At 45.3% G+C, this 72,089-nt stretch overlaps 1 long non-coding RNA gene across 1 annotated transcript; it reads right to left on the bottom strand.

Annotated features, from left to right (window-relative positions):
- Positions 1 to 35,385: 35,385 nt before the first annotated feature.
- LOC126087373 (uncharacterized) lies at positions 35,386 to 51,677 on the bottom strand. Its single transcript, XR_007519746.1, has 3 exons — positions 51,599 to 51,677; positions 49,016 to 49,172; positions 35,386 to 35,459 (listed from the first exon to the last, which is right to left on the bottom strand). It is a non-coding gene; the product is annotated as an uncharacterized LOC126087373 (long non-coding RNA).
- Between the last annotated feature and the right edge of the window lie 20,412 nt (positions 51,678 to 72,089).

Here is a 72,089-nt window from a genome sequence, read left to right on the forward strand (position 1 = left end):
TGTCCACACAATCCTTGTTTTTACTAACATTAGTTAATATCTGGCAGTACCCATGCCCCTTAGGACATACACGGGGAAATTCTGGCCTGACAAATTCACGGACGAAAGCCTTGTCTTCCCAAGCAGAGTGTAGGCTCGTGGAGGGTAGGGTCTTCATTGGCAACGTCTTTCACCCTGTCCGCTCCCAGGGCCAAGCAGCACCTGAGCATGCATCCTGGTGGAGCCTGTTGCCTTGACGACCAGCTCTGAGTTGCTATTTCAGGCCTCCTCTCCATCTTTGCAGCCCCAGGAAGCAGTGAATGCCATGAGGCGTTAGTCAGAGTGTGCGGCGTTTTCAGCAAGATGGCGTTAATCATGTTCAGTGCATCTCATCAGCCACGGCCCCCACCGACAGGCAAGACGCCGATGCTGCTGGTGACACAGCACTGAAGCCGGCTCTTCCAGAGAGGGCTGCCAACAGTGACACTCAATTCTTTTTCCAGCTAATTCAGTAGGTGGGAGTGGCGGTGCTTTGTTTATGGTCTGGTTCTTAGAGGTAAGAGACCCCTCTGATGAGTGCCTCCCATCTCTGTAGCACCATCTGTGTTGCACCGTGAACAGCCCCACTGTGCTCCTGGAGTGCTTTACAGGACGCCAAAGCCCCAGGGTGTTCTGCACACCTCTAATCAAAGGAGTGTACATTTCCACCTGGTACCAGGGAAGGGGGCACAGAAGCGGCTTCCTTCCTCCTCAGCTAAGTACCAGTGGCAGCTCCACCTGGAACTTTAGCTGTCTCCCCTGTGTTCTGCAGAGAGCCCACAAGCTCTGCCTGGGATTGAAGGACCCTAAATCTCTTCCCTAGGACCACCAATCTGCCAACAAAGCTAAAAGAAACAGACTTGACCGATGCGCAGTGGAGGACGCTCTAGGCAAGTTGACTAGAAACGGTCAAGTAGCTGCATTCTGACAGCTAAACAATCCTGTGGCTGTCTTATCCCAGGGCCTGTTTGCGTCTTCGGTGACCTTCCTGCTGTCTAGCACACTGCTGGTGCAACAGTGTGTGCTTGTTCTGGTTATCTGTTGCTTCAAACAAATTATCCCAACACTTAGTAGGTAAACTATAATCATTCGCTTTGCTCACAGATCTTCGCAGCTCATCGCTGCTCCACTGCGGCTGGAGGATCCATTCTCAAGATGGCGCACTCACTTGGCTGGCAAGTTGATGTTAACTGTTGGCTGGTAGCTCAGCTGGGGCTTTCATCTGAGGGCCTTTGCTCCTTTCCACATCTATCTCTCCATAGGGCTGCTTGGGCTTCCTCATAGTATGGCGTCTCAGGGCTCCATGTAGTCCAAGAGCAAGGAATAGAAGCTGCCAGTCTCCTAACTTGGCTCCAGAAACAGGCACGGCATCACATTCACCCTAATCTATTTTTCAAGCAGTTCTAGAGCCCTCCCAGATGAAAGGGGAGGTGCCACAGAGGCTCCCTCTCAGTGGGAAGAGTTTCGGTGAATACGTGATCATCTATAATCAACTACAGTGCTCAATACCCCTCTGCTAATCAGATGATGGATGAATACCCTTGCTATAAAAGCTACATTATCGTCCTTAGCACAGATTCCTACCTCTCTGAAGGAAGAAAAGAAGGACTGTCATTTATGAAGAATCCACTGTGAGCCATGCACCATGGTTGGGTCTTTCAAAATATCATCTCATTTATTTCTCACAATGACCCTGGGCCCTAGAGATCTTCTCCCTCATCTTACAGATAAGGAGATTGAGCTCAGAGAGGCTAAGATTTCCCAAGGGCACAGAGCTAGTAATAGGTAGAGTCAGGATTTGAATACAGGTCTGACCGGTACTCAAGGGTCTACTTGTCCTACTTCTTAGAGACTTCACATGTCTCACCTGAGCCAGAGAATCTGTTTGGCTTATGTTGAGGCTCTCCACCCAAGACCCCTGAAACCCCTTCTGAGAGATGGCTTTGTCCACACTGCAGGTATCAGGGCCATTCCTCAGGCCCTGCCTACCCTCACCTGTGCTATTCATTGTTCTAGACACACTTCCTGCTGATTTCCTGTGGGGAAGTAGCTGCCACCCTTTCCTTGCTGGCCTCCTGGCATCCAGCATGCCTGAAATAAACACTTGTGCCCCACCCTCTCCCTGAGGGCTGGTATGGGTCTGACCTCTGCTTCATGGTCCCTGCTTAACATGTCAGTTCTAGTTCTCAGACTAGAGCCCTTACCTTAACTCCAGCCTTCCTGCCCAGAACCCTGAGACTTCTCCCAGGGTTCCCAGCATCCTTCTGGTGCTGTCCATCCTTCCAGCACCTGGCTGTGCCCTTCGCCAATGGACAGTGTCCTCACAAACTTCTGGTGATACCTGGAGAACTGGCATGCCACCTGCTGCTTGAGTCTCCCACTGTGAAGACCCACCACCATTTGCAGCCTTCCCAATGATTCCTCATCTGCCCCTACCTGACCTCCCTCCATCCCACCTCTGTGGCTCCAGCCCACGTATGAGATCTTCCATCCAGCCTCTTCTTCACTACAGCCTGGCCGATGCCCCAGCCAACCTGGCCACCCAACCTAGTGTTGGCATGACTCAGGCGAGGGAGAAACAAAGGGAGGAAGGTGCAATGCATCAGAATTGCCAGAGAACTTCTGAACTACAGACACACACTCCAACCCCATCCCCACTCGCCGACCATTGAAATGGCCACGCCATTCCACAATTGCTTCTTCCTCTCCTGGGTTCTCACCTGCTCCGTCTCTATGGCTCATCCTACTTGGTTTATACGTGTCCTACGTCTCTCCCACCTCACAGTCCCCTGCCTCAACCATATGTCCTCCTATCCTTTCCCCTTCAGAGTTAGAAATAATTGGAAGCATTTTCTATGCTCAGTGTCTCAAGTCCCCAACTCTCTCTTTACTCCTCTACCCACTGCAGTCTACCCTCCACATCACTGAACCACCCTCATCAAATCACTAATGGTCACCTATCGCTAGACGCTTCTCCATCCTTGGTCTTCCAGAACTCTTCCACACTGGTGACCATTCCTCCTTCTCTAGACCTCCTCCTTTGGCTTCTGGGACACACTTCTCTCTTCACCCCTCTCCCTCTTCATCCCTCTTCCTTTGCTCAACGTATTATTTTGTAAAACACTAGTCTAGTTGCCGTTGTAAGTAGTTACATGTGACTACTTTCCATAAATGTGGGTAGGCCTCGTCCAATCAGTTGAAGGCTTTAAGGGCAAAAAGGGAGCTTTCGTAGGGTGTGTTCTGCCTCTGGACTATAAACAGACATTTTGCCAGAACACTCTTACACTTCATTCTTCTGGTCACCTGATCTGCAGATTTTGGATCGCAGACCTGCAGGAAGGAGTCTCTGGCCTGTTGCCTGATCTACAGATTTGGTACTTACTAAACCAAAAAAACAAACCCACTGCCATGGAGTCGATTCCAACTCACAGTGACCCCACAATTGCGTGAGACAACTCCTTGGAGTAAATCAATATCTCTCTCTCTGTGTCACCATATATATAGATATTTATCATTGATTCTGTCTTAGCCTTAGTCTGTAAGCTCCACTGAAACCTATTCACCATGGGTGACCCTGCTGGCATTTGAAACACCAACAGCATAGCAACATGCAAGCTACCAGGGTACAACAAACTGACAGACATCATGCTTGGTAAAGGAGAGGGTCAGCGAACAAAAGGAAGACCCTCAACTAGATGTATTAACACGGTGGCTGCAACAATGGACTCAAATGATCACACAGGACCTGGCAACATTGCATTCTGTTATACATAAGATCACCTTGAGTCAGAACTGCCTTGACAGCACCTAACGACAACAACAATCACCGGTTCTGTTTCTCAATTCTGACTCCTAGCGACCCCATGTACAACAACGGAACAAAACACTGCCCGGTCCCACACCATCTCCATAGTCCTTGTTATGCTTGAACCCATTGTTGCAGCCACTGTGTCAGTCCAACTCCTTGGGGTCTTCCTCTTTTTTGCTGACTCTCTACTTTGCCAAGCATAATGTCCTTCTCCAGGGACTGATCCCTCCTGATAACATGTCCAAAGTATGTGAGACGTATCTCACCATCCTTGCCTCTAAGGAGCACTCTGGTTGTACTTCTTCCAAGATAGACTTGTTCTTTCTTTTGGCAGTCCATGGTATCTACTCATAAGGTTTTCAAAGGCTAATTCTTTGCAGAAGTAGGCGCCAGGTCCTTCTTCCTAGTCTGTCTTAGTCTGGAAGCTCTGCTGAAACCTGTCTGCCATGGGTGACCCTACTGGTATCTGAATACCAGTGGCATAGCCTCCAGCATCACAGCAACACACATTCTCTTTTCATTGTTGCCAGCGATCTCGTTCTGAGAGTCCGCCCTGAGTACCCTACTTCCAGGTGAAATCCATCAGCGAACCCAGGACGGGCTTCAGGAAAAATTGCAAATTCCTCATGACCTAAACTCTGAGTTCCAGCCCCACCTTTGCCCCTAGTGCCAAGGGCCAGTTATCCAATAGGCAAGGTAAGCACGGTGCTTACCTTGCTTACCAGATCATCTGTAGTGAACAATATGACATAGGTTTCACCACATCTTTAACCAAAGATGTGGCAAAACCCGTATGAGGTTGTTCACTACAGATTAGTAAGCAAACACAAGTAAACCCATGCTTACCTTGCTCACTGAGTTACCTGCCCCTGTGGAAAAAAAAAAAAAGAGGGACTGTAAATTTGAAAAGAGGCTTTGATTCTGCAGGAAGGTGCTGTGGGGTTGGAGAGAGACAGATATGGTAAGAAATGTGAAGTTGTTCACTGCAGATGATCAGGTAAGCAAGGTAAGCACTGTGCTTACCTCACCTATTGGCTAATAAGCCCCTGGCCCCCACCCACCCCTCACCTACACCTCCAGCAGGACTGACTCCTCTGATTGCTCAATGCATTCACCCCTTTAGCTCCTGCTGGGACTTTGGCTGGCAAAGTCTTCTACCACCTCCGCCCCCGCTGCTCACCTTCAGTGGGTTCCTCCTTACTTATTTTTTTTTAGGTGTGTAATAAAGAGAGTAGCTCCTCCAGGAAGCCCTCCCTGACTGCACCCAGGCTCTCTGCGTGTCCTCATGCTGAGCTGCCATCTGCTTAGGGATCCATCTCTCCCAGGAGACTGAGCTCCTTGATGGCAGAAACAGCCCCAGGGCCCTGCACCACACTGGGTGGAGTAGACATTCAATGTGGGGTACATGCCTGATTGAAGGGATACCCAAGCACAGGGAATCACATGTAAATCTCATAGTACTACAAGGTTTACATGGGATCCCAGAGTGGACCCCTGTAAAAGTCTTCCCAAAATAATTTCTGAGTGTTTGCAGAGGTTTGGGGTATTATAAGTAGATCACCCCCAATATCCAAATGCATCAGACACTGCCACACCCAACTGTTTAAACTGAACACCACAAACCTGCAGGCCAGGACCTGGTCTTAACAAGTTCTCTTTGGTATCCTTAAGCACATCAAAATTAGGGGCCACTTTGCTAAGCCCTGTACACCTGCTTGCCTTCCCCCCAGTCCTGAAGCTTGGCCTGCCCTCAGCCTGAGCCAATGCACTACCCCTTCTTAGGGGCCCACCTGGAGAGCAGGCTGGCCTCAGTGTCAAACGGTCTTTGAATTACTATCCCATGAGGTCACCCTTTGACCCCCCTTCCCCACATCTGGGTCTTTTCTAGCCTTGTCTACTCTCAGCCTCTATAAACAAAAATGCCTCTTCTTTAGCTCTTTCAGAGGCTTGCTGATGTCAAGGTCAGAGTGCTCTCCCTGTAACAGTAGATCCCCATCACCACCACAAAAGTCCCTTCTCCCCTTTTCTTTCTGGGTAAAGCTTTTCCCTATCCAAGTCTGGAAACCCTGGTGGTGCAGTGGTTAAGAGCTACGGCTGCTAACCAAAAGGTTGGCAGTTCAAATCCACCAAGGACTCCTTGGAAACTCTCTGGTACAGTTCTGCTCTGTCCCATAGGGTCGCTATGAGTTGGAATCGACTAGACAGCAACGGGTTTGATTTATCCAAGTCTGGATTTGTTTTTTATTTGATGATGCAAACTCCCCCACCCCCTACCAGGTGCCACAATTTGATCCTTTCTGGGTTAGTGCCAGATACAGGCAGCTAAGTGAGGGCCTCCACTCAGTAGCATATAAACCAAACGGTGTTTATCTTCCCCGTTACCACCCTTTGTGAAGCTTCCTTTTCCTCCTGGGTCCTCTGCTGATCTTTTAACAACATGTAGTTCAATTCCATAATTCTGCATGCAGCTCCATCTGACAAGACAACCCTGTTCCTGTTCTTAAGGCAGTCCTGTTCCTTATACAGCGTTAACCCTGTAATTCATGCTAAACTCTTCTCTTTTTCTCTCTTCTGGGTGCAGGCTGAGGCTGGAGCCCAAAGAGCTTTGGGGTGGGAGGGTTTCTGTTCTCTCAGATGGGCCACCACCCGCCCCTTGCTGCTGGGGTCCCCTTGCCAGCAGGTGACCCTGAAGGATAGGTGGCATCAGAATGATGGCTTAAGTATGGGTGTCCACTTGACCCACTGCTGGCCAAAAAGCAGGCTTGCTGCTGCCCAGGCACTCCATCTCACACCCCTTCACCTTGACTTCCTCTAGCCCCTTCCCAGCAGCACCAGGCGGTGCCACCTGTCCAGCAGGTGGGCAGGAAAGAGACACAGTCCAGTCTCTTAGTGCTGGAGGATTATTCAAGTAACCCAACCACACAGGAAGGCATATAGGAGGGCAAGAAAATTTCAGAAGCACACACACTTGGGGAAGTGATTGCCCTTCCCCACAAACTCTCTGTTCTCCAGAAAGGATCCATCCAAGTGGCGCCCTCACCCCTTCTTCGGTGAGTGGAGGCTGGGGGAGTAGGGGGTGCTGCCGACACAGAAACACTCAGCTAACTCAGGGTGCAGTAGCTGGCTCCATCACCACAGTTCTCTTAACTCAGAATGTTGTTGGTGGCGTTATTTTCTGTCAAGCAAAAGCCATCTCATGACAATGCCAACAGAATGAAATGCTGTCAGGTCCTGTGCCGTCCCCATGATCGGTAATGGATCAGACCAATGAGATCCATAGGATTTTGGCTGGCTGATTTTCAGAAGTAGATCAGCAGGCCTTTCTTCCTAGTCCATTTTAGTCTGGAAGTTCTACTAAAACCTGTTCAGCATCACACAAGCCTCCACTGACAGACGAGTGGTGTCTGTGCACGAGGTATGCTGGCTGGGAATTGAACCTGGGTCTCCCGCACGGAAAACGAGAATCCTACCACTCAACTACCAATGCCACCTGAACTCAACATCGTTGTTATTGTTATGTGCTGTCGCATCGATTCTGAGTGACGGTGACCCCGTATGTGTAGAGTAGAACTGTTCCATAGGGTTTTCAAGGCTGTGGCCTTTCAGAAGCAGGTTGCCAGACCTTTCCTTTGTGGCACCACTGGTCCTTTGTGGCACCACTGGGCGAGTTCGACCACTAACCTTTAGTATTCAATCGCAAGCCATTCGTGCCACCCAGGACCTATAGGGAAGGGTGAAGAAGGTGTAAAACAGCCATGAGAACGGCAAAGGAAGCTTCTCCAGGGACCTGATGGGCTCCTTACCACAACTGGACCGTAATGGCGGCCACTGGTGCCCTCACAGGGCCGCAGAGGCTGGGGGCTCTCATCACCTCTCTCCCACCCACACCCACCCCCCAGCTGGCAGTAGTGCTGGGTCTCCTGGTCAGCACAGTCGTGAATGTGTGCATTAAAGGAATGTAAGTTCTCTCAAACACATGGCCATCCTGTGTGACAAACAGAGCCATGCCACTCTCTCTCAACTGTCCTGAGTGACATTAAGAGAACTCCCAGACACAATGTCCCTGGAGTATAAGTATACCTAAAATTTGTAAGAATCTCACATCCCAGTTGCATTGAATTTGTCTCTGTTCCCTTAGTTTTCCAGAATGGTGGTTTTAATCAAGATGAATGAAGAAAAATCAACAGATTTTCATTATTTTTACGATAGTGTCAAAAACTATAAAATACTTATGAACACACTTATGAAGAAAGGTATGAGACATACGGGGAAGACTATAAATGTTTATTAAAATACATAAAATAAATTCTGAACAGAATTCTAGGAAGAGGGTGGTGTAAACAAACTATTGTTCCAAACTTCTCCCACAAATACAATAAGGAAACGGTGCTCCGCTTTGAGGGACTCTGAATCGGGAGCAGAGGAAAGCAGCAGGGAACTGCAGACAGGCAAGAATCAACAAGTCACATGCGGTAGGAAAATCGCTTTTCCCACTGTCCCTGCCTCTCCCCCAGCCACGCAGGCCACTGACTGCTGTGAACTGGGGTTGCAGCCCCAGAAAAAAGCCTGCTTTCCTAACCACCACAGCCCCTGCCTGCACAAAGAGACAGGACCTCAAGCTTCTGCCCTAAAACCAACAAGGCAGGCCTCTCTGGGGTTCCGTTTGGAGTGTGCCAGCAACTCTCCCACCCAAACACTGTCAGCTGGAAGCCTACTGCGAATTGCTACAGAAGGCCTGTGCAGTGAAGCCTGCTTTCATAGTCAACACTCTACTTGCCTCCCTGTGCACCCCATAACTAAAGCTTCTGAAACCAACAGAACAGACTTTGCAGGGAGTCAGCTGTGGTCTGTCTGCTCCTCTCATCAGTCAGTGCTGAGGACTGCTGACTGGGGGGCTGTGTGCTAAGAAGTAGGCAACTTTAGTGGAAGCAACATCTACAGCCAACATAGTAACATATTCGGGGGGGGGCGGGGCTCTTATAGCAACAAGGCAGATATCCTGGGAGTCCATTTGGAGTGTTTCAGCACCTCCCTGACCCAGACACTGTAGGCTGCAAGCCTACGGTGAATTGCTAAACTAAAATAAAAATGTGATTGCAGAAACAAAGAAAGAAGTAATAACCAGAGGGGACTGCACCCCCTGGCGGACAAATTGATTAGTACACAATATCTCACCTGAGTGGCAGTGCCCACTAGTGGACAGACTGACCAGAGCAGGTTCTCTGGTGTGTTTGGGAGAGTTGGCAAGTTGAAAAATGAGATCTGGAACTCTCAAATCTCAAAGCAGGAAGGGAGAAGGAGCGACCACAGAGAGGGAGAGGAAATTGTAAGCAAAAGCCAAACATTATGCCCACTTAAGAGTTTCTTGCAGAAAGTAGTAGAAGCAAAAACACCAAATACTGGGGAAAACTGACAAAGTTAACACCCTCAAAAATGCCAATGCCCCCCCCCAAAAAAATCACAAGATACACAAAGAACAAAGAAACAGTGGCCCATTCTAATGAACATGACAAAGGGAGTGAAAGCGCATCTAGGGATGAACAAATAATGAAGAAAAAAAATGGAAGAATATACTACAACAACATTAAAGATAATTAAGAATTAAGGGAAAAGATAGACAAAGAGCTAAAAGAAATAAGGAAAACAATGTAAAAACAAAATGGGGATCTAAAAGAAGAGACATTGCAACTAAAAGGGACAATAACTGAAATGACAAACACAATGGAAGGGCTTCCCAATAGATTTATTCAGACAGAAAAAAGAATCAGTGATTTAGAGGGTAAGATTGTTAAAATTAGAGATGCTGAAGAACAACAAGAATGGAGGATCAAGAAGGCTGAGTACACTTTAATGGAATTATGGGACAAAAACAAGAGACCAAATACACACATCATGGGAATTCCAGAAGGGGATGAGAGAGAGAAGGGTACCCGCTCTCACCATTTCTATTCAATATTGTATTATAAGTCCTAGCCAGAGCAGTAAAACAAGGAAAATGATAAAAGTCATCCATATTGGAAAAGAAGTAAAATTATCTCTATTTACGGTGATCCTATACATAGAAAATCCCAGAGTTTACAAGAAAATTTGTAGTGCTAATAGAGGAATTTAGCAAAGGTGTAGGGTGCAAGGCCAACAAACAAAAATCAGTTGTGTTTATACACCAGCAATGAGAAATCTGACAGGTAAATTAGGGAAACAATTCCATTTACAATAGCATCTAAGAGAATAAGATACTTAGGAATAAACCTAACCAGGGACATGAAGGACTTACGCAATGGAAACCATAAAACACTGCTGAAAGAAATTAGAGAAGACTTAAATGGAAAGATGTTCCATGTTCATGGATTGCAAGACTTAATATTGTTAAGATGTCAATTTTACCCAAAGCAACCTATAGATTCAATGCAATCCCAATCAAAATTCCAACAGCTTTCTTCTAAAAAATAGGAAAACCAATCCTCAACTTTACACAGAAATGGCAAGAGGCCCCAAACAGCTCAAACAATGTTGAAAGAGAAGAACAAAGTAGGAGGACTCACACTTCCTGATTTTAAAACATACTAATCAAAACAGCCTGGTACTGGCACAAATATAGACACATAGACCAATGGAATAGAATTGAGAGTCTAGGAATAAACTCACAAATCTACGGTCACCTGATTTTTGAAAAGGGTGCTAAGTCCATTCAATGGGGAAAGAATAGTCTCTTCAATAAATGGTGTTGGGAAAATTGAAATTCCACATCCAGAAAATGAAACATGACCCATGCCTCACACCTTACACAAAAACAAATTCAAATGAATTAAGGGCCTAAATGTGCAAACTAAAACCATAAAATTCTTAGAAGAACAAGCAGAGGCAATGCTGTCAGGGCTGGCTTTCAACAATAGATTATCTAATACATTAACAAAAACATAAACAGCAAAAACTAAATAAATGGGGCCTCATAAAAATTAAAAAATTTTGTTCATCAAAAGACTTTACCAAAAAAGAAAACGACAAGCTACGAACTGAGAATATCTTCAGAAATCATGTATCCAACAAGAATCTAATAACCAATATATAAAAGTTTCAACAACTTAACAACAAAAAGACAAATAACATGATCATAAAATGACTAAAAGACTTTAATAGATGCTGCACCAAAGAGGACATTCAAATGGCCACTAAACGCATGAAAAGATCCTCAGTGTTATTAGCCATCAGAGAGATACAAATCAAAACCACTATGAGATACCATTTCAGTCCCACTAGGATGGCTAAGACAAAAATAAAAATATTGGCAAGGATGTGGGAAAAGTGGAACCCTTGTCCACCACTGGTGAAAATGGTACAGCTGCTGTGGAAAACAGTGTGGAAGTTGCCCAAGAAACTAAAAATAGAACTACCATACCCACACACACACACACACACACACAAAACCATTGCCATCAAGTCAATTCCGACTCATAGCAACCCTATCCTGAAATACAACGCTGTCAGTGGGCCAAAGATGACTTCTTAAGCTAGTAAATGTGGTAAATCGCTTCACAGGTTTTCCATCTGTTGGAGAATGTACCTTAAAACAATACTTAGCTGATCTGTCCAAGACTCATCAGGAGTGGAATCTACAGACAGACTGAAATATTGAGCTATACTTATTTCACTGAAAATAGTTGATTGAACTTTATCACTTACTAAGTTTATTAATTCTTCACATGTTCTTTTAGTCATATACGATGGGTTGCTCTTTCCTGTGTTACCGTGTCTTGAGACGTGACTTGCTAAAAATGGATCAAACTGAGCAACAAGTTCAAGTAAACCCCCAAAAATTCCATTTTGTGGGGACCAAAAACACTTCATTTCTTCCTCAAAAAGATAGTCCACATTCAGTGATTGTTACGAGAGGAACAATGTGTTGCAAAATGGCTTTCCAATACTGACATTCTTCATTAATTTGTGTTTCCAGTTCATGAGTTAAGCCAAAACCATGTCTTTGGTTTAAATATGACAATATACCATCTTTGTGAATTGAACTGTTTTCTTGTTTATCAAATCATACTCAAGTTGCACCAATTGCTAAATCCATCCATAGCAAATCGTGAATTAAATGATTTAGGACTGAAGAGTTTGCAAAAAGAACAACATACAGAGCCAACTGATGGAGAATACAGTAGCCACTCATTCATAATTTTAACCTTTAGCTTTACACCCTAGATATATATCCTGGCTACAGAATCTTGTTTGTTTACCATCCAGAAATTTTTGACACAAATTTTCAAATTGTCCACTGTGATGCTGACAATCACGTGGCCCTCTTTTGATCCAATAACTTACATCATTAGAAGAAAAATTATTCCACAAACCAGGATCTGTATTTCTGTTATTTATAGGGTCTGCAGTTGCAACAATTTCAGATTCTAACATAGTTTCATTTTCTATACCATTAATAATTTTTTTACTACAGCAAGGAATCGATGCATAATTTGGAACAAATTCTGTTATATTCGTATTGCTTTTAGTAATTTCAGCACTAGCAGAACTAGTACAATGATTTGCACTCATTAAACTCGAGCATTCAACAGAAGTCTCTTCAGATTCAGTACTTCTTAAAAGGAGGTTAATTTTGGAATTGTCTTTAGGGATTCACAAATTCTTTTTATCTTCTGTGAGCTTTCGTTTTTGCACTCTGCTTAGTTGTTGCCATTTTATTTTACCTGGTTATAAAATTATGTCACTTTAAAAAAAAAATTTTTTTAAAACTTGGTTCTACTCGTAGCAAATAATTTTGAATAATTGAAAATGAAATTTACATTCAAATTTGGATGTCAACTCAAAAATTTATATTCGAAAATTATTAAGTAAAAAAATTGATTTGGAATGTTTAATTTGATTCTTCAGGTCTGAGATAGTCAAAAGAAATAGTACTTACAAGGCAATGGGAAATAATTTCATCGATTTGTCGTAGCATTTTTTTGGCAGGACCTGTGCACATCTCCATGAGTGTTGAAATAATACTTAAAAACTTGCACCCTCACCTTCCGTCCTTTGGTGCTGTGTCTTCACAGTTCAGTGGACTGATGAGCCGACACGGTGAAAGCAATCGCAAAGAGCACGATACAAAAAAAGGGTATGTGCAATCCGAAGATGCTTTTTGGTTTGCTTTGCACGGGATAGGGTCAAATGCATCACAACCACGTGATTGTAATGCCGTTGGTGCGTTCTTCTGTGGCTGATGAGAGAGAACTGAATGTGAAGCCATACTGATAGGTCCAAAATGAAAAGGAAAATGCAATTGCTATCATATACAAAATTTTATTATATGTACGTTTTATTTCTTTGTGGAATTATTCAACTCTCATATTCACAGATATGTACGTAATTGAGGTAACGATAACACCACTTCTCAACAAGCAAGTTTGTCTTTCGAGTCATAACAATTCCTGAAAAGAAAGTCTGAAGGGAAATGGAAAATAAAACACACTTACATAATTTTTATTATCTAAATATTCATGTATTTCCTCAAGGAATTGCTCAATTTCCTTACATGGAGGTACATAAATATTCTGATAAAATATAAATGTAGGAGGCGGGGCCAAGATGGCGGACTAGGTGGACCCTACCGCGGATCCCTCTTGCAACAAAGACTCGGAAAAACAAGTGAATTGATCACATACATAACAATCTACTAACCCTGAACAACAAACACAGATTTAGAGATGGAGAACGAACAAATATGGGGAGGCAGCGATTGTTTTCAGAGCCTGGAGCCAGCGTACCAGTCAGGTGACCTTCGGCGCCCGATTTAGGGCAGAGCCCAGGGGGGCAGACGGCACAGACAAGGGGCCTGGCCCTGGCCCCCGAACTCATTCCGGGAGGGGGCCCAGCCAGTTCGTGTGGGCGGCGTGGCGGCGCAGCTGGTGGGAAAAGTCCCCGGGAGGCAATGACTGGTCTTGGAGTGGGGAGAGCGGCGTCCCAGCTGGGGAGCCGTCCCACCGGGATTTTGGCGGGGCGCGGGCACGGGGAGCTGCTCCACCCCCCTGAACTAACCCCGGGAGGGGGCCCAGCCAGTTCGCACGGGCGGCGTGGCGATGCAGCCGGTGGGAGAAGGCCCCGGGAGACAGTGACAGGACTTGGAGCGGGGAGAGTGGCGTCCCAGCCGGGAGCCGCGATCGCGGCGCAGGCGCAGGGAGCAGCTCCGCTGGCCTGAGCTGACCCCAGGGGGGTGGCCAGCCAGTTCGGGGAGGCGGCGCGGCGACGCAGCAGGTGGGACGGGGAGTTCCCGGGAGGCAGCGACTGATTTTGGAGTTGGGAGTGCACCGTCCCAGGCTGGCAGCGGAGGATCTGACCATGACTCCAGCGGGCCAGACCCCCCGGGGGCAATCTCCACACAGCCAGCACACATAGGCGATGCGCCCACGGGAATCTCAGATATAATAGTCATTCCAAGCAAGACAAGCAACTCTGGCTATATTCTGAGGTGCTACTCTCCTATCTCTCTGTTCCCTCCCCCACCCTCTCCAGGTGGCTTCATTAACATCCGAATAGCCTGAGCCAGAGGGAGAACTCTGATCGGGATCTGACTGCATTTTTTTTTTAGCAGATTTTCTGGAAAAACTAGTTTCCCAGTGATGGCTCGGAGACAACAATCCATATCAAACCACTTAAAGAAGCAGACCATGACAGCTTCTCCAACCCCCCAAACAAAAGAATCAAAATCTTTCCCAAATGAAGATACAATCCTGGAATTATCAGATACAGAATATAAAAAACCAATTTACATAATGCTTAAAGATATCACAAATGAAATTAGGATAACTGCAGAAAAAGCCAAGGAACACACCGATAAAACTGTTGAAGAACTCAAAAAAATTATTCAAGAACATAGTGGAAAAATTAATAAGTTGCAAGAATCCATAGAGAGACAGCATGTAGAAATCCAAAAGATTAACAATAAAATTACAGAATTAGACAACGCAATAGGAAGTCAGAGGAGGAGACTCGAGCAATTAGAATGCAGACTGGGACATCTGGAGGACCAGGGAATCAACACCAACATAGCTGAAAAAAAATCAGATAAAAGAATTTTAAAAAATGAAGAAACCCTAAGAATTATGTGGGACTCTATCAAGAAGGACAACCTACGGGTGACTGGAGTCCCAGAACAGGGAGGGGAGGCAGAAAACACAGAGAAAATAGTTGAAGAACTCTTAACAGAAAACTTCCCTGACATCATGAAAAACGAAAGGATATCTATCCAAGATGCTCATCGAACCCCATTTAAGATTGATCCAAAAAGAAAAACACCAAGACATATTGTCATCAAACTCACCAAAACTAAAGATAAACAGAAAATTTTAAAAGCAGCCAGGGAGAAAAGAAAGGTTTCCTTCAAGGGAGAATCAATAAGAATAAGTTCAGACTACTCAGCAGAAACCATGCAGGCAAGAAGGGAATGGGACGACATATACAGAACACTGAAGGAGAAAAACTGCCAGCCAAGGATCATATATCCAGCAAAACTCTCTCTGAAATATGAAGGCGAAATTAAGATATTTACAGACAAACACAAGTTTAGAGAATTTACAAAAACCAAACCAAAGCTACAAGAAATACTAAAGGATATTGTTTGGTCAGAGAACCAATAATATCAGATATCAGCACAACACAAGGTCACAAAACAGAACGTCCTGATATCAACTCAAATAGGGAAATCACAAAAACAAACAAATTAAGATTAATTAAAAAAAAATACACATAACAGGGCATCATGGAAGTCAATAGGTAAAAGATCACAATAATCAAAAAGAGGGACTAAATACAGGAGACATTGAACTGCCATATGGAGAGTGATACAAGGCGATATAGAACAATACAAGTTAGGTTTTTACTTAGAAAAATAGGGGTAAATAATAAGGTAACCACAAAAAGGTATAGCAACTCTATAACTCAAGATAAAAGCCAAGAAAAACGTAACGACTCAACTAACATAAAGTCAAACACTATGAAAATGAGGATCTCACAATTTACTAAGAAAAACGCCTCAGCACAAAAAAGTATGTGGAAAAATGAAATTGTCAACAACACACATAAAAAGGCATCAAAATGACAGCACTAAAAACTTATTTATCTATAATTACCCTGAATGTAAATGGACTAAATGCACCAATAAAGAGACAGAGAGTCACAGACTGGATAAAGAAACACGATCCATCTATATGCTGCCTACAAGAGACACACCTTAGACTTAGAGACACAAACAAACTAAAACTCAAAGGTTGGAAAAAGTATATCAAGCAAACAATAAGCAAAAAAGAAGAGGAGTAGCAATATTAATTTTTGACAAAATGGACTTTAGACTTAAATCCACCACGAAGGATAAAGAAGGACACTATATAATGATAAAAGGGACAATTGATCAGGAAGACATAACCATATTAAACATATATGCACCCAATGACAGGGCTGCAAGACACATAAATCAAATTTTAACAGAATTGAAAAGTGAGATGGATACCTCCACAATTATAGTAGGAGACTTCAACACACCACTTTCGGAGAAGGACAGGACATCCAGTAAGAAGCTCAAGAGAGACACGGAAGATCTAATTACAACAATCAACCAACTTGACCTCATTGACTTATACAGAACTCTCCACCCAACTGCTGCAAAATATACTTTTTTTTCTAGCGCACATGGAACATTCTCTAGAATAGACCACATATTAGGTCATAAAACAAACCTTTGCAGAGTCCAAAACATCGAAATATTACAAAGCATCTTCTCAGACCACAAGGCAATAAAACTAGAGATCAATAACAGGAAAACTAGGGAAAAGAAATCAAATACTTGGAAACTGAACAATACCCTCCTGAAAAAAGACTGGGTTATAGAAGACATCAAGGAGGGAATAAGGAACTTCATAGGAAGCAACGAGAATGAAAATACCTCCTATCAAAACCTCTGGGACACAGCAAAAGCAGTGCTCAGAGGCCAATTTAGATCAATAAATGCACACATACAAAAAGAAGAAAGAGCCAAAAGCAGAGAACTGTCCCTACAACTTGAACAAATAAAAACTGAGCAACAAAAGAATCCATCAGGCTCCAGAAGAAAACAAATAATAAAAATTAGAGCTGAACTAAATGAATTAGAGAACAGAAAAACAATTGAAAGAATTAACAAAGCCAAAAGCTGGTTCTTTGAAAAAATTAACAAAATTGATAAACCATTGGCTAGACTGACTAAAGAAATACAGGAAAGGAAACAAATAACCCGAATAAGAAACGAGAAGGACAACATCACAACAGAACCAAATGAAATTAAAAGAATCATTTCAGATTATTATGAAAAATTGTACTCTAACAAATTTGAAAACCTAGAAGAAATGGATGAATTCCTGGAAAAACACTACCTACCTAAACTAACACATTCAGAAGTAGAACAACTAAATAGACCCATAACAAAAAAAGAGATTGAAACGGTAATCAAAAAACTCCCAACAAAAAAAAGCCCTGGCCCGGACGGCTTCACTGCAGAGTTCTACCAAACTTTCAGAGAAGAGTTAACACCACTACTTCTGAAGGTATTCCAAAGCATAGAAAATGACGGAATACTACCCAACTCATTCTATGAAGCCACCATCTCCCTGATACCAAAACCAGGTAAAGACATTACAAAAAAAGAAAATTATAGACCTATATCCCTCATGAACATTGATGCAAAAATCCTCAACAAAATTCTAGCCAATAGAATCCAACAACACATCAAAAAAATAATTCACCATGATCAAGTGGGATTTATACCAGGTATGCAAGGCTGGTTTAATGTCAGAAAAACCATTAATGTAATCCATCACATAAATAAAACAAAAGACAAAAACCACATGATCTTATCAATTGATGCAGAAAAGGCATTTGACAAAGTCCAACACCCATTTATGATAAAAACTCTTACCAAAATAGGAATTGAAGGAAAATTCCTCAACATAATAAAGGGCATCTATGCAAAGCCAACAGCCAATATCACTCTAAATGGAGAGAACCTGAAAGCATTTCCCTTGAGAACGGGAACCAGACAAGGATGCCCTTTATCACCGCTCTTATTCAACATCGTGTTGGAAGTCTTAGCCAGGGCAATTAGGCTAGACAAAAAAATAAAAGGTATCCGGATTGGCAAGGAAGAAGTAAAGTTATCACTATTTGCAGATGACATGATTATATACACAGAAAACCCTAAGGAATCCTCCAGAAAACTACTGAAACTAATAGAAGAGTTTGGCAGAGTCTCAGGTTATAAAATAAACATACAAAAATCACTTGGATTCCTCTACATCAACAAAAAGAACACCGAAGAGGAAATAACCAAATCAATACCATTCCCAGTAGCCCCCAAGAAGATAAGATACTTAGGAATAAATCTTACCAAGGATGTAAAAGACCTATACAAAGAAAACTACAAAGCTCTACTACAAGAAATTCAAAAGGACATACTTAAGTGGAAAAACATACCCTGCTCATGGATAGGAAGACTTAACATAGTAAAAATGTCTATTCTACCAAAAGCCATCTATACATATAACGCACTTCCGATCCAAATTCTAATGTCATATTTTAAGGGGATAGAGAAACAAATCACCAATTTCATATGGAAGGGAAAGAAGCCCCGGATAAGCAAAGCACTACTGAAAAAGAAGAAGAAAGTGGGAGGCCTCACTCTACCTGACTTCAGAACCTATTATACAGCCACAGTAGTCAAAACAGCCTGGTACTGGTACAACAACAGGCACATAGACCAATGGAACAGAATTGAGAACCCAGACATAGATCCATCCACATATGAGCAGCTGATATTTGACAAAGGACCAGTGTCAGTCAATTGGGGAAAAGATAGCCTTTTTAACAAATGGTGCTGGCATAACTGGATATCCATTTGCAAAAAAATGAAACAGGACCCATACCTCACACCATGCACAAAAACTAACTCCAAGTGGATCAAAGACCTAAACATAAAGACTAAAATGATAAAGATCATGGAAGAAAAAATTGGGACAACCCTAGGAGCCCTAATACAAGACATAAACAGAATACAAAACATTACCAAAAATGATGAAGAGAAACCCGATAACTGGGAGCTCCTAAAAATCAAACACCTATGCTCATCTAAAGACTTCACCAAAAGAGTAAAAAGACCACCTACAGACTGGGAAAGAATTTTCAGCTATGACATCTCTGGCCAGCGCCTGATCTCTAAAATCTACATGATTCTGTCAAAACTCAACCACAAAAAGACAAGCAACCCAATCAAGAAATGGGCAAAGGATATGAACACACATTTCACTAAAGAAGATATTCAGGCAGCCAACAGATACATGAGAAAATGCTCCCGATCATTAGCCATTAGAGAAATGCAAATTAAAACTACGATGAGATTTCATCTCACACCAGCAAGGCTGGCATTAATCCAAAAAACACAAAATAATAAATGTTGGAGAGGCTGCGGAGAGATTGGAACTCTTATACACTGCTGGTGGGAATGTAAAATGGTACAACCACTTTGGAAATCTATCTGGCGTTATCTTAAACAGTTAGAAATAGAACTACCATACAACCCAGAAATCCCACTCCTGGGAATATACCCTAGAGATACAAGAGCCTTCATACAAACAGATATATGCACACCCATGTTTATTGCAGCTCTGTTTACGATAGCAAAAAGTTGGAAGCAACCAAGGTGTCCATCAACGGATGAATGGGTAAATAAATTGTGGTATATTCACACAATGGAATACTACGCATCGATAAAGAACAGTGACGAATCTCTGAAACATTTCATAACATGGAGGAACCTGGAAGGCATTATGCTGAGCGAAATGAGTCAGAGGCAAAAGGACAAATATTGTATAAGACCACTATTATAAAATCTTGAGAAATAGTAAACCTGAGAAGAACACATACTTTTGTGGTTACGAGGGGGGGAGGGAGGGAGGGTGGGAGAGGGTTTTTTATTGATTAATCAGTAGATAAGAACTGCTTTAGGTGAAGGGAAAGACAACACTCAATACATGGAAGGTCAGCTCAATTGGACTGGACCAAAAGCAAAGAAGTTTCCGGGATAAAATGAATGCTTCAAAGGTCAGCGGAGCAGGGGCGGGGGTCTGGGGAACATGGTTTGAGGGGACTTCTAAGTCAATTGGCAAAATAATACTATTATGAAATCATTCTGCATCCCACTTTGAAATGTGGCGTCTGGGGTCTTAAATGCTAACAAGCGGCCATCTAAGATGCATCAATTGGTCTCAACCCACCTGGATCAAAGGAAAATGAAGAACACCAAGGCCACACGACAACTAAGAGCCCAAGAGACAGAAAGGGCCACATGAACCAGAGACCTACATCATCCTGAGACCAGAAGAACTAGTTGGTGCCCGGCCACAATCGATGACTGCCCTGACAGGGAGCACAGCAGAGGACCCCTGAGGGAGCAGGAGATCAGTGGGATACAGACCCCAAATTCTCATAAAAAGACCAAACTTAATGGTCTGACTGAGACTAGAGGAATCCCGGTGGCCATGCTCCCCAGACCTTCTGTTGGCACAGGACAGGAACCATCCCCGAAGACAACTCATCAGACATGAAAGGGACTGGTCAGCGGGTGGGAGAGAGACGCTGATGAAGAGTGAGCTAATTATATCAGGTGGACACTTGAGATTGTGTTGGCAACTCTTGTCCGGAGGGGGGATGGGAGGATAGAGAGAGAGGGAAGCTGGCAAAATTGTCAAGAAAGGAGAGACTGAAAGGGCTGACTCAAGAGGGGGAGAGCAAGTGGGAGTAGGGAGTGAGATGTATGTAAACTTATATGTGACAGACTGATTGGATTTGTAAACGTTCACTTGAAGCTTAATAAAAGTTATTAAAAAAAAAAAAAAAAAAGAGTGCTTGATTTAGAGGCAGGGCCAAGATGGCAGAATAGTCAGATGCCTCCTGTTATCCCTCTTACAACAAAGACCCAAAAAACAAGTGAATTGATTATATATGAAAATCTAGGAGCCCTGATCATCAAAGGCAAAGCTGAGGAGTCAGACTGAGTGGCGGGGGTGGGAGAGACAGTTCAGAAGCAGTGAAGAAGGTCCTGTTGTGAGATAGTTGGTACCCTGCTGGCTGGGTCAGCTGGTGCATGTGGGCTGAGGTGAACAGTACTGCTCAGGACATGTTATACCACTTCAGGAGAGGCCAGGCAGCAGAGAGTCTGCAGAAGCCTCCAGAGCGGGGAGGAAGTGGCGCTAGACCTGTGAAAGTTAATGGCTCCTTACTTTAACCTACTATGCAGGGTTAAAATAACCCCTCCCCCTAAAGGACTTTCACAGAGGAGAAGTGTCTCTTTCCTGTCACCCATCCCCAGCCCTGCTCCATTCCGACACCATTCTGGCAGGATTCAACAACTGCCACACCCCCTAAGCCAGGAACTCAGAGCAGGAACTGCCCCTTTGCCTGGGCACTGGCATAAGGGGTCCACAGATTTGTAACACTGTTCACCCCTGCCTAGACCTGTGTGGGCTGATTCAACACCACAGGCCCTCGTTAGCACAGAACAACAGGGCATACAACTGAAGCTTATTTTCAACTGCACCAGCCAAGGGGGAGTTGCACATTCATGACGTTTGACACTGCCCTGCCCATTAAACACGGTCCTCACCCACCCATATCAGGGGCCTGAGGGCTGGCGATATCACTCACCCACAACAGGGGTCAGAGAATAAGTGGTGCCTCCCAGTCCTTACAGCCAACAGCACTGGGTTCCCAAAGTCTGGCTGCAAAACCCACCCACCTACATATTCTAGGGGACAGAGACACACCCTCCACCCAGGCACTCAGGGGCAGCTGTCAGCCCCCTGCCTTGCACAGTACATAGCCCCCTACTGCAGCCAGATACCTGTGCCTGCTCCAAACACCCATACGCAGCCCTGCATGTCTAGGACTGTAGGTGAGAGTCTGCACCACACACTCAGTGACCAACAACCTGGACACCTGAACTGAATCCGCACAAGGAAAGTAAACAGACTCCTGGGCCCACGCACCTAGTAGCTGCTCTAACCACCTGGTGACAGGACATGACAGCTTCAAAGATGCCAATAGCCAAAGTAGCTCAAATGCTCAGCCTACTTGGGCATATCAAAACAAAACAAAAAGCTAGAACACAGTAAATAAACATACAATAAATAAATATAATAACTTATTGATGGCTCAGAGAAAAATAATCAATGTCAAATCACATAAAGAAGTAAGTCAAGATGGCTCCAACAAGTAACCAAAATAAAGAACCAGGAAACATTCCTAAGGAAGAGAAGGCCTAGGAATTACTGGAATTACAATTCAAAAGATTAATATACAGAGCTCTTCAAGAGATCAGGAAGGAGATCAGGCAAAACTCAGACCAAGCCAAGAAACACACAGACAAAGCAATAGAGTAATTCAGGAAAACAATACAAGAACAGAATAACACACTTAACAGGCTGCTCGGAACCATAGAGAGACAGTAACTAGAAATCCAAAAAATTAACAATAAAATTTCAGAACTAGACAACTCAATAAAAGGTCACAGGAGCAGAATTGAGGCAATGGAAGTCAGAATTAGTGAGATTTAAGTGAATCCTTTGACACCGATTTATTTGAGGAAAAATCATTAAAAAATAATTTAAAAAAAATGAAACTGGGACGTTATCAAGAGGAAAAACCTACAAGTGATTGGACTACCAGAACAGGGGGCGGATAACAGGAAACACAGAATTGTTGAAGATTTGCTGAAAGAAATCTTCCCTGATATCATGAAAGATGAGAAGGTATCTATCCAAGAAGCTCAACGAACCCACAGAGTAGATCCCAAAAGAAAGTCACTGAGGCATATTATAATCAAATTTGCCAAAACCAAAGATAAAGATAGAATCTTGAGAGCAGCTAGGAAAAAATGAAAAATCACCTACAAAGGACAGTCATACGACTAAGCTTGGACGACTCAGCAGAAACCATGCAGGCAAGAAGGCAATGGGATAACATATATAAAGGCCCAAAGGGGAAAAAAAATGCCTGCCAAGAGTTATGTATCCAGCAAAATTGTCTCTCAAACATGAAGGCAAAATTAGGGCATTTCCAGATAAACAGAAGCTAAGGGAACTTGTAAAAACCAAACTAAAATTACAAGAAATATTAAAGGGAGTCCTTTGGCTAGAGAACCATCAACATCAGAAAACAAACTGAGACTAGAGCACAGGATGGAACAGCTAGATATCAATCCAGGTAGGGAAGTCACAAACTAAGTCAAAGCTAAACGACTGAAAACGGGGAAACAGAGACGTCAATCCGGAAACAATGACATCGTTAAAACCAAAAAGAAGGATTAAATACGGTAGTCATAGAACTTCCCTACGGAGAGGAAGTTAAGGTGATATCAAGAAATAAATTATTGGTTTAAACTTAGAAAAATAAAGGTAAATTTTAAGGTAACCACAAAGGAAACTAACCAATTTGCCTACCAAAATAAAAAAGAAGAAACACACAAAGACTCAGCAAACACAGAATCAACAATAATTAAAAAGGTAAAAAGAAGATACACAAAGAAAAACAACTTGGCACAAAAAATTATGTGGAACAAAGAAAACTGTCAACACCACACACACACACAAAAGTCATCAAAATGACAGCAGTAAACTTATCAATAACTACACTGAATATAAGTGCACCGAATGCACAATGAAAAGAGAGCGGCAGAATGGACTAAAAAAACACGATCCGTCTGTATGCTGCCTACAAGAGACACACCTTAGACACAAAGACACGAACTAACACTCAGAGGATGAAAAAAAATATATATCAAGCAAACAACAAACAAAAAAGAGCAGGAATGGCAATATTAATCTCTGACAAAATAGACTTTAAAGCAAAATCCGCCACAAAAGGAAGGACACTATATAATGATTAAAGGGTCAATACACCAGAAGGACATAACCATAATAAATATATACGCACCCAATGAAAGGGATCCAAAATACATAAAACAAACTCTAACAGCATTGACAAGAGAAATAGCTCCACAGTAATAGCAGGAGACTTCAACACATCGCTTTTGGTAAAGGACGGAACATTTAGAAAGAAACTCGGTAAAGACATGGAAGATTTCAATGCCACAATCAATCAACTTGACCTCATAGACATACAGAGAACGCCCCACCCAACAGCAGCCAAGTATACATCCTGTTCTAACATACAATGAACAGTCTCCAGAATAGATCACGTTTTAGGCCACAAAGCAAGCCTTCACAAAATCTAAAACATCGATATATTACAAAGCATCTTTTCTGACCATAAAGCTATAAAAGGAGAAATCAATAACAGAATAAGCAAGGAAAAAAATCAAATACATTGAAACTGAACAACGCTTTGCTCAAAAACTACTGGGTTATAGAGGAAATCAAGGATGGAATGAAGAAATCAAGGATGGAATGAAGAAATCAAGGATGGAATGAAGAAATCAAGGATGGAATAAAGAAATTCGTAGAATCAAATGAGAATGAAAACACTTGTTACCAGAACCTTTGGAACACAGCAAAAGCTGTGCTTAGAGGTCAATTTGTTGCAATAAACACACACATCCAAAAAGAAGAAACAGCCAAAATCCAAACATTAACACTACAACTTGAACAAATAGAAAGAACAGCAAAAAAAGGCCTTGGGCACCAGAAGAAAGGAAATAATAAAGATTAAACCAAAACCCAGTGCCATCGAGTCGATTCCGACTCCTAGCAACCCTATAGGACAGAGTAGAAGTGCTCCATAGAGTTTCCAAGGAGCACCTGGTGGATTCGGACTGCTGACCCTTTGGTTAGCAGCTGTAGTGCTTAACCACTACACCACCAGGGTTTCCTTAATAAAGATTAGAACAGAAATAAATGAAATAGAGAATAGAAAGAAAATGTTTGATTTAGAGGGATTTCCACTAGGTACTGTAGAATAACACAGAAAAGCATTTATAAAAAGATCCCACTATCTGTAAAGTAAACAATGACCAGAAAAACCTGGGTGGGGAGTATGAACAGCTGTACAGCCAGTAACTAACTGCTGTTGAGTCAGTTCAGATGCATGACGACCACATGTGTGTCGGATTAGACCTTTGCTCCACAGCATTTTCAACGGCTGCTTTTCCAGAAGTAGATTGCCAGGCCTTCCTTCCAAGAGCCTTAGCCATTCGCACCACGAACCCAAAATCACCTACAACTCAACTACACTGATGTCTCTGTCTTCCCCAAATAGGATGATCCTTGCAGAACTCCATGCCTTTGCATGTTCTGCTTCCTCTGCCTTCCAAACCCTTTCCCTCATTATCCGGTTGGCAAGCTCCCACGCATCCTGCAACATCTGCCCAAAATGTCGTACCCTCTGCAAAGGCTTCTCAAGTTAATCGGCCCCCTCCTCTGTGTTCCAACAACGTGCTGTGCATGCCCAGCCTGTAGCAGTCACATCCAGAAAACGAAACCCATTGCCATCGAGGTGAGTCCAACTCCTAGGACCCTGTAGGACAGAGTGGACCTGCCCCACAGAGTTTCAGGAGTAGCTGGTGGGTTTGAGCTGCCGAGCATTCGGTTAGCAGCCTGGGCTCTTAAGCACTACGCCATAGTAGTTACACACCTGATTTAAATTATTTCCTTTTCCACTAGACCTTGACTCCCCTTTAAGATATTGACCATATCTGACTTCCCTTGATTTCTCCCATGGCACTGAGTTCAAAGTAAGGCCTTAGCAAATATTTGTAATGGAATAAAAGAAATCCAAAATAAAGCTTTCAGCGCTGTCACCCAGAGCAGGAAGAGACGGCAATGGCAGTGGCAGGCTCCTAGGACAATAACTCTTCTGCCTTGGCAAGGCACTTCAGTTCTAACAAATTGACTTAATAATGGAAATGTCTTTAATGGGGCAATATGGCAAAAAGTAATTAGCTCCCTAATTGAAATCTAGAACTTTAAAAGTAATTAATGGGAGGGCCAAATTGTCCTTCACAGCAAGAGGGCTGAACTATGCCAGCCAGCAGAGGGGCAGCTGGAGCACAACAGGGCCCCAGGAAGGTGGGAACTGAGCGAATGGTGTCAGCGTGAGAAGCCATCTCCTTAATCACCGCAGAGAGGCTATCAGCCAGGGCTGCCAGGTGCCACTCTGCTCCATAAGAAGGAGCATTTTTCCTAACGAGCCGGAATTCCATCATCATTCTGTGTGATGCACTTGGAGGAGGGGTAAGAGCCTCTCCTGGCGAGTAAATGAGCCTGACAATGTGAGAACCACAAATCTTGGACTCCTGGCATCACCCCATCATCTTGGAGGCACTGGGGCTCTCGCTGGATGCTTCTTGGCTGAGCCCCGGTGGCGGGGTGCCTCCCCTCAGGTTCCTGTGGCACCTCTCCTCTGACAGGTAAAGATGTCATTGTTCAGTGAGCAATCGGCGATAGCACACTGCGTGGTGGCAGATGGCATCTATATTTAGAGGCCCTGCAGAGGAAGGATGGATGCCATCAGAACACACCACAGCCAGGAAAACGAGAGGCGAGTGCTCCAGATGAAGCCTGAAGCAAACCTCCGCTTGTCCCCACTGCCCACAAAACGCAGCCCTCTTCTTAGCTTGGCAGGTACCACCCTTGGGAAGCTGGTCTCTCCTGCCCTCTTAACCCACCCTTCCCAGGCTCCCTCTCCTCCAGGCACTGGCTCTTCTTGCTGTTACCCCAAAACACCATGTGTGACATTTCACACCTCTGGGCCTTAGCGCATGACCTTGTTTCTGCAGGGGTCACGCTCCTCGCGCCCACCCACCACTTCTCTTGCAAAGCCCTGCTCACCTTCCAGACTCAGTTCAAATGCCACCTTCTCAGAGAGGTCTCCCCAAACACCACCCCCCCACACACACACACACAACAGAATTTATTGCTTTCTGCTCTGAGTTCCTCTTACATTCTCGTCATGCCTCCAACCTAGCCAGAGTTCCTCGGGGGTCCAGACTGTGTCTTTCTCCACTCTGAACCCTCACACAGAATCATCACTCAGTAAGTGTCTGTCAAATGAGGAATTCCTTAGTGAGCACGAGGTCTTGTTAGGTGGTCACAGACTGTAATGAAGAAACTGACGGTGAGGTTGTCAAGGATTTCATTCTACTCGGATCAACAGTCAAGATCCATGGAAGCAGCAGTCAAGGACTCAAACGATGTATCGCATTGGCCAAATCCGCTCCAAAAGACCTCTTTAAAGTATTCAAAAGCAAAGATGTCACTTTGAGGACTAAGGCGCTCCTGACCCAAGTCATGGTCTTTTCGATCATCTCACACACATGAGACAATGAGAAAGGATAGAAGAATTGATGCATTTGAATTGTGGCATTGGTTAAGAATAATGAATACACGTGGACTGCCAAAACAATGAACAAATCATCTCGGAGGAAGTATAGCTAGAATGCTCCTTAGAAGCAAGGGCGCATTAGCCAGGAAGCAAGGTGTGCACAGGCTTACCTATTTACGTCCTAATCTATGGTAACGATTTCATGTGGGCTTCACCACCTCTTCGGCCGAAGCCAAATACAAGCAAAGAAAAATCTTCGGACTCAGAATTAGGCATCCCACGTTCAGTCGTGCTCTGCCACTAACTTGCTGTGGGATGTTGACCAAATTGCCTAACCTTTCTCTCAGCCTGAAATTGGACCAGCTCATCTCTAGCGCTAAAAAAAAAAGAAAAAGAAACTTAAGAGTTCGTGGCTCTACGGCCTTGGGCTATAAAAAATAAAACTTTTGCTCTTCCACTTGCACATTTTTCATGCATAATTTATTGCACATGTGAGTACCTATAACTCACCAGGTGAATTAGATGTTTTCCAGAAGAAGCAACTTTTGAGCAAGATCTTGAAGAAGGAGACTTAGAAATTCAAAAATAACATTTCCATAGGAACTGAGTTTCCCAACTTCAGAGAAAACTTCCAACCCTTAAAGCGTTATGCTTTGCCATTGTAGACATAGAAACGTACTTCTTTGAAGCCATGTGGGTGGGAGAAGAAGGGAAAAAGACAGGCAGTGGGAACAGAGTGTCAAAGGTCAGAGGTAGGAGGGGAAAGGGCAGTGTCCTGGAAGAATGAGGTGCCTGCAGGGGAGCGGGGGAAGAGGATGCATTTTGGTCATGGACACACGGTGAAGGACTTTAAATGTCCAGCTGAGGAACTTCTACTTAATTCGGTGGTGACAGGAAATCCATGCACGTTTCTGAGCACGGACCTGATGGAAGCAGATGTGCAAATATGAAAGGCACCTGACTGGGGCAGCAGGACAAAGAACCAGTTGGCAGAGGCTGGGAAATGGGCTGGTGAGGCCATGCTGGACATAGGAACCAGTTAGGAGGCTAAGGAAATGATTCAGGAGATGGGTGAGGATCCCACAGGCAGGATGGAGAGAGGGTGGCAGATGTCTGCCCCCGAGGGTTCAGATCTCAGAGACCTCAAGGTTTACTCATGGCTCTATCTATTAGGAGTCCCTAGGTGGCCAAATGATTAACGCACTGGCTGCTAACCAAAAGGTTGGTGGTTTGAATCCACCCACAGGCATCTTAGAAGAACGGCTGGTTGGTTGGTTGGTTTTTTCTCCTGTCTATACTTGAACTCATGAGTCGGAATCAGCTCGACGGCAGTGGGTTTTTGGTATTCCTGAACTCATGGCATGCCAGCCCAGCTGAACTGCCAATAATTTCATCAGATCCCTGATCCGCAATAGAAATAAAAAAGCTTTAAATTCAACCATCAGTTGAAATGCATCTCTTCTCATCAGCTCCAAACCACTATCACTACTATCACACACATGCACGCACACGCATGTGCACACACATGCACACACGCATGCACACACACACCCATGCACACACTCGCCTTTGTCTTTTCATGGGAAACCTATTATTTAGTTTGAGGAGATCTGTGTGATTTAAATTGGAGGCTATGGACAAACTACCTTTGACATTGAAAAGGGGTGCAGCGGCCAGATGAATCACCCATTTCTGAAGGTAACCTGTATGTTCGATTGTTACCAGTGCTAGTTCTATCCCACTGTTACTTAAAAGATCGCAAGCTGAGTAACTCTACATTTCTCAATCTGAGCCTTTGGCAGAAAACCGCAGGATGCAGAATTCTTTCTTTGTTGTTAAGACCCAGGGCTGGAGTGGGGGGCGGGGGGGCAGGGGGAACACTTGCCCGAGGGCCCAAGTCCAAGGGGGTTCCAGACAGGGCACCACAAATGTGAAATATGCCTGCTGGGGCAGCTGTTCGAGAGGGCAGAGGTGTTTCTTCTCATGCCTGGCCACTATCAGCTTCCGTTTGTTCGTCTTGAATTTGGGGGTGGGGGCGCAATTTAGAGATCACCCTTGGGCACTTGTTGCCCTCCCTCCGCCCCTGTTAAGACCCAGGCCTTTTCCTTCCCAGTGAATGAAATGTATCTGAATAGCAGGCCGAGCCACATTCCCTCCCCACCAGCTCCGAGAGCCACATTCCCTTCCCACCAGCTCCAGCTCCGGCTCCGCAGAGTCCTAAAAGGACTCTTGGAAAAGGCTGTTTGGTGAGGTTAGATGGGAGGGAGGTGAAGGACTGGGATTTCAGAGAGCAGCCAGTGTTCCAAGCATAGCCCTGCCCTGCTTAATAAAGAAGGAAAACATAATGTCTGGGAGTCTCTGTGACAGCTAGACTTGGACTTCCTTGAGCACAGAAGCAGCAGCTTCCTAATGGCCTGTAATACCTGCAAGAGCACAATGTAAACTGTGAGACAGTTTGCAAATGTAAATATTCTTGTTAGGCACCTTATTAGAATAAATTTTATCAGAAAGGGTCCCCTCAGAATGATAGGGTGACAATTTCATCCAGGAAGCAAAAATAAGTGTTCCCTCGGAATCCCCGGGTGGCACAAAGGTTGAGCACCTGGCTGCTAACCAAAAGGTTGGAGGTTTGAACCCACCCAGGAGCACCTCAGAAGAAAGTCCTGGCTATCTGCTTCTGAAAAATCAGCCATTGGAAAACCTAGGGAGCAAAGTTCTACTCTGACACACATGGGGTCACCATGAGTCGGAATCGACTCAACCGCAACTCATACTGTGAAAGCAGGAAAATACATGAGTGCAAAAGTGTTCCCTCTGTGACATTTCACCCCTCTCGGAGCACGTGAATTTTCCATCTTCCCATACGCTGGTTGTTAGAGCGTAAGCTTTAGACTCAGACAACACTGGGTTCAAATCCTAGTTCAAACACTTGATGACTGTATAACACTGGCCGAGGGATATAATTTTTCTGAGACTCAGTTTCCTCATTTGTAAATTGGAGTAATAGGGTAAGTTCCTGGGTTCTGAAAGTCCAACCTACCGACGACTCGTACTTGCCCTTTGATGTTACGTAAATTTGCCCTCACTTTGAAAGGACTGAACCAACCCCTACTTGCAACGAGTGCTTTATCACAACCACGTTCACTTGCTGGACACGCAGCTTTTAAATCGCTGAAGAGCCTTCGAACCTTTTCTTGCACTAAAAGCCCATTGCCGCAGAGTCAATTCTGACGCGTAGCCGCCCTATAGGACAGAGTAGAACTGTCTCATATGGTTTCCAAGGAGCAGCTGGTAGATTCGAACTGCCAGTCTTTTGGTTGGCAGCCATAGCGCTTAGCCACTATGCCACCAGGGTTTCCCTTCTTGCACTAAATAAGAACCGTGTGCTCCTGATTTGACTTACCTACAAATTCGACCTAAAGACACAGTTAGGGAAGGATCTCGTTTATAACCCAGGGACTGCCTGTGCTACATCCTCACATAGTTGTTCTGAGAATAACTGAGATTGTTACAGTTGTCAGGTGCCATGGAGCCAGCTCTGCCTGGTCCTGCACCATGCTCACAATCATTGCTATGCTTGGGCCCACTGTTGCAGCCACTGTGTCAATCCATCTCATTGAGGGTCTTCTTCTTTTAGCTCACGCTTCTCCATGATGTCCTTCTTCAGGGGCTTATCCCTCCTGATAACATGTCCAAAGTACATGAGAAGTCTCACCATCCTTGCTTCTAAGTAGCATCCTTGCTGTATTTCTTCCAAGACAGATTCGTTCATTCTTCTGGCAGCCCATGGTATACTCGATATTCTTCGCCAACACCATAACTCAAAGGTATCAATTCTTCTTCAGTCTTCCTTATTCATTGTCCAACTTTCACATGCATATGAGGCAATTGAAAATACCATGGCTTAGATCAGGCACACCTTAGTCCTCAAAGTGACATCTTTGCTTTTTAACACGTCAGAGAGGTCTTTTGCAATGCAACATGTCGTTTGATTTCTTCAATCCTGCTTCCTTGGGTGTTGATTGTAGATCAAGTAAAATGAAATCCTTGGAACAACTTTGATCTTTTCTCCATTTATCATGATGTTGCTTATTGGTCCTATTGTAAAGATTTTTGTTTTTGTTTTGTTTTTTATGTTGAGGTATAATCCATACTGAAAGCTGTAGTCTTTGATCTTCATCAGTAAGTGCTTCAAGTCCTCTTTGCTTTCAGCAAGCAAGTGTGTACCATCTGCATATCACAGGTTGTTAATGAGTCTTCCTCCAATTCTGACACCATGTTCTTCTTCACATAGTCTAGCTTCTCGGATTATTTGCTCAGGATACAGATTAAATAAGTATTGAATGAGATAATGCACATAAAATGATGGGGGTCAGTCCCACAATACAAGTGCTCAGTAAATCATAACTATTATCTTTAGGAGTCCCTGGGTGGCACAGACAATCGAGTGCTCCTCTACCAACTGAACGGCTGGCAGTTTGAATCCACTGAAAAGCACCTGAAAAGAAAGGCCTGGCAATCTACTTCTGCAAGGTCACAGCCATTGAAAACCCTATGGAATGCAGCTCAGCTCTAAAATACATGGGGTCGCCATGAGTCAGAATCGACTCAATGACAACCGGTTTGGTTTTGGGTTTATTATTATCTTTACTATATCCTTTGGTTAAATTCAGAAAAACCAACTTGGAATCTCACCCTAGTCTCTAAAATAAGCTGGAGACGGTTCTTCTTTCTCAGTTCTACATGTTTAAAAATATTTCAAATGAAAGGCAGGCTGGTTCGAGAGAGGGAGGGAAGCCTGCAGTCTCTGGGAAGGGAAGACATCACAGATGGCCCATCAGGAACTTCACAGAGTGTCACATCCAGAGCTACCTGCCAGCTCAACCAGGGATGGATCTTCTATGAGGACCAGATGCTGCTAATTGGCGAGGAGTCCTATGGCTGCCACCCAAAGAAGAGAACAAATTCTTTGTCACAACATGGTTGTTTTTTTTCCTTCCAACTGGAATGTGTTAACTCTTTCAAGGAGGAGCACCAGCTTCAGTCTCCAAAAGCCCACATCCACATTTAGAAAATTCTTAAACCAAGTAACCAAATCCGTTGCCACTGAGTCAATTCTGACTCATAGCGATTCTATAGGACAGAGTAGAACTGCCCTACAGGGCTTCCAAGGAGCGACTGGTGGTTTTGAACTGCTGATCTTCTGGTTAGCAGCCAAGGGCTTAACCACTGCACCACCAGGGCTTCATGAAAATTCTTAATATACCAAAAACCAAAAAAGCAAACCCATTGTTGCCGATTCCTACTCATAGTGACCCCATGTGTTACAGAGTACAAGTGTCCCATAGGGGCTTTTTGACCGTAATTTTTACGGAAGCAGATCACCAGGACTGTCTTCCACGGTGCCACTGGGTGGGTTTGAACTGCCAACTTTTAGGTCAGTTGTTGTTGTTGTTAGGTGCCGTTGTGTCAGCTCCGACTCACAGCGACCCTATGTACCACTTTAGGTTAGTTGTCGTTGTCTTTGTCGTTGTTAGGTGCTGTTCTGTCGGCTCTGACTCATAGCAACCCTATGTACCACTTTAGTAGTCAAGTGCCCAACATTTGTGTTACCTGGGACCTAAGAAAGACACAGGGGCACTGATTTCACTGATTCTGAATCTTTGCTCAACAAGCCAACCGTTCAACTACCTGATCTTCAGGCGTCTGGTTCAGGGAGGACCCCTGTATTGAAGACACCGTCTGGATGGGACTTAAACCTGCCGGTCCAGTGTGGGACTTGGGGCCCACTACTTCCACCCTCTGCCCACTTCTTCCCTTATTTCATTCTTCCCCATGTTTCTCTCTCCCTTTCAAGCTGCCCTTTGTCCTCAATACTGGCTGCCCCAGAGCCTAGCACAGAGCCTGCCACATTGTACAGCTTTGCTCAACGCATCGATAAATATATCCCAGGCCCCAATTACGTTTTCAGCACTTTCTGTCCTTTCAGTTCCCCTTCCCCACACTGACAACTTCTGCTCGTGTCCCATCAAATCATTTTCCCCCTCTTGGGTACCTCACACGTTCCCACGCCTTCCCACACACTCTTCCTCATGTCTAGAGTCCTCGCCATGGAATGGGCCAGATGCCACCACAGGGGAATGTCATGGAGCAGAGGTCATCATACAGTGGCCCGTCGTCTATTTATGAAAATAACATTTGATTGGAAAACATCCAAGCCCAATCCTGTGCGTATCATCTGTGCTGCTTTCACGCTTCAACGGCAGAGCTGAGGAGTTACTACAGAGATCGTATGGCCTGCCAAGCCTAAAATGTTTACTTTCTGGCCATTTACAGAAAAAGATGCCAGTTCTGTTGTCATGGAAAACGTACCAGCTGAAGAGCAAGAGAGGCTTCTGTTTGGATCCTGGCTGCCAGTGATCAATGAGCGGCCTGGGAAAGCAGCTTCACCCTTCTGACTTGGGGTTTCTTTCTCTCTCAAGCGTAGACAATAAAACCTTTTTCACAAGGTGATTACAAAGACAGAATAAAATAATATGTGAAGAAGGTCCTAGTGCGGCACCTGGCAAAGGGCATCTACCTAACAGATACGTCCCTTTCCCTTGCCTTCCGTCTTTCCTCTTCCGCGATCTACCTTCCTCCTTCTCCTCCGGACTTCTTGGAAATTCCCCTGTCTTAGGTTGTATGATCGGCCCCCATTGTTTACTCTGCCTTATATCCAGTTAACATACATACTCAGCTGCTAACAAAAGGTTAGAGGTTCAAGTCCACCCAGACGTGCCTCAGAAGAAAGGCCTGGTGATCTACGTCTGCAAAGTCACCCACTAAACACCCTGTGGAGCTCGGATCTGCTCTCACACACACGAGGGCATCGGGAGTCAGAGACAGCTTGGTGGTCTAGCCTTTGTCGGATCTGCTCTCACACACACGAGGGCCTCGGGAGTCAGAGACAGCTTGGTGGTCTAGCCTTTGTCGGATCTGCTCTCACACACACGAGGGCATCGTGAGTCAGAGACAGCTTGGTGGTGTATCCTTTGTATATGACTTTTAAGGTTCCTCTCAATAAAACGGCAGAGTGTGATTCCCCACCCCTAGCTGTGGATCTGACCATGTGACTGGCTTTGGCCAACAGAACAGGCGGAAGTGAGAGCATCCCAGCTCTGACCCTAGGCTCCACCAGTGGTGTCACTAGGGGTGTGCCTTGGGTGACACTGTCAGAGCGGGTGGCACCAAAATCATTGTCTATAAAAATGTCCCTGTAGTTAGTTATAACAACAAAAACATTTTTCGTAAGCCCATGTTACATGTATTGATATACCTACAGGGCTAAGACTCTACACTAACTTACTTTTTGAAACTTTAATGCCCTCCATTCAGAGCTGTCATTAATATCCAGTTACAATGACGCGGTTTCGTCTGCACCTGCTACAAGCACGTGCTGTTGTTTTCATTGCTGACAGTTTTTATAGTGGCTGATTGTATCTTTTTTTTTTTTTTGGTGTTTTAGCTACAATATTGTGGTGATTCATACGTGCGCACCTGTATCAATACTTTTTTGAGAATAAAAGGGTAACTAAAGAAAAAATGATATGTGGGAATTACAATTTACAGTAACATCAGTACAAAAAACATTACAAAGGATTCTGTACGGCCTGGTACAGGAGGAGGTCCATGGGGTGGTGGCACCAAACCTAATGCCATGGTCTCCACTCACCCTGCTGAGTCTCTGTCCTCATTATGAGAAGATCATGCCCCCAGGACAAGCTTCTGGTCCCAGAAGGGCATCTCCGCCTCACTTAAGCCTAGCCTGTGTCAGCCAGTCTCCACCCAACCCCAGAAAGTGTCATTGAGCCCAGCCAAGGTCAGCAGAGCCACCTAGCCAAGCTAGGTCCTTGTCAACCAGCCCCCAGCTGAACCACAGCTTTGTGAGAATAAATGACTGCTTGTTTTAATCAGAGAATTTGGGTGGTGTGTGATGCAGCAGTTTTGGGTCAAAAGCTAACTAACAATGAAAAAAGAAGGCCAAGGAAGAACTGATGCATTTGAATTGTGGTGTTGACACAAAATATTAAATATAGCATGGACTGCCAGAAGAACAAATAAATCTGTTCTGAGGGAAGAACAGACAGAATGCTGCTTAGAAGCAGGGATGGCGAGACTTCGTCTTACTTACCTTGGACACATTACCAGGAGGGACCAATCCCTGGAAAAGGGCATCATGCTTGGTAAAGCAGAAGGTCGCATAAAAGAGGAAGACTCTCGATAAGATGGGTTGACACAGCATCTGTAACGACGGGCTCAGATATAGCAATGACTGCGAAGATGGTGCAGGACCAGGCAACATTTCGTTCTGTTACACGTAAGGTTGCTGTGAGTTGGAGCCTAACGATAACAGCGAGCTAGCTGATACGCTATCGCTCAGTCGTCAAGACATAACTCAAATGCTACTGTGTTTGGGTTCAAATCCTTGCTTTCCCATCTACCAGCTATGCTGCTTCAGACAAGTGGATTGGCCTTGGTTTATTTCTCTAAAATGAAGGTAATAACACCACAGTGATTGCTGTGAGGCTTAAGTAAGATGACACACCGTAGACACTCAATTGGTTTCTTTCCTCTGCCTCCTTTTCCAGGAACCCGTCCCAGAAATGCTGGGACAGAGTAGTCCCCTTTCCTACCCTCCATGTCTTACCACCCTCTGTCACAGCACTGTCACTAGGTCTGCGCCCTCCCGAGTTTGTGCAGACATTCTCAAACATGGTGGCCATCAGAACTAACCAGGGACAAATTTAAACACCAGTGAACAATCTTTCCTCCAGTCCTGCTAAATCAGATTGTTGTTAATTCTCCAGGTGATGTTTACCCCCTGACCAAGAGACAATGACCAGGAGGCATATGGGAGCGGGAACTCCACCTCAGGCCATTGCACTCCTGGGCTTCCCACCTTGCCGGCCACTAAGAAGATGCTCAATAAATACTTTTTAAGTTAATGACATGTTTTAAAGTTGTAAAAACATATATAACACCCATTTGCCAATTCAACATTTTTCACGTTACACATCCATCACCCATGTCCATTGCCACATTTTCCACAGAAATTTACTGCCCTAAACAACGCCTGCCCGTGGTGACCACTGTCAAACTTTGGTCACTGTACATTGCCTATCCCAGGTACTCCATAAAACCCAGACAAAAAAACCCAGTGCCGTCGAGTCGATTCCGACTCATAGTGACCCTATAGGTATTTCATACAAGAGGTGTTATACAATATTTGTCCCTCTGGAATGGACTTACTTCACTCAGCATAATGCTCTCAAGGTTCAGCCTTTCTCTTTGTGGCCAAGTAATATTCCATTGCATGTATAGACCACATTCTGTTCATCCATTCATCTGTTGATGGACACTTGGGTTGTTTCCACGTTTTGGCTATTGTGGAAAGTGCTACCATGAACACTGGTGAATGACATTGTAAAATTGTACACCTTTACAGAGAATCATAGCATTTAAGAGCTGAAATGAAGCCTCGTTTTTCCAGAATGGAAGCTGAGGTCTAGACTTAGGATTAGAAGCAAACCTTCTAATTTGAAGCAGAATGTCTTTTCTAGACAGTATGCTCTGGCTTCAGAGAAGCTGTAACCTCCTGTCTTAGCTGCCTAGAGCCGCCATGACAAGGAGCCACAAAACTGGGTGGTCTACAATAGTAGAAATTCTCCCAGTTTCTGCCAGCCCCGGGTGTTCCTCAGCTTGCAGCTATAGCATAACTCTATCTCTGCCTCACCTTCACCTGGCTGTCTTCGCTCTGTGTATCTCTCTGTATCTCTTCTCCTCTTTTACTAGGACACCACTCATGCTGGATAGGGCCTCACTCTGCTCCTGTAGGGCCTCGTGTTAATTTAACTTAGAACATCTTCCAGAACCTGTTTCCAAACAAGGTCACAGGTACAGGGGTCGGGACTTCAACAAATCTTTAGGAACCACATGCAAGCCCTAATGCCTCCTATTCCCAAAGGTACCACTTATTGGCTAGGCTGCCCTTGCCCACCTCAAGGCCCTTGACCCCTCCAGTGGACATGCAGACCACAGGAATGAAAGGCTTCACTTCTGGGTCCAGGAGAAGGCGTCATCGGTGGTCTCACCCAAAGACGACCGACTGTGGTCATCACGAGGGCTGGAGGACATCAGGCAGGTGGGCCTTCCTCATGAGAAACAGGCTAACTCAAATGAGAATTCCAGTCTGTCTCGAACCCATGGGTTCACAGGACAACCCATAACCCCATTAGAGGGGCCTAAAAGTGAAGTGTCTGATTTGCGTCCCGTATCCAGGCAGTAATATCCCCAGGCAGTGCGAGTGCTCTGAGAGTTGGAATCAAAGGAATGCACACAGGTAAGCAATGCTTAGTTACACCTTTCACAGCCCCCAAGGAGGCAAATGCTGTATCTCTTTTCCCAACGTGGCAGAGATTGCTGTTGTTGTTGTGTGTTGTCAAGTTGATTCCAACTCTTAGCAACCCTATATGAGAGTAGAACTGCCCATAAGATTTCCTAGGCTGTAAACTTCATGGAAGCAGATGGCCAGGTCTTTTCTTCCACGGGGCTACTGGTCAGCTAGAACCACCAACCTTTTGGTTAGTAGCTGAGCACCTAACCATTGCACCACTAGGGCTCCTTAGAGGTTGCTGGTGTTCACCAAATACCCACGCACTGCCATCCATTCCCTAGGCCCAGAACATCATGGAACCATGTCACCACTTCTGGCAAGATAGAAAAACTGGACAAGTAGAAAACACAAAATAAGATGGCAGAAATAAATATGAACACATCAGTGTTCGTAATCCATGAAAACATGCCCTATTCACTGATTAAAACACAGACCAACAGGCTGCTTTTTTCAATCTGGCTGTGTGCAACTTACAAGAGACCAAATTAAAACAGACAGAGAAAGACTGAGAGTTATACAATGAAATACACGCAACAGAAAAAAAAGAAAGCTGATTTAACTATACAAATATTAAACCGTATAATCTTTAAGGCAAAACGAAAGCAATAAGGATAGAGAGGATTTGACCAATCCAATAAACAAGCTTGATCAAATAAGCACCAAGAGAAGGTCCCTGGCTGATGCAAACGTTTGTACTCAACCGCCAACTGAACCCACCCCGTGGCACCTTGGAAGACAGGCCTGGCAATCTGCCTCTGTAAAGATTACAGCCAAGAAAGCCCTGTGCGGCAGGTCTACTCTGTAACACGTGGGGTCGCCATGAGTCGAAATCAACTCACAGAAATGGATTTAGCTTGGGTTTGGTTTGCATCCAAGAGAATACGCAAAACATTTTAAAAATCAGCCGCATGTTATGTCTTAAGACAAACTGACTCAGCAAATTTCAGTATATTGGTAGAAATCAATAACGAAAAGATGCCCTTAAAACATATAGCTGCGTTACAAAACTAGAAGTTTTCAGCTGAGAGGAGGTCACGGAAGGACGCGTGTTACCGTTTGAGAAGAGTAATATTTCAACTGACCAAGAGCGAAGTAGGGGCCACCCAGGCCGAGTGAGCAGCGTAAGCAGAGCAGCCAGCAGTCCGGGAAGGCGGAAGTGTCACACCCCACCCATCTGTCAGTGTGTCATACTGTGGTGGCTTGCATGCTGCTCTGATGCTGGGAGCTATGCTAGCAGTATTTCAAATAGCAGCAGGGTCATCCACAGTGGACAGGTTTCAGCAGAGCTTCCAGATGAAGGCAGACTAGGAAGAAAAGCCTGGCAATCTACTTCCAAAAATTAGCCAATGAAAACCTTATGGATCACAGAATATTGTCCAAAACTTCAACTCTCTTACTCTTGACATGTCATCAGGAGGGACGGATCGCCGGAGAAGGACGTCGTGTTTGGTAAGCGGAGGTCCAACGAAAGCGAGGGGAACCCTCAATGAGACAGACTGACACAACAGTCACAGCAAACAACTCAAACACAACTCAAACACACCAACGATCATAAAGATGGCACAGGGCCAGGCAGCAATTCATCCTGTTATATGTGGGGTCACCGTGGGTCAATTCATCCTGTTATATGTGGGGTCACCGTGGGTCAATTCATCCTGTTATATGTGGGGTCACTGGGGTCAGAGCCAACACAACAGCTGCTAACGACAACAACAAACATCATACACAGAAGTCCTGAGAGCTGGAGGAGGCCTGGGTGGGGAAGACACCTGCGTTTCATTTGCAGGCAGTGGGAAGCCTCTGAGCATCCCTGGGCAGGGAAACGGTGAGAGGAAACGAAGAGAGCCAGCTTTAGGAAACCCGCCGTAGCTGCAATGGTCGCATGAAGAGAAATGCAGTGTGTCTGGCTAGGACAGAGAGTGAAAACGGAATTTTCCAGGCAAAATCGGGTAGCAGACAGAGATATCCATGACAAAGTACTGCTGAACAGACTCTCCATTCCACATCTGGAGCTTCAAAGGAAGGCTGGGCTCACGCCTCTGTCCTAGCTCTCGAAACCAAAAACCAACCTCTTGCCGTGGAGTCTGTTCCGACTTTTAGTGACCCTACAGAACAAAGTAGAATCGCCCCCATAGAGTTTCCAAGGAGCAGCTGGTGGACTCCAACTGCCAACCTTTTTGGTTAGCAGCCGAACTGTCAACCACTGCCCCTCCAGGGCTCCGTCTTAGTTATCTAGTGCTGCTATAGCAGAAATATCACAAGTGGATGTCTTTCACAAAGAGAAATTTATTCTCTTACAGTCTAGGAGGCTAGAAATCTGAATTCAGGGTGCCAGCTCCAGGGGAAGGCTCGCTCTCTCTGTTGGTTCTGGGTGAAGGTCCTTGTCATCAATCTTCACATGGTCAAGAAGCTTCTCCATGCAGGGCCCGGGTCCAAAGGATGCGCTCTGCTCCCGGCACTGCTTTCTTGGTGGTATGAAGTCCCCTGTCTCTGCTCACTTCTCTCTATCTTAGAAGAGATTGACTTAAGACACAACCTAACCTTGTAGGATGGGTCCTGCCTCATTAACGTAACTGCCTCTAATCCTGTCTCATTAACATCATAGAGGTAGGATTTACAATACATGGGAAAATCACACCAGATGACAAGATGATGGGCAATCACACAATACTTGGCTAGTCCATAGACGAGCCAAGTTGACACAAATATTTTGGGGGGAGACAATTCAATCCCTAACAGCCTCTTGCCCGAACGTCCAAGGCTTCACCCACTCTGGGTTAGGGCTTCTATATGACAGTCTCACCCCATGCTGAACTCTCTGTTACCATTGCTCTGTCAGTGTCTTCGGAGGTCCTGGGTGGTGCAAATGGTGAAAGTTCTCAGCTGCTAACTGAAAGGCTGGAGGTTCGAGTCCACCCAGAGGTACCTTGGAAGAAAGGCCTGGCAATCTGCTTCTGAAAAATCAGCCATTGAAAACCCTGTGGAGCAGAGTTTACTCTGACACATGGGATCACCATGAGCTGGAAATGACTCTGTGACAACTGGTCAGTGTCTTTAACGAGGGCCTTGCTAGACCTACAGAAAGTCACACTGAAGTATCATACACATAGGGACCTCAGGGGACAAAAAAAAGGACCCAGAAATTGGCCAGAGGTCTGGGGTGGTTCACCTAGTGGTAGTAGTGGTGTCCCCTATGTGGGTTAGAGGGTCACAGCAGTTTGTAGAGGAATGGCGGAGTGGCTCAAAGAAACGAACCAAGAGTTTGCTCACAGGTTCACAGGACACAGAAGCTGGTCAGGGAGGTTAACACCTGCACTCCTATTGGTCTAGTCCAACATGATGTCACTGCTCCAACTGGTACTGCTCTGTCCCGTCTTCCTTTGTGGCAACAAATTATCAACCAACCATCCAGTTGCCATTGAGACAACTGCAACTCATGACAACCTCATGTGGGTCAGAGTAGAACTGTGCTCTACAGGGTTTTCAATGGCCGATTTTTCAGAAGCAGATCACCAGGCCTTTCTCCCGAGGTGCCTCTATGTGGACTCAAACCTCTGACCTTTCAGTTAGCAGCTGAGCACATTGACTATCTGCACCACTCAGGGACTCCCGCAACAAAAACAGGTGAGATAAATCAAAGCAGCCTGTGAGCAACTTGGTGAAAATTTGCAAACTCAGTTTTGACTTTGAATAGGATATAAGCTCAGAAGCGTGAAAGAAATAAAGTTCATGAACGATGGAAGCAGACCGGTCAAACTCTTTCAAAATGAAAAGGGAGGAGAGAGAGGAAGAGTTATCTGCGTTCAGAAGTGGCTAGGATCCAGGGTAACTAGCCTGCTTCACAGAATTACCCCTGTCTGTTTCAGTGTTTTGTACTTTATAATCTCCAGCCCTGGACACAGTTCTTGCAATGAAGACAAAGGCTCCGAATGAACAAGGGCTAATGGGTGTGAAACGCTATTATATTTAATACTGTAATGTCATTAACGCAAACTGCAATCAGAGATCAAGGACTTCTCAAACTAATTACTCCTTGTTCCAACACACACCATGAAATGGGTTTTCAAAATCAGAATGACATATTCCCAAACTTTCCTTTATTAATATAATTCTATTTTGTTTCTGGGATCTTTGCAGCCTGGGCAAGTTTTATAAATATTTAAGAGAATAATTAGGCAGTAAATGGTGGCTAATGCATGAAGAGCGACCAGTTGACTGAGATCGAGCTGCATTTTGGAATGCTTTCGGAACTTCCCGCCTTTAAAAGACACATTCCGCGAACCTAGCGGGTCCCTTTTCTTGTGGGACGATTAGCAGCCCCATAGACTCGCTGAGAGCCTGCAGGTCCTTCTTGATTTCCATTTTCCATTTTGTGGCCAGCAGAAGGAGGGCAAGTCATGGCTGAAAATACGCTCATTTAGTTCCCTCTGGTGTGGGCCTTTACGTTCACAGGAAGATTAAGGGTGGCCCTCTAATGGCTTCAACCGCCCTGCACCTGCAGAAGCTGCTTTCACTTTTGGTCTCCAAAGAAATCTCAGGTCCCAGGCACACAGTGGCCCACGTGGGGCGGCAGGGGTGGTGACCGTCATGAGGGGGTGGCCTCCTGAAGGCCCTCTGAGCAGTTTATGGGAATGTCTTCACTGAATTCCAGGAAGGGACCCCCAGCTTCCCTGGGAGGAGGTGTTTCTTGGCTCCGTGTGGTTGGACAGCTTCCTACGGTGCACACACTGGGTGAAATGGCTCCCCAGGTGATTCTTCAGAGTTAACTAATTGCTGGGATAATCGGTTCTAACCGTTTGCCTCCAGAAAGCAGCCCTCTTGACTTGATCATTTAATTCTCCAAACGCCTTCGACTGATGGGTAACTATGTGATTTTACTTGCAAAGCTGATTGCAAATTATTTTGATTGCAGATTTATGTTGTTTGTGACAAAATGTTTCCCGCTAATTGCTGAAATAATCTTGTAGGAACTTGGGTTGAACACCTAATTTATTAACCCACCGTAGTTTCTCCCTAATCCCTGTTTTCGTCTTTTTATTTATTTTGAACACCTATTTATGGGATCGTTAATCTTCAATATTGCCTGGAACCCTTGAGCAACTAGCAGGACTGCCTCTGCAAGGGAAACCACACAATCAGTGAACTCAGACACTCATCCCTCTGCCCTGCTCCCCAAGCTTTCCTTCTGGGGGCTGAGGGGTGGACAAAAAGGCCCTTTCAGCTTGATCCATGAAGGGCGAGGAAAGCAGCTGAGACAAATCCTGCTGGCCAACAGAGAAATACCGGAGTGTGAAGAATGTACCTCTGGTCAGTCATAAACTCAAAGCTGCCAAATTCTTTTATTGAAAAGCCACAGGTGGACAAAGCAGTAAGACGCTCGCTGTTAAGAAATTATTCAGTGAATTTCAACAATATTCATATCTGGAGAGTATGTTTTAAAGGACCTATCACCAAGCAGAAAAGAAAATAAGTATCGGTTGCCATTACATTGATTCCGACTTATGGCAACCCCATGCATGTCAGAGTAGAACTGTGCCCCACAGGGTTTTCGATGGGAGATTTTGGGGAAGTAGATCGCTGGGTCTGTCTTCCAACACACCCGAGTGGCCTCAAACCCTCCAACATTTCCATTAGCAGCTGAGCACGTTCACCATTTGCACCACACAGAGACTCCTATAACGAAGCAGGAAGAAGATAAATCTGGACTGTGCAGACCATCCACGGGTCCAAGATGGCAGCACCTTCATGCCAGGTGGCAAGATGGAGGAAGAGATGAAGAGAAGGAGCCAAAGGCTGACATTAACTTCTTTTATAGAAAGCTTCTAGACTCTGCCATGCAATACTTTTGCTTATATCCCATTGGCCAGAACCTAGTCACATGGTCAAACCCAGGCACAAGGGAAACTGGGAAATGTAACTTTGATTCTGGGCCATAGTTCTCCAGTTGAAATGAAGGCGTTATCTTCCCAGATAGAAGCAGGATATATTGGCTATTTGGAGGACCACTAGCACTCTTTGGGTAAATCCACTCCCCTCTTAGATAGTGACAGAAGTGACCTGGTACAGCTCATTTATTATACAAGTGTGGAAACTGAAGCACATAGCAGTGGAGAGTGTCCGCTAATTAGGATTGAGTTGGGGTGGGTGAAGAGGAAGCCACATGCAGCTCAGTTATTTGAATTTAAACTTCTCTCCTCAGGGTTCCCTTTGAGATATTTTGCATTTGAGATGGAAGGAAACAGTACTGCGCATGGATGTTCATTTTTCTGGGGCATGTGCGCAAGTACAGGAAATGCTTGGCTTTCCCTGAACAGCCACAGTAGCCGTCACACCTGAACCCAAAGACCTATCTTGGAGGCTCCCTTTCATGGAGGTGTCTTGACAGATGTCAGTCCACGCCAGACACCAGAGAATCTTCCCAACACCACCTGGCCCAACTCAAAGCCCGGCAGAGGAAGGAACTAGGGAATTCGATTGAATAAAGAAGCACATGACGATTTGTCTTAGTCACCTAGTGCTGCTATAACAGAAATACCACAAGTGGGTGACTTTAACAAAGAGAAGTTTATTTCCTCACAGTAAAGTAGGCTAAAAGTCAAATTCAGGGCATTGGCTCCACGGGAAGGCTTTTTTTCTCTGTCGGCTCTGGAGGAAGGTCCTTGTCCTCAATCTTCCCCTGGTCAAGGAGCTTCTCAGGCACAGGGACCCTGAGTCCAAAGGACTCGCCCTGTCCCTGGTGCTGCTTTCTTGGTGGTATGAGGGCCCCCTGTCTCTCTGCTCTTCTTTCTTTTATATCTCAAAAGATTGACTCAAGACACAATCCAATCCTGTAGGGTGAGTCGTGCCTCACTACTATAACTGCTCCCCATCCTTCCTCATTAACATCATAGAGGCAGGGTTTACAACATAAAGGAAAATCACACAATACCAGGAATCATGGCTCAGTCTAATGGATACACATATTTTTGGTGGGACGTAATCCAATCCATGACACAATTTCTCTGGGCTTTGTTATGAGGCAGTAATTCTCAAGAAATGACTTTTAGCTGACTGATTTTCCCAGTTCTGCTTAGCCAAAGTTCATGTCAAGATGACCTTCTTCATGTACCTTCCTGGATATGCTTCAAGCTCAGCGACATTAACTCTTCCTTCCTGGTGGGCTCCCACACTCACTGGAAACCCTTTTCTGAATCTGGCAGGGAATTGCCTATAATTACCCTTAATGTACTCCTGGAGCAAAGATACCCACGTTAAGAGCCAGAATAGAAGGTTAACTACAAACTGTGCAGTAATGCAATTATCTCCCAATTATCCCTTTCAACACCTCGGGGACAAATAGAGACATTAAGCCCAATTCTGCAGTAGAGTCCCTGGTTATTGGAGGTGGGGGTGGAGACAGGCAGAGGCAGAAGGTGGAGGAGAAAGCCCTGAAGTCAGGAGCAGAGGGTCATGAATGCCAGGGAATGCTGTGACACCTTGTTGGACTTATGCCTCTATCGGCTTTGACTTCTTTCAAAACCCTCTGGTTTCTGTATCCTGCAGAGGGCAGACTGAGGTTAGCAGAGCTATTCAGTCCCCAGAAAAGATGAGTGTGGAAGACCTGCTCATCTATCCCATATCTATTTGACGAAGACCCCCTACTCAGCAATGCCACCACTCGTCTGTCAGTTCGTCACACTGTGGTGGCTTGTATGTTGCCATGATACTGGAAGCTACATCGCTGGTATTTCAAACACCAGCAGGGTCAGCCATGGTGGACAGATTTCAGCAGAGCTTCTAGACTAAGACAGGTTAGGAAGAAAAGCCTAGCAATCTACTTCCAAAAATTAACCAGTGAAAACTCTATTTACCACCACAGAATATTGCCCAAGAGTTTGACTTGCTTACTTTGGATGCATCATCAGGAGGGACGATCACTGGAGAAGGACATCATCATGTTTGGTAAAGTGGAGGGCCAGGGAAGGAAACCTCAATGAGGTGTGTAGGGTAACACTATTCAGCTATATGCAACCCCTCCTAATGGAGTCAGCTTTGCTCTTCCCCGAAGCATGCTGGGGATGAATTCGGGATGGACTCAGGCTAAGGTACAAGGCCGGCAGTGGCATGACTGGGCAAGCGGCCAAGGCCGAGGAATGCCTTAGCAACAAGAAGGATAACATCTGGGCCTGGACGTGAAGTCCCTGGGAACACTGACTGCCCAAGGATGTGGGAGAAGAACAATGAGCCTTGGTCCCTGCTGGAATGGTATATAGGCTTGTGTCCCTTGCTAGGTGGTTGCAGAGCACTAAACTGGTCCAGCCACTGCCCTAGGCCACAGTTCTGTAAGTAAGCTTCCTGAATAAACCCTATGTCACGATTGCTGGTTCCGGAGTCTTTCTTCAGTCTCTTGGAGTTGCAGCTGACCTTGGGTTCAGGTGCCGCTGGGTTGTTACCCAACAAAGTGCGTTGGCACAGTGGACTCAACATACCATGGTCATGAAGATGGCACAGGCCCACGCAACATTCTGTTCTGTCACACATGGAGTCGCCATGAGTCAGAGCTGACTTGATGGCAACTAACAACTTAGATAATCGTGAAATACACACACCTGGTCTTCCCTCCAAGAATCTGATAAACCCCCTGGAGGGAGCGCCTCCCCGCTCCATGAGAATCTCTGCTCTTCCTGTATCCCGATCCAAGATGTTTTGATGGAACTTTACCATCTATAGTTTCCTCTAAGAAAGTAATGGGCATTTTGTGTTTCCAAGCCTAAAATGACATTGTAATATTTAATATGTTCTTTCAAACATTTCTAGCCTCTCAGACATTCTCATTAATCTGCCGCTGTTCCTAATAAACACACATTTTCCAAACTGAGAGTCATTCTTCAGGCCAAACAGAGCAATGGATTTCATTCCGAATGCCAAGGCTGACCGGAGGTGGTAGCCTGGAGAGCTGCATTGAGAAGGGCTGGAAGATTAGGCTCGAAGCGACGCCTTGGATTCCTGCTTGAGGACCAGTTCTTCCCACTGGGAGGATCTCCACACTGAACCCCCACTGATTGGGCAGGGCCATGACATCGTACTTCACCCTGTCAGCTACCGCCCCACCCTGTACCAGCCCAAGCTTACCAGGCCCGTGAGCATTGTGCACTGGGATTTTGACCACTCCCTTTGGGGGTCAGCCCCACAGCCAAGTCCGTTCCTGGCCCCCACTCTATCTAATGCCCAAGCTTCTTCCTCTTCATTTCCTCCCAAGAACGAGAAGTCCCAGCATGCCTTGCGACTGAATACCCAGGAGTCATGACACCTGAGGGCTCAGTTCTTTGGAGATAATGGTGATGAAAACTGAAATCCTGAAAAGGGAGTTATCAGTGAGATTGAGACTTTCTCCACGGCCATCAGGGGAAGGCTGAAAACGGATGCGGGGCAGAGAGAGCAGCAACTGACAGAAAGTGAGTGCAAACTGATCCAAGTAAGAGTGCTCAGAGTCAAGACTGGAAAAATCACAGCAATCATCCAGTTGGCAGTTACCACTTGCCGTCAAGTCGATTCCGACTCATGACAAGCCCACGTGTGTCAGAGTAGAGCTGTGCTCCACAGGGTCTTCAGTGGCTGATTTTTTGGAAGTAGATTGTCAGGCCTTTCATCTGAGGCACCTTCTAAATGGACTCCAAACTACATCCTTTCCATTAGCAGCTGAACACTAAGCTGTTGGCACCACACAGGGACTCCCTGTTAACCATCAGGGGCCGGAAACAGGACGTAAACCTGTACCCTGCAGGTTAAGAGCCAGGGAAGTGCCAGGCTGAGTGACTGACGAGCAGCCAAGGTGGGAGCAATGGAAAGAGTCCAGGACTCCTACCGTGCACGGGCTGAGGGCAGCCAAAATACCGTCTTCTCCTCGGACACTGAGCAGGTGGCCAGGGCAGTCAGCCTGGGGGAAGGGCACAGCTCAGGACAGACACTGCGGCCAGAAGAGAAACCACTCCTTCTGGGCCCAACTGGGAAGGCGCAGGGGAGAGCTTCTCCCAAACAGGCCTCGCCTCACTTTAAAGAGCTGAGACAGCCTGCAGCCACGTTCCCACTTCAGATGGAAGCTGTCCAGGCTCCACCGAGCACTTTTCCGAAGGCAGCTCAGAGAAGTCACAGCTGTGGCTGTAACAAAGCCAGCCAGGCTCCTGATAAGCCTTTTATGAGGCCAGTTGCTCCATTTTGTTCCACATAATTTATTGCTCAGTACATATCGATAATACGATTGTCAGCGCAGCAGACATTCTCCATTTTAATAGTTCGCGTGAGAGACCACATTATTGATCCTACACCGCTAAATAAAAACCTCGTTTGTCAGGGGAGCGTGGGATGGCTTTTAATGGACACAGCCAAACACCTGCTACATAGTTAGGGATGAAAAATAACCATCCTACCGCAAGGATGGAAGCTGTGTGGTCATGCCCCGTTTTAGGGATTAGTGGGCCACTCAAAAACAGGGGGTGCCTTCTCTGCATGTCCATGGGCTGGGATTCTCACTGACAGTGAGAAAACCTACCATTGACCAGGCATCTACTCTGTGCCAGGCACTTATTTTTATGTACCCCATTGCCACCAACTCAACTCTGACTCATGGCGGCTATTATGGATTCAATTATATCCCCCAAAAAATGTGTGATCAACTTGGTTAGGCCATGATTCCAAGTATTCTGTGGTGGTCCTCCATATTGTGATTATAACTTTATGTTAAAAGGATTAGGGTGGGATTGTAACACCCTTACTCAGGTCACATCCCTGATCCAGTGTAAAGGGAGTTTCCCTGGGGCGTGGCCTGCACCACTTTTTACCTCTTAAGAGAGAAAAGGACAGAGAAGCAAGCAGAGAGTTAGGGACCTCAAACCACCAGGAAAGCAGCACCAGGAGCAGAGCGCATCCTTTGGACCTGGGGTCCCTGTGCCTGAGAAGCTCCTCGACCAGGGGAAGATTGAGAACAAGAACCTTCCTCCAGAGCCGACAGAGAGAGAAAGCTTTTCCCTGGAGTCAACACCCTACTAGACCGTGAGAGAATAAATTTCTCTTTGTTAAAGCCATCCACGTGTGGTATTTCTATTACGGCAGCACTAGGTGACTAAGACAGCAGCCCCACGTGTATCAGAGTAGAACTGCACTCCATAGGGTTTTCAATGGCTGCGATCTTTTGAAAGTAGATCACCAGGCCTCCAAGTGGATTCGAGCCACCAACCTTTCAGTTAATAACCAGGTGCTTAACCATTTCTGCCAGTGGGACTCCATTATCTTTCAGATGCCTGGTCTTAGTCCTCAAGCAATCCTGTGAGGCTCGGGTCACTGCACAGCATAGGATGCTCTGGGAGGTGAGGGCACAGAATAAATATCCACGTGAAAGTCGCTAACCGTCATGGACATTTCTCACTTACCGGAAGCCTGCTGATGGATGCTTCCAGAGTTGGCACAGCTGCTCGGTGAGTTTAGGACTCCGGGTCAGCATCTCTGCCATCCTCTTGGCTCATCCCAGAAGCCCACAGATCGCTGCCAGGCACGAGACTGGCATCTGCCATTCTCAGATGAGGAAGCCTGAGGGAGTGTGAGAGATAAAAGTGACATAAACAGAGCTCCCAGCTAAACCAAAAAACTAAACCAAAGCCTTGTGGTCGAGTCAATGCTGACTCAGCAACCCTACAGCACAGAGTAAGACACCCCCATGAGGTTTCCAAGGCTGTACATAATCTTTACAGAACCAGACTGGCACATCTTTCCCCCGAGGAGCAGCTGGTGGGATCAAACTTTCCACCTTCCTGTTATCAGCCGAGCACCTAACCACTGTGCCACCAGGGCTTCTTTGTTCCCAGCTAGGAAGGGGCAAAGAAGCTGGAATTCTCTGCTTGACTTCAGGATGAGTTCTCTTGCTACGGTAGACAGTAAAGGGGATGCTGCGAAATCACCTCCTCGGGAGCCGCCCTTCCCAGCAAACACGTGAGTTTTCTCCTCGGTCCTGAGTTGCTTTGTGCCAGCTTCACTGAGGTATAATCCACACACAAAAAAGTGCGCATATTTAAGGTGTCAATGGGATAAATGTTGATGGCACATGGGCACATCCGTGAAGCCATCACCACGTTCAGCGAGATCAGCACAGCCATACAGATTCCCGTAGTGGGTCCCAGCCCCGTTGTTGTTGTTAGGTACCATGGAATCTATTCCATCTGATCGATTCTGGCTCACGGCAACCACATGTGTTACACAGTAAACTGCCCCACGTGGTTTTCTATCCTGTAATCTTCACGGGAGCCGACCACCAGGTCTTTCTCCTGTAGAGCTGTGGGGTAGGTTTGAACCTTCAACCTTTTGGTCGCAGCCGAGTGCTTAACTGTTGCACCACTGGACGGATTTGCTGGGAAACACCTGCCCATCCAGGCACTGACGCTTAGAGACCTGCAGAGCAGGAAGGAGTGACAGAAGAAGTGGCCCTCCATGAAGGGGCAGGAGAGTCAGGAGATGGGAAGCCAAGAGGGTCAAAAATGAGGCATGAGGCATGGGGCACAGGGTGGTCCCAGCTGTCAGTAGGATAGCAAAGTCCACAGGTAATTCTCACACCAATGTTCTCATGCTTGTCCTGTGATTGAAATGGATGGCACAGCCTCAGGTTTGGGTGGAGAAAGTTAAACGAGCTATGTGATGTGAACAGTCCCCCGGAACACCTAATTAGTCACAGCAAGAGAAGCAAGGGCAGGGCAGAGGCTGGCCAATCGTCCTGAGAAAGAGGCTTCCGCTGTTAGGAAGGAGGTGACCACCCCAGCAGTAGAGAGTCAGGGCTTCTTGGTAAGGCAGGTTTGGGGAGGAAGGATACTCAGAATAAGGGGGCTGTCTTAGTACCCAATTTTGCCGTGACAAAATATACCACAAGAGCGTGGCTTTGAAGAGCAGGAATTTATTTTTTCACAGTTCAGGAGGCTAGCAGTCCTAATTTAAGGCGAGGCTCTAGAGGAGGTCCTTCCTTGTCTATCTCAGCTTCTAGTAGCTGCCAGCCATCCATGGCATTCCTGGGCTTTAGGCACATCTGTCTCTGTCCTCCGTGTCTATCCTGATCTTTTCATAACTCAGAAGTGATTAGGTTTAGGACCCAGTTTACTCTGGTGTGGCCCCATTAGCACACCAGAAGAAACTCTTATTTCTAAACAGGTCATATTTTCAGGTACAAAGGTTAGGATTTCAACACATACTGTTGGAGAATGCAACTCAGTCCAGAATGAGGGATCTCTCTATCTCTCTGCCCCACCCCCCATGTTTCTGCCTTTGCCTGTAAAGAAAAAATTCCTGCCTGACTTACCTGCACAAAAGAACGCAGTATTTGTTGATGAGATCTATAAGATTAGATAGCGACTTAAGTCAATCTCTTTTGAGCTGTAAAAGAGAAGTGACCAGAGCAGAGAGCCATGGGGACCTCATAGCACCAGGGAAGCAGCACCAGGAGCAGAGTGCGGCCTTTGGACACAGGATCCCTGTGCCAGAGAAGCTTCTCAACAAGGGGAAGATTGATGACAAGGACCTTCCTCCAGAGCCAACAGAGAGCAAAAGCCTTCTACTGGAGCTGATGCCCTCAATTCGGACTTCTAACCTCCTAGACTGTGAGAATATAATTCTGTTTGTTGAAGCCAAAAAAAAAAAAAAAGAATGCAGTATTTGAGGGAACACATCTGGGCCCTCTCTCCACCCCCTCATTAGCTCCTCCCATGGAAAGGTGCAGACATGGACCCCAGGCAGGAGAGGCCCAGAGCCAACAGAAAGTACAGGCAACAGAGAAGGACAGGTGTGGAGCAGCCGAGGCACGTGAGGTCTGAGAAGCTGACCTCCAATCCCCCATCTTGCAGACATGTTCAGGGATGTGCAGGCCTTTTGTCGCGTCCGTTTTTGCTTCAGCTGCGCAGGCAGGTGCTTGGCCAGAGTCATCAAAACGTGGCGGGGAGGGGGATGCATACTGAAGGTGTGACAAAAGGTACACAAACCTCAGCCTCTTTTGCCTCGCAGGGTCTTCATCCCATGCAGATGTAATCAGCAGCGGCTACGTGTCCTCCTGGGGGGCTGGGGGCTGGCAAGCTCAAAGCTCCTCCATTTGGGAGCTTGCCATGTTGCCTCCTGCTTCAGGTAACTGGCTCCGGAAGTTCCGGTGTTCTTTGCCCTTAAAGAAAGAGGACACCTGTTACCAGAATAAGGTTCTTGCCTCTCACCAGTCAAGAGTGAGCAGGTAAGAGTTTTCCACACGAGCAAAGCTTTATTGAAGAGGCTTGCAAGCAGAGACCAGGAGGGCCTAGAGCAACGCTTACCCCCATCTCACAGAACAAAAGACCCGCCCCGGTTTTTAACAGTTCTTGGGCGGGAAAAGATGCATGTTTATTGATAGGCATAGGCAGGGTTTTCCAGCAAGTAGCCTGTTTTGGGCAGGGATAGGTTAACTAAGGTGCCCGTTTTGGGCAAGGATACATTAACTAAGGTGCGTGCGCAGCAGCTTTCCAAGATGGCTCCTGTCCCGGAGGCCTCTGGGATTCGTAGCAGGACTTATTATGGGGTGTCACGCCTATGCAGTCTCTCGCTCCCTGGGTTCAATTCCCTGGCTGGGGCTGTAGCCCCTCGCTGCCCCTGGTGGAAGATCACACAGCGGTCACAGGTGGATGTTCTGTGCATGTCTCTGGGGCTGGTTTTCTCCAGCTGCTTCGGTAAGACACTTTTAAAGGAGTTTGAGGGCTATTTTCTGATACCCTTCCCCATTGTTCCAGGGCTTTGTTTCTGTGCCCCGGCCCATTTCTTGTTACTTTGTTTGCAGATTTGGAGGGCCCTCTGTTTCCTGTCTTACATTCTCGAGTTGTGTCTGTTGGCATTTTTGCATGGATCACATCGCTGACCCATGTGACAACCCCACAGTGACAGAGGGCACCAGAGATTCAGCTTGTCCCCTGTCACATACAGCTCATTAAACAGTAATCCTGTGAGTCATAGGCTCCTCCTAGTTGGAGTCACCATTAATTCATCCAGGCAAGGCCTTGGTTCATCGGGGCAGATAAGCCTGCAAGAGTAGGGCTTGGTCCCTGAAACTCTCTGATGGCCTGGAGGCCACTGTGGTCTGGACCAGTGGTTCTCAAAATGTGGTCCCCAGAGCCGCAGCAGTACAGTCACCTGAGAAGTTGTAGAAGATACAGATTCACAGGCCTGACCCAGAACAACTGAGTCAGAAGCTCTGGGCCTGGGGCTCAGCAAGCTGTGTGCTAACAGGGCCCTCAGATGATTCTGATACACACAGCAGTTTGAGAACCATCGGTCTTGATGTTGCTATAGAAGGCTGTCCCCGGTCCCTCCTTATCCATGGCCAGGGACTAAGTATGGTGAACCAGGCTCCCCCGTCAGGTGGATGGGCAGGCTCACACTGGCAAAGGCCACACCTCCACAGGCAGCATTCATGGAGGAGGCAGCAGGCCTAATGAGGGACTGTAAGCAAGAGGAGCCCTGCCCCTGCCTGGGGAGTCACTGTTATTCAAGTTGGGGGAAGGGCAGAATCCCTGGAGCAGGGCCAGTTCATCAGCAACTGCACAGGACCTGGCAAGAATTCACCTGCAGGGACAGATCAGATCACGTACTATTCTAGCTGCAGGATGAAAGACTGGACGTCACGATGGGCCACCAACGCTCACGCCTTGCTGGAGTCTGCCAGTTGCCGTCAAGTCATTTCCAACTCACGGTCGCTCCATGTGTTTTCATGGCTGTGAGCTTTCAGAAGCAGGTCACCAGGCCTTTTCTTCTGTTGTGCTCTAGGTAGGTTTGAACTGCCAACCTGCCAGTTAGTAGTCGAGCTACAGCCAGGGACTCCTGCTGGAGCCGTGTTGTCATTGTGTGCCATCAGGTCAGTTCCGACTCACAGTGACCCTATAGATCACAGTAGATCTGCCCCCTTAGGGTTCGCTAGGCCATAAGCTTTACGGGAGCAGAATGCCGGGTCTTTTGTCCTGAGGGGCCACCGGTGGGCTGGGACCACCGACCCCCCACTTAGCAGCAGAACACTTAACCATTTCACCACCAGCGCCCCTGGCTGGAGTCCACCCCAGAACCCGGTGCCGTCGAGTCGATTCCGACTCATAGCAACCCTATAGGACAGAGTAGAACTGCCCCACAGTTTCCAAGGAGCGCCTGGCTGGAGTCTGGACACTGCAAATTGAGATCGGCATATCGGGAGAGCTGAGCAGCCTCTGCGGGGCAGGAGAATCACTCGACAGCCTTTAGTCTGTACTTTTGAAGCTGGAGAAAAGGAAATGAAAAGGGCCAGGGGGCTGCTTACAAGGGGGAGACGCACAGTGACTTCTACCTTATCCAGCACAATGCCAGCCAGCCTTCGCTGGGTGCTTACTTCCTGAGTACCAAGCGCCCACACCTCCGGGCTCTCTCCCACTATCCTCACAGCAACTTAACCACCCCGGGAGCATGAACTATCATTATCCCCATTTTACAGACAAAGTAACTGAGGATTAGAAAAGTTTAAAAATTTGTTCAAAGTCACACAAATAGAAAACATTAAAATGTGTCTGACACCCAAGGCTCCAACTCTCATCTCACTTTTTTTCTTAAAAAAGGAATTTAAATATGAAGAATATATCTATTGTCTAAGTGTATATATATATATACACATATATATATACATTTAAGTGAGGAGTCCCTGGGTGCTGTAAATGGTTAACACACTCAGCTGCTAACCGAAAGATTAGAAGTTCGAGGCTACCTAGAGGCACCTCAGAAGAAAGGCCTGGCAATCTACTTCTAAAAAATCAACCATTGAAAACTCTGTAGAGCACAGTTTTACTCTGACACACATGGGTTGCCATGTGTCAGAATCAACTCAAAGGCAGCTGTAAAGAACAAACGACACACATATGTACGTATGTATGTAATTGAGTGGGTGGGGTATGGGTGTGTGTGTGTGTGCTGTATATATGTGGGGGGGGGGACTTAGTGGTTACAGCTCTTCACTAATACTCCCTTGTACTGGCTCTCTAAAATCTTGATGTGAACACTCTCCAAGGGAGCGTAAGGAAGCAACCAGTGCACTGCCGTCCCTGACCTGGAGCACCGCAGGGCAGGGTCGGGCCAGGTAGACCAGGTTGGCGGGCAAACACGTCTGGGTTTGTCCTTCCCTATGGACCCTGCGCAGCACACAACCGAGCCCTGTGCCCTGCAGAGGATGACAGCCCTACCTCGTTAAGTCACTGGAAGCAGAATTACACTCAGCACGCAGGTAACCAGAGAAGAAAATGCTGCCCCTCCCTCCGTGAGCTCCTGGGCCCTTGAGGTGATGGAATGTTGCACCTGTGAGCAGTGATTTCCACGTCGGCACTTCACACGCCTGACTGGGTTAGCATCGTAATCAGAGTCACGGGAACGCGGGCTTTTAGAGTGGAAGAGACCTCAGAGGCCACATAATTCAATCCCTTGATTTTACCGAGAAGCAAACAAGGCCCGGAGAGGGCCTGCTATTTCCCTAAGTCTCTGCGAGAAGAGTCCCAGTCCCTGACTCCTGGCCTCGTGTCATTTTAGAGAACAGGCGTGGGAGGGCTGAACCCTGGCTGCTGGAAACCGCTGTTTGATTTGAGGCAATCATCTCATAATTGAATGTAAACACAGGTTTACCCACAGATGCCCTAGTCACAAGGTACACAGCTAGGATTCTGATCTCAAGAACGCATAAACTATCTCAAGGAAGAAATCCTCCTGCCAATAATGCTTAATGTTTATAACAAGCTGGAATATGTCACAAAAGATAAACAGTTTATGTGCCTTTTCATTTCACAAAAGCTATGTTCTCATGTCATAATAAATTGCTCCTTTCCATTCCTCTGTGTTTCTGCTCTTCTACCTTCTGGCCCTTCTGCATTAGATAGAAGGCGGGTTGAAGTCAAGTAGATATAACCATGACAAAGAAGAAAGCGAAAAAGAAAGCCGATCGTTTCTCAATGCTACTTCCTTCAGAAAGGCAACGATCTGCTATCTAATATTCATTGGAAGGAGTTGTAGGTACGTTCAAAAATTGGCATGTGAACTGGCCAATTAAGCTAACCAATCACTGCTGCATTTATACGGGCAGAAATTGCCTTTGAAAAGCAGAGCGGACACCCCATGTGTGATTCATTCTGATATTTTTCCTTATATTCTATTTCTTCTTTCATGAAATGAAGTAAGCTGTTGAAACCAAAACCAAACCAAATCCGTTGCCGTCAAGTCGATTCCAACTAATAGTGACCCCAAAGGACAGAGTAGAACTGCCCGATAGGGTTTCCAAGGAGCAGCTGGTGGGTTTGAACTGCCAACCTTTTGGTTAGCAGTCAAATGCTTAACCACCGCACCACCAGGGTTCTGAGTTGGTGAGGCCACCAAAATTGACTTCATGCCTTACAAATGGGTCATGACTTACAGTTTGAAAAATGCTGCCCTACGGATTACATCTAAAACCACCAATGTTACTGAGAATCTACTGCCTGCCAGACCCAGCCCTATGTATTCCACATGCGTCATCAGCCCACACAACCACCCTGTGAGGTAGATACTATCATTACCATCACCCCCATCTTACAGATAAAGAAACTGAGGCTAAAGGAGTGCGAGTCACCTGTTCTCAGGGTTGGTAAGGTACGTAGGCCACATAGGCTGGAAGTCTGACTCCAGATCACACTCCTAACCACCAAACATCACATTTCCCTGCAGAATCAATTTTAACATCTTGGCAAGAGAGATTTTTATCCCTCTGGAATTGTAACCATATCCTCCAAACCCAAAACTACCAAACTCATTACCAACAAGTCAATTCCGATACATAGTGACCCTATAGGACACAGAAGAACTGCCCCATGGAGTTTCCGAAGCTATAAATCTTCGCAGAAGCAGACTGCCACATCTTTCTCCCACAGAGCAGCTGGTGGGTTCAAACCACTGACCTTTCAGTTAGCAGCCGAGCGCTTTAACCACTGAGCCACCAGGGCTCCTACCATACCCTTCTGCACACTCAGAAATAGACTAAAAGGGGCCCGTGTTCAAGTTTTACATTCCATAAGGACATGCAACAAATATTTATCGAGGGCCTGCAATAACAAGTACGACCAGCAAGAATTCCGTATCACACCACGTGATTACAAAGAGCGTCCGTGCACATTCTCATTGGGTTATAACAACAACCCTGGGGCATGGGCAGAACAGGTCTTCTTCTGTTTTTATAGATGAGGACACTGAGGCTGCATGTATGAAAGGCCACGCTTGGTGCGTTGGAGCTTACTGGGAAGGATAAGATTCCATTCTTGTCTTCAAGAAGCTTACAAGAGACTTGGGTGACGAGGAAAGCGTAAGTGGTCAAGCGAAGGATGTCACAAAGCAGTAGGTAAGAAAGGCCAACTCAGTGGCCCAAAGGGCGGGGACTGGAGACAGGAGAGACACGGGTCAGCAATGGCATTAAAGAGGAAGGGGCTGTTGCATTAGTCTTTAGAGAATTGGAGCCCTGGTTGCCCAATGGTTAGAGCTACGATTGCTAACCAAAAGGTCGGCAGTTTGAATCCACCAGCCACTCCTTGGAAACGCTACAGGGCAATTCTACCCTGTCCTGTAGGGTTGCTATGAGTTAGAATCAACTTCATGGCAATGAGTTTTTCTGGTTTTTAGAGAATTAGATAGGATTAGAGTAAGTGAGAGGAGGAAGGGAGGAGAAGGAAAGATAAAAGCAGCGGACACTGTTTAAACATTGACAATGTGCCAGCCAATGGACCAGCCAGTTTTCCACAGGCCCCCTCACTCACATCAACAATCTTAGGGTAGGTATGCCGTTAGTGGCCATCGAGTTGACTCTGACTCATGGCGACCCCATGTCTGCAGAGTAGAACTGCTCCATAGGGCTTTCATGGCTATACCCTTTCAGAAGCAGATCACCAGGTCTGTCTTCCGAGGCTCTTCTGAGTGTGTTCAAACCACCAACTTCTTGGCTAGTAGTGGAGCATTTAACCATTTGTACCACCCAGGGACTCCCTTGGGTAGATCAAAGTATCTTCATTTTTCAAATGAGAAAATTACGGTTCAGAGAAATCAAGTGAGTTGCCCTGGATCAGGCTGCCCATAAGCATCGGAAACTCGTCCAAGACTGTACATTCTAACCAGGCAGGCTAAGATTTGATTTTCTGGAAACCACACCAAATTGATGGCTTAGAGTTTCCCATTGACCAGATCTCGGTCTTTCTCATGCTTGCTGTTGCAAAGACTCGCTCCCAGATCCCAAACCTGCATTTTAGGGAAGATGCAAGAGTATACAACTGTTGTGGACTGAATTTTGTCACCCCCTTCGCCCCCCACCCCCCACCAAAATAAGTGTCGGAATCCTAACCCCTATACCTATGGATGTGATCCTGTTTGGAAATACGATTTTCTCTGTTATATTAATTAGATCATACCCAAGTAAGATAGGTCCTAAATCTAATCACTATTGAGTTATAACATGAGCAGATTAGACACAGAGACACTCGAATACACAGAGGAAGACAGACGCCATGTGAAGACCATCCACGGGCCAGGGATGCCTAAGGAACCAAGGAATGCCCGGGGCTACTGACAAGGAAGGAGCTGACATCAACGAGATCCTGATTTGGACTTCCAGCTTCTAGAACTGTGAGAAAATAAATTTCTGTTCTTGAAAGCCACCCACTTGTGGTATTTCTGGTACAGTAGCCTTGGGAAATGATGACACACCCAACCTGCAGAGACTGTTCAACTTCATCCTAAGACAGGCACCCAACATCTCCACCTGTCAGGGTCTTTGGGGATTAAGAGTCTCTCAAATGATTGTCCACTTGTTCTCCCTCCCAGCTTTGTTGTGTTATCCCACATCTTCGACTTATGGATGAAGACATTAAACAGGACGAAAACAGTCTGCATATCATCTGTGAGGTACGTAGGGCAAGAATTACCGTTTAACAGACAAAATGAGGTTAGACCAATGGTACCTAAACCAGCCTAACCATTAGAATAGCTTGAACTTGTTTAAAAGCAGGTGCCGAGGCTTCATCCCCAGAGGTTCCCATCTGGAAGGTCTGAGATGGTGACCAGGCATTTGTGTTTATACTCAAAAAAAAAAAGTTGCTGTCAAGCCAATTCTGACTCATGGCATCCCCATGTGTTTTAGAGTAGAACTGTGCTCCACAGGGCTTTCAATGGCTGACTTTTCGGAAGTAGATCACCAGCCTTTATTCCAAGGCACCACTGGGTGGACTTGAACCTCCAAACTTTCAGTTAGCCATTAGTACATTAATCATTTGCACCATCAGGGACTCCTGTTACTCAGCACCCCCAGGGAATTCCCTGTCCTGCTACTGAAAGTGTGGCCCGTGGAGCAGCAGTGTCACATTACCCGGGAACAGGTGAGACACGCAGGACCTCAGGCCCCACCCCAGACTCACTGAATGGAACCTGCATTTTAAGAAGGTCCTTGGTAATCCAGAAACATGTTAAAGTTTAAGAAGCACTGGGGGAGAAGCAGTGGTTTTCAAACCTTGCTGCACATTAAAATCACCTGGCAAATTTTCGGATTTGGGGTATAGGACCTGCTCATCGGTTTTTTTTTTTTTTTTTTTTTTTACTCACTAGGGTGATTCTAAGGTGAAGCCAAGTTCTAGAACCAGCGGTGGTGGAGAGATGAGGGAGGAGGAGGTTCATTGGTCAGTGTGAAAACCTCAGGGTTAGCAGGCTTGGCCAGAGCTCTAAAATAGTGGCTGAGTTTGGACTTAAACCTTGATGTCCAAATTCAACATCTTATTTCCCTGGTGGAATCAACAACCAGCATTCTGAAGTTAGTTCCGCTCTACGAAGGTGAGTCTGATAAACTGAAAGGTTGAGAGAATTGAAAAATCGTGGCCACAATTACTGTTTTAGACTTCCACCATTGTATGCCAGCATTCAAAATGTTGTGATCCCTGGCAAAGATTCTGTAGAAGAATCCTGATCAAAAGGAGAAAGAATGTGGAAAAAAATTTCAAATTCTCAATGGAATCCAGACTTTCTGGAGCCGTTGAGGCTGGATGAACCTCTAAAACTATTGCCCTGAAATAATCTTTTTTAAACTTTAAACCAAAATGATCTCCTGAAGTCTTCTTTGAACCAAAAAGTAGTTTATCTTAGTAATTACTGTTTTTTAAGCAAATGACACACCCATTCTACCTTTGTTTGCCAACTGCGCCCTCCCGCAGTGAGGTATTTTTGTAAGCATGCTATGCCAATTTATTTTTACATGTTGTAAAAAATAGGATGACAACAGTTTGCATGTATCTGTGAGGCAGATAGGGCAATAATTATCATTTTTTCACGTCGTTAAAAAATTAGCATAGCACACTTACAAAAAATACCTTGGGGGTGTGGTTGGCAAACAAACAGAGAACGCTCGTGTTATTTGCGTAAAAAACATGGTAAAGTATGTCTGCCTTGAGCATTGTGCTCTTTTAAAGGATTATCTATGTGAGATCAAATTGACAACAGCAACTCAAAAGGTTAGATGAGACGTTTGGGGCAGTGAGTTTAATTTGATGGTGGTGGAACAGTTTGGAGAAGGACGGTGAGACAGTTTACACAACCTGCAGAATGCAATCAACCTCACTGAGTTGTACTCGTAGAAATCATTGAAATGGTGTATGGCTGCATGTATTTTCACCAAAATTGTGTGTGTGTGTGTGATTGTGGAGTGGCTTTGAGGGAACTGACGAGCTTGAATCTGTCAGCCTTTTCGATGGATCCTTAATGACAGAGACTCTAAGGAATCCTGGAGGTGCAGAGAGTTAACATGCTCGGCAGCTAATTAAAAGGTCGGAGGTTCGAGTCCACCCAGAGGCATCTCAGAAGAAAGGCCTGGAGATCTACTTCCCAAAAAGTAGCCATTGAAAACCCTGTGAGGCACAGCTCTACTTTGACATACTTAGAGTCCGAGTTGACTCCGTGGCAACTGGTTTTTGTGCTTTTTGGGTTTTTTAACGACAGAGAGCCTCTAAGTGCCCTGTTCATTCCCACCGTGTGGGGCTGGTGAGGATGTCTCTGGCTCATGCCATTGACAAGGGCTCCATGACAGCTTCTCTTGTCCACACAGAACCAAGTCTGGAGAGACTGTCAGTCACGGTGACAAATGGCAAGACAGCCATGTCAGTCTTCCAGATCACTGAGGAGCAGCCGTGACTGTCACAGTCTAACGGTTACTGCGAATCTGATCATCGCTGTATTCACCTGCTGACAGCTGATAAAGTGCCCCTTCAATGTTCAAAGCCTGCACATTTTTCACCTAAACTAGCCGGAGAAATATGTAAAGGTGACAGACATATGTGTGTCTTTCACTTGGGATATGGCCAGGCCTGGCGAGGCTTTTGAAGTCTCCCTGCTGCCACTGATGAAGCGGCCGGAGGTGAGTCGGCACTCATCCCTGCCTCTGGCTCCCAGGTTACTTGCAAGATCCACCAGCTGCCTTGATTTACAGACTCAGGAGATGTTGGACCTGAGAGGACCCTTCCAAAACCAATGGCCTTCGAGTCAATTCCAACTCACGGCGACTCCATGTGTGTCAGAGTAGAACTGCACTACACAGTGTTTTCAATGGTTGGATTTTCTAAACTAGATCACCAGGCTTTTCTTCCAAGGCACCTCTAGGTGGACTTGAACTTCCAACCTTTCGATTAGCAGCCAAGTGTGTTAACCACTTGTACCGACCAGGGATTCCTGCATTATGTTAGATGATGAAAACTACAAAATGCAGGAAGTGAGAAATTATAAAGCACATATGATCCAGTTTCTTCAATAAATAAATTACAAGAAAAAAAAAGATAGTGAGAAAACCTATAGATTAAAATACAAAATATAATGTGTGGGCTTTGATTGGATCCTGTTTCAAACGAACTCAAACACATACACATTTAAGACCTAATTTGGGAAATGGGGATGCTGCCTGGATATTTGGTGAACTAATGAATCTTTCCTTCAAGTACGTTACAGACGAGGAAACAGATATGGGCTCTCTGGGTGACAGGAGTGGTTAAGTGTTCAGCCACTAACTGAAAGGTCGGCAGTTCAAATCTGCCCACAGGTAACTCGAAAGAAAGGCCTGGTGACCGACTTTCAGAAAATCAGCTCTGAAAACCCTGCGGAGCACAGTCCTACTCTGACCCACACGGGGGCACCCGCCATGAGTTGGGATCGATGCAACAGCAACCAGTTTGGATTTTTGTGTGTGTGTCTGTATAAGGAGGTGAGTCGCATAGTTGAATTATAATAACACAAAGGTAAGGAAGGAGTAATAAGAGTTCCAGAGAGAACCACGTAAAATGCTGTGGCGGCTCTGAGGAGGGAGAGGGAATCTCACAGTTGACTGAGCACACCAAGGCCAGGCCCTGCCCGGAGGCCTTTTACAACCAGCAGTGGCTTTCCAACTCTGCTGGGCCAAACCTGGGGGCTTCTCGGAGCCCAGCCCAGGGCCTGGCAGAGGTGCAGGCTGTGTGGTGGGACACCTGATTTCAGCGCAACAGCTCAGCTCTGTAAGTCTCCTTGGGTGTTTCCAGCTGAAGAAAGTGAACAATGGAAAAGAAACTTGAAAACCACTGACAGAGGCTCTCCTGGTTCTCTCCCCTCCGCGCACTGTCCAGCTCCTTCACCTGGTCAAGCTGAGCAAGAAGGACTGTGCAGAAAGTGGAGGACTCCTGCCTTTCTGTGAGCTTAGTTCAGACCCCCGTCAGTGGCAGCTCAGCTGGACTCCCTGCCCTTAAGCCACACAAAGTGCATAAACCTTGAGTCGCTCTCTCTGCTCTGCCATGTTAAGAAGAACATTGGAGCAGAGAGATTTTATTGCGATTAATCTCGTCATTAACAAATGGCAGTCATACATCTACATGGTAAGTCTGATGATTATAAATTGATTCTACCATTTATTGGATTGACGAGAAAGACATAATTCTGTGTCGAGAGCTCCCACCAGGCGAGTGGGTCCTTATGTAAGAAAGGTAGTACTGGAATCTTGTCACCAAATAGAGCCCTTCTAAGAAATTGGCATTTTGGAAGCACAAATGGCATTCGCAAGTTAGGCCTCTATGGCAACGGTCTAGCAAACGAGGCGGGAGGTGGCAGAAGGCTTTCTTTACCGCCTCCATCAGCTCTCGGAGCTCCTACTTCAGACACCAAGGGCTTAAGCCACCCACCAGAAACCAAGGCAGGCAGCCCTTCTTCACTATGTGGGATCTGCTCCCCTAGCCAACTCGAACTCACCTTCTTTCCCGTACACACCTCACTACCAAACCCAGCTCTCTTTCTGTGTCCTTGAAGATATCACTCCCAAAAGGTGTGATTAGTTCCCAAGATGCTTCTCCAAAAGAAACATCCGCAGTGAAATATGTCTGGGGAAAGCTGCATGCAACGTACCCCCTTTGGGACGCTCAGATCACCTTTGCTCTTGATGATGGGTGTGCTGTTTAGCCGATCCAGTCCCCCAGCTCTCTGGGAAGCACCCTTTCCCATCTCTCCCTTTAGCATGCATATTTTGGGAGCAGACAGTTTGTTCAGTAGGACAAGCTACACTCTTGGCTACAGTTGATCGGCCCAGGAGTAAGCACTTGACTTAAGCTTGACCAATCACGGTCCCTTTCTCAGACCCTACCTACTGGCCACATCTGATCGGTCCAAGGGTGGGTAATTGATCCAAGTTAGGTGAGTAAGACTTGGGGAAAAAAAAAAAAACAGTTGCCAGTGGGGTTGATTCTGACTCATGGTGACCTCATGTACAGAGTAGAACTGTGCTCCATAGGGTTTTCAAAGGCTGTGATCTTTCAGAAGTAGATCACCAGGACTTTCTTCTGAGGTTCCCCTAGGGGACTTGAACAGCCAACTTTTCGGTTGATGGCCAAGTGCTTAACCATTTGGGCGAGTAAGATTTACTCGCTGGGAATTTGGGAAGGAAACTGAGAAAGTAAACTTTTTAAGTTGCTGAAGCTATGAGATATAAGCTCTGAAACCTGCTGTCACTACATCTGTCACCATGTTGCCTGGCGAGGGGGAGACCAGGACACAGGGGGAGAGGTCGGTGAAGCAGACGCACAGTGAGGAGGGAAACAGGAGAGTCCTCGCAGCACCAAGTGCAGGTGCTCTCAGCTGTATGCCGTCCTAAAGAGCTGGGCGACACCTGACGCACACCCTTGTGATGAGTTTTCCTCTTCTCCACTCACACCCAGAAGGTTCCAGAATAATTCACTGCAGTAAAAAAGTCCATTGAGCTTTGATGAACCCAACATTTCCAAACATTTTAGAACTCTGAATTCTTTTTCATATTAACTAGTTGACTAACTAGGTGGCTGGGTAGTGCTAACAGTTAAGCACTCGACCACTAGCTGAGAGGTTGGCGTTTCGAACGTACCCAGGCGCACCTCGAAAGGCAGGCCTGACTACCGGTTTCTGAAACGTCATGGCCTTGTAAACCCTTTGGAGCAGTTCTACTTCACACATATGGTGTTGCCATGAGTAGGGATCAATACAACAGCAACTAACAACAATAGTTAACTAATTAAATTATTATATTTTCTATCGACATTTTGTGAGATAACATCTCAAAGAGAAAACAAGTCCCAAAACACAACATCCCCCAAATGAGATATGTCTGTGGAAGTTTATTTCACGTGAACATGTGAACATGGAGACAACATACTCAGTGAACTGCAGGTTTTCATGGGCTACTTGTAGCAGAACTTTTGACTATTGCAATTATCTGGGAATACAACGACTTTCACTCAGGGGCCTGGACAATGGGAGCAAGATAAAATTCTGTTCATTCAGAAGAGCTGCAGGAGATAAAGCTTGTCTTTCACCAGAAATGTGGCTAGAGCCTAGATCCAAGGGTAGAATTCTGGCTGAACGCGGACATCTGAGAAGGTGATGAAAGAGAATATATACACCCCATCAGCTGGCAAACACTGACCTGGAAAAAATTTCTATTTGTACAAGAGTGAGCATACCCAACCACTGCCATCGAGTCCACTCTAGCTCGGGGTGACCCTAAAAGACAGGGTAGAACTGCCGTACTGAGTTCCAAGTCTATAAATCTTTACGGAAGCAGACTGCCACATCTCTCTCCTGTGGAGGAATGAGTATCCATAGGAAAAAAAAAAAAATCGAACATTGGGTCTATAAAAAGTTTGTAGAATACACACACAAAAACTTTCACCCTAGATATGTGGAGGAAAAGCTTCCCTGGGAAATGGATTGATTACAGGAAACAGAAGAAATATTTAGAATGCATCTGTTTTATGTTCTTAAAGAAAAACTAAGACAAGAAACTTCACAAAGCAAGTTTTAGATGATGAAAAGAAAAACCAGAAGCAGCGATGCAAATGAAAAAGAAGCCGGAGAGACAAACAAAAAATATGGGAGGATAAAAACAGCATCAGAAGTAAAATCTACGCTGGATGCACTAAATAGCAAAAAGGAACAATGGGAAAAAACAGACCAGTGATGAGGATGATTAGCTAAACTCAATAATATTGAGGGGAAGCCCAAGGAGATTAATATAACGAGAGATGATGAGACACATGTAGGCTAACAACCCAATATCTAATGTCTGGATTATCAACATTCCTAAAGAATAAATGGAGGAAAAACAAAAAGCAATGATCTGGTAAGAGACAATTTTCCTGTGCTTGGAAGAAAAAAAAATCTGAGCATGCAAATCAAAAGAACTTACTGTTTTCAGTAAAGTCATGGAAAGACACCAGAGTAGGCTTATTTTGGCAACATTTTTCAGTATTAAGACTGGAGAAAACGCTACAAGGGTCTAAGCCAAGAATGAAATATTTCTCTGTATTTCTGAGCAGTATTCCATTGTACATATAGATCACATTTTACTTATCCATTCGTCTGTTGATGGACATTTCAGTTGTTTCTACCGTTTGGCTGTTGTGAACAGTGCTCCCGTGAACACTGGTGTACAGATTATATTTCATTCTTGGCTTAGAAGCTGGACCATATGACGAAGAATGAAGCAGTAGGATTGGAGGAAGACTCGTTAACAACCTCCTTCAGGCAGATGACACAATCTTGCTCACTGGAAGTGAAGAGGGCTTGAAGCACTTACTGATGTGTGGATTACAAATCCTTACAACTAGACCAATAAACAAATCACAATAAATGGAGAAAAATATTGACGTTGTCAAGGATTTAATTGTACTTGGATACACAATCAATACCCATGGAAGCAAGAGTCAAGACATCAAACAAGGCACTGCACTGGGAAAATCTGCTTCAAAAAACCGCTTTAAAGAATTAAAAAGCAGAAATGTCACTTTAAGGACTAAGGTACGCCTTACCCAAGCCATGGTATTTTCAACTGCCTCATATGCACGTGAAAACTGGACAGTGAATACGGAAGACTGAAGAAGAATTGATGCCTCTGAATTTGGCGTTGGCCAAAAATATTGAGTGTACCATGGACTGCCAGAAGAACAAACAAATCTGCCTTTGTGAAGGACAACCGGGATGCTCCTTAGAAGCAAGGATGGAGAGACTTCATCTCAATACTTTGGACATGTTATCAGAAGGGATTAGTCCCTGGAGAAGGACACCACACATAGTAAAGGAGACGGTCAGGGAAAGAGAGAAAGGTCCTCAACAAGATGGACTGACACAGTAGCAGCAACAATGGGCTTGAGCATAACACAATTGTGAGGATGTCACAGGACGGGGCAGTGTTTCGTTCTGTTGTGCAAAGGGTTGCTATGAGTCAGAACGAGCTCGATGGCACCTAACAACAACAACAGAGGGGCAAAGGAGGAGCTCTCTGCTTGTGGTGGTGGAATGATTTGGAAAGGATAGTAGTAAGGGTTGTACAACATGACAAACATCATCAATGCCACTGAATTTTACATGTAAAAATTGTTGAATTGGAAAATGTATTGATAGATTTTTTTTTTTTTTTTACCATATTAAACTTTTAAAACTAAGATATAATGACAGGTCTCTTACCAAAGAACCTAAATTAGGTAGAGCCTAGATTCCACCGACACAAACAGAAGAAAATGAAGTAACGTCCTCAGAGTGTTGAGGTGGAAATCTGTGACCCGAGAATTCTTTGCCGTTCAAGATGCTGCTCACGTGCCAAGACAAGGCGAAGGTGGTCTGACTCGTAGTGCCTCAGAAAATTCGGGTACCAAGGCACCCCTCCTGAGAACCTGAATAGAAGTCATGATCCAGAAACCCAGAGCCAAAAATAAGGACTCAAGATCAGAGGGTTTCAAATAAAGCTTTGGCATTGTTACCCAGAGAGCTGTCTAAATAACTGGCATAAATATGGTAATTAAGTGAATGCCGAAGTCAACAGGGCTTCCGGAAAGACAGGTCCTATATTGTAAAAAATGTGAACATTGCTAAAACTGTGTATCTTACGATGCACCCCAGGTTACACTGGCATGGCCTGGAAAGCTGAGTGGGGAGGGCTGAAAGGCATAATGAAGTCCTTATCTCAAAAGGAAGAATCAAAGCTATGGTGTGATTCTTGCACTTAATAATTATACGAAATGTACACATGCCAATGTTTTTCAAATGTGTTAACCACTTACTAAAATCAAACATTAGCTGCATGCTATCTACCTCAAAGAGAAAACAAAAGCAAAGAAAACATCATTAATGATTGAAAATAATGAAATGTGAACGAAACAAAGTGTTAAATAAATGATAGAAGTAAAACCAGACATATTAGTTACAACGATAAGTAAAAATGGGTTCAATTCTCCAATAAAAAAAAAATACAGACCTGATTTAATTCGCAGCACGTGGCTGGCCTCCAAGTGCTTAAGAATGTGTGCGTGAACAAACTTCGGATGTATCAGATTTCTAGAGTGTATTAAATTCCAGAAAATATATTTCTATATTTTATCAATTTTTGCAATTATCTAATTATGTTTTATTGTTATTATATGTCAAAGATACAGATGTGTGTATAAAATATATATGATAGATATCTTGTAAAGAAAAAGATCCTTCAAACACCCGGGTAATTATTGCTGCTGCTGTGTGCTGTTGGTGATTCCGACCCACAGCAACCCTATAGGACAGATTAGATGTGCCCCACAGGGTTTCCAAGGAGCAGTTGGTGGATTTGAACTGCCGACCTTTTGGTTAGCAGCCTAAAATCTTAACCACTAGACCACCGGGGCTCTAGTTCTCATTTAATTGGCTCTGACTTATGGCGACCCCATGGTTACAAAACGTTGCCTGGTCCTGTGCCATCTTCATGATCCTTGGTAAGTGTGAGTCCATTGTTTCGGCTGCTGTGTCAATCCATCCCATTGAGGGTTTCCCTCGCCTTTGCTGACCTCCGCCTTACCAAACATGATGTCCTTCCCCAGCGATTGGTCCCTCCTGATGACGTGTCCAAAAAAAGGGCGTCCAAGTCTCATTCATAAGGTTTCCATTGGCTAATTTTCTGAAGTAGATCACCAGACATTTCTTCCTACTCTATCTTAGTCTAGAAGCTTCCCTGAAACCTGTCCACCATGAGTGACCCTGCTGGTATTTGTCACACATAGCTTCCAGCATCACAGCAACTCGCGAGCCACCCCAGAACAACCAGCGGTAGTTCCAAAATTTAGCTCTACCATAATCTGCCACCAACCACACTGTCATTTTTACATTTGTTCTAGTTATTATTGCTGTATAACAGCCCACCCCAGAACCTAGAGATTAGCACAACATAGTCATTTAGTTTGCTCATGGACCTGCAACTTGGGCAGGACTTGGTGGGGTCAACATCCGTTTCTGCTCCATGATGCCTGGGGCACAGCTGGGAAGCCTTGATGTCTGGCCGCTCTGAAGGTTCGTTAGGTCACATGTCTAGTGGTTGACGATGGCTGTGAGTCGGGATCCAGCTGGGGCTGTTGGCTGGAGCATCTGCATGTGATCTTTCCTTCTCGCCTGTGCTTCCTCGGTGCATGGTGGCTGGGCTCCAGGAATGAATGTCCCAAGAGGACTAGAAGGAACCAGTATCGCCTTTTATGACCTAGCATCAGAAGTCACATAATGTCATTTCTTCCACAGTCGCAGATCACCCAGATTTAAGTGCAGGGGACATAGACCCCGTCCCCAATGAGAGGAGTGTCAATGTGAAAAGAACAGGTGGGATAGAAGACCTTCCGGACGCCATCTTGGAAAGTGTAATCAGCCACAAATTGAGACGGAGTTCTCATCTGAGGACTGGGGAGGGGAGATAGAGTTTGAAAGTGCATGATCAATATCATAGTATAATTTCACATTTGGGAAACAAAAACGTTTTCACAATACAGGCTTCAGCAAACAAAGCTTAATGAAGTTTTCTTGCCTGGCAGGAATATATAGACTACACTACTGCAGTCCTCACCTGGATTGTAGGAGGATAGCTAGCCTTTCAAGGGAACCCTATTAGAATAAAAGATCTGAGATCGTTATGTTTAAAAGAAGAAAGCGTAGATTTAAAAATTCAAAATTTAATGGCTGAAGAATTTCTCTTGCAATAGAAGTTGACTCTCCCAGGAAAGCTAGTCCATTTATACTGACCAGTTGTATACTCTTCAGTAAGAATGAGCTTGTCATATCCTTCTATAAAAAGAGATTTAAGTGAGCGTTACAAATCACTAGACCCCAAACTTGTGGGTGGGAGAGACACTACTGAAAAGAAAAACTGTAATAACAGCAAAAGAAAAATCAGCCCTTCCATCATTTTTCTCAGGGCAGGAATGATAGTTGCTGGTCTATCTAGCTGAGCCTGTACAGCTGCTTCTTAAGCTGTTAACCAGTCCTTCCAGAATGTTCTGAGACTCATAGTGGCAGAGACCAGCAAAGCGGAAAAGGATTTTAAGGACAAAAATGGAATATAACTAGGACTTAGGAGCCCTGGTGGCACAATAGTTAAGCATTCGGCTGCTAACCAAAAGGTTGGCAGTTCAAGCCCACCAGCCGCTCCATGGGAGAAAAGACCTGGCAATGTGGTCCCATAAACATTACAGTTCAGAAAACTCTCTGGGGCAGTTCTTCTCTGTCACATGGGGTCACAAGGAGCTGAAATGGACTCGACAGCACCTAACAACAAGAACCAGGGCTCACATACCACTACGCCCCCTCCAGGTCATTACTATCTGAGGGATGCACTCTTCTGCCTGAGTCCAGACAGCCTTAGCATCATTCTGAACAGCACTGCTGGCAGCCAGCCTCTGGTACGCCTGATCCAGTGCAGCTCTTGACCTTTGGTCTCAGAATCTTGCGTTCGTAAAAATTATTAAAGACCCTGTGTTGGGCAGGATAAAGGAGGAGGCATAAACCACATAGGATTACTCCCAGGCCTTGAGAACTAATGGAGTTTGCTTGGCTGGACTTCAAAATTGCTTAGGACAAGCGATTCCTTTTTTCCTTCCATTTTCTCCCTTTATGGAACTGGAATGTCTAGAACTGTTATCTTTCGCCTGTCCCACCACTGTCTTTTGGAAGCAGATAACCTGCTTTAGTTTCACAGATCCACAGATGGAGAGGACTTGTACCCAGGGTGGATCGCACTCAAAGTCTCACTCATTTAAATGGTTTAAATGATGAGACTTGGGACTTTTCAGCTGATGAGATTCCAATGAGATTTTGGGCTTTGGGACGTGGTGACTGTATTTTTCATGTGGGATGGATGCGAATCTTTGGGGGCCAGAGGGTGGACTGTGGTAGGTAGAAAAGATCCTCCCAAAGATGGCCAAGAACCTATGTTACTTTACATAGATAGCAAAAGGGATTTTAAAGGTGTGATTAAGGGTAAAGACCTTAAAATGGGGAGACTATCCTGGATGGTCCTGTGGGCCCAATCTAATCACATGAATCCTTAAGAGAAGAGAACTTTTCCCAGCTGGGGTCAGAGAGGGAGATGAGACCACAGAAGAATGGTCAGAGAGACGCAGTTTCGCTGTCTTTGGGAATGGAGGAAAGGGCCCATAAGCCAAGGACTGTGGGCAGCCGCTAGAATCTGAAAAAGGCAAGGAAACGGATTCTCCCCTAGTGCTTCCAGAAGGGAACACAGTCCTGCTCACGCCTTGATTCTAGCCCAGTGAGACGCATGTCAGACTTCTGGCCTCCAGAACTGTGAGAGAATAAATTTGTGTTGTTTTTAGCCACTAGGTTTGTGATTAATTTGTTACAGCGCAGTATAAAACTAATACAGACCTCAAAGAGCTTTCATTTATGTGGGTTGCATCTATCAATATTTACCATACTAGAAATTCAACTCAGACTAACTTATTTACTTATTTAAAATAAAAATAATAAACTAGTTACATGTTAACACCAATAACATGTTTTTTATAAAAATTACCTATATTTTCAAAAAAAAAAAAAAACCTGTTTAGTGAGATGAGTAGTATGGCCTTCCGCTTTAGTAAATCTGTGCTGTCCGGCTTCTTAGAAGACGGCTGAGCTCTCACACCTGCTTCTGCATTCAGCCTTGTGATGTGTCGTTGCTGTCGTTGTCATTAGTTGCCATTGAGTTGACTCCAACTCGTGGCAACCCCTTGTACAACAAAATAATATGTCGTCCAGTCCTGCACCATCTTCATGATTGTTGACACGCTTGAGTCCATCGCTGTGGCCACCGTGTGTTCTGAGTGCCTTCTCACCTAGGGAACTCACCTTCCAGCGCTCTGTCGGACAATAGTCTGCTGTGATCCATAGGGTTTTCATCGGCTAACTTTTGGAAGTACAATGCTGGCCTTTCTTCCTAGTTGCCAAGTATGTAAAGAAAATTCAGCTTCACATAAATACGTAGCTGGAAAAGGGAGAGGTATTTTAATAGACTTTGCATAATATTTTGGATATTTGTCTTTGATACAATACCAGAATGCTACAAGCAATAATTTTTAAAAGGTGAGTTGTAATGTGGCATCTGATAACTTATGGGTGAGCTTTGCATGCTATCACATAAAACCCACTGCACTTTGGAACATATCTTGCCCTTCGAATGGATCTTTTGTTATCGTTAGTTGCTGTTGAGTCGATTTCAACTCCTGGCAACCCGTGTGTGCAGAATAGCACTGCCCCACAGGGTTTTCAAGGCTGCGAACTTTCAGAAGCAGATCGCCAGGCCTGTTTCCCAGGAAGCCTCTGGGTGGATCTCTGCCAGAGCCTGACATTGTAATGTCATGCTTCGATCATTTGGGATGTGTTGATCCACTGAGTTATGCAGTTCTTCCAAATGTCAGCAGGCTTCATTGTAAATTATCAGAAAATCACGTTGGTTAATACCATCACCAGTCTCATCAGAAAAGTCTTAATACTTAAATATTTAGAGGCTGTCAAGCTCCTGTGATGGATGTAAGTTTTCCAAAATTCTAATATTCACTTAAAGCTTAAATTTTGTCACTGGTAACAACTACTGTTGTTTTACTTGAAGACACAGGCCCATTTTGTCCATTTTCTAGAAAATGTGGCCAT

The sequence above is a fragment of the Elephas maximus genome, chromosome 12 (assembly GCF_024166365.1).
Source record: "Elephas maximus indicus isolate mEleMax1 chromosome 12, mEleMax1 primary haplotype, whole genome shotgun sequence".
NCBI classification, from domain to species: Eukaryota; Metazoa; Chordata; class Mammalia; order Proboscidea; family Elephantidae; genus Elephas; species Elephas maximus.